The 72,089-nt window shown below is 36.7% G+C and overlaps 2 protein-coding genes across 2 annotated transcripts; one reads left to right on the top strand and one right to left on the bottom strand.

Moving 5' to 3' along the window:
• Window positions 1-38,947: 38,947 nt before the first annotated feature.
• Window positions 38,948-40,039, bottom strand: LOC107785354 (uncharacterized). The gene has a single exon (XM_016606638.2). The coding sequence runs from the start codon at window positions 40,037-40,039 to the stop codon at window positions 38,948-38,950; it is 1,092 nt and encodes a 363-aa protein (XP_016462124.2).
• Window positions 40,040-49,480: 9,441 nt separating this feature from the next.
• Window positions 49,481-51,634, top strand: LOC142166399 (uncharacterized). Its single transcript, XM_075225576.1, has 6 exons — window positions 49,481-49,804; window positions 49,922-50,083; window positions 50,133-50,240; window positions 50,337-50,469; window positions 50,583-50,657; window positions 51,123-51,634. Exons 1-6 carry the CDS (start codon window positions 49,481-49,483, stop codon window positions 51,632-51,634), a joined length of 1,314 nt encoding a protein of 437 aa, XP_075081677.1.
• Window positions 51,635-72,089: the final 20,455 nt, after the last annotated feature.

Below are 72,089 nucleotides of genomic sequence, written 5' to 3'. Positions count from 1 at the left end.
GGGTATCTCAAAAGGAGATCTATTAGTACATTTGCAATATCCTTTGGAAATGTCAACTAACGCTAACAATCCATCCACCATTTTTGGGTTACTCTAACCTCAGCCGGATCCTGATATCCCATCCTTCTCTTAAACTATATCTGTTAGCTCCCATAGGGCATAACTGAGATTGTTGTGGCCAATTATACATACCTCTGTTACTGTTGAAGGTAACTCAAAAGGCTTATATCTCTCTTCCTAAATTGTAGATAATGATCATCTTCACTAACTGGGTACCTTGTATTCTTCTTCACCTAGCTTCTTTTACTTGTTGAAACTTGTATCTACCTTCTGATTCTCTTGTTGCTTTTTACCATAGGGGTAGATAGATATTCATGCCTTAGGGCTCCTTATCAAGAAGCTCACACATAGCACACACATAATCTAGTGAAGGCCTTATATCTACTCATCATAAGCATGATGCAAAATTGAGTTCCTATGACTCAACTCTTCCACAGCCACATTCAATATATTACCAATTGTCTTTCTAGATGTAGATATCATTGTATAACGAATAGAATAGAATTTAGGAGTTTGAATTTCCTACAACTGAGATCTACCACATGATCTATAGTAAGAAGAAAGAGTGACAGTCCTAAATGCCCTGTAGCCTCCTACTTATAAGTGTGGTGCACAACACACCCATAAACAAGACTCTACTAGACATACGAATAATGTACCGAGTATGTAAGGCACATAAATAAGTACATAAAAGACATAGAAGAAACATTGTGTACATGACTCAACCTGTAAGTCTGGATAACTCTGTAAATCATGAAATACTTATAGTGTCATGCATATACGAATGACTGTCATGTCGTGCATAGGTACGTGTGTTCATAACATCATCAAGCCTCTGAGGGTATCCCATCATATCATCTCGGCCACTGTGGGCAAAATCATCAACATATACCAGCTGATCAGGTGGTGGTGCATATATAACGCCGTAACCTTTTCCCATATCCCATATACATTTAATATACGCGTATATAATGCCATCTGGTCATGGGTCATGTATATATATAAATGCATGAAATGTATATGAAATACGTTGCAAGATTTCTCGGAATATCATAAAATCAATATGCCTTTCGGATAAACTTTATCAAATACGTATTTTTTTAAGACCCATGAACAGAAGATATAATAATAATTCACATGGGGAATCAAGAATATAGACACCCCTAGTATTTTTATGAATAGAGTCATTTATGAAAGTTGCATATTTTGCTCGTTTCATTTGTATTATTCGGATCATGCCAAAAAGAAAGAAACATGACCGAGGCTCACACTTCTAGGTATTCTGTGCACCCAGGTTCTACGAAGATGTACCATGATCTCAAGGAAGTCTATTGGTAGAATGACATGAAATGGAATGTGGCAAACTTTGTGGCAAGGTGTCCAAATTGTCAGTAAGTAAAGGCCGAACACCAACGGCCTGGTGGGTTGGCACAGAACATAGAAATTTCAATGTGGAAGTGGAAAATGATTAATATGGATTTTGTGGTAGGATTACCATGCACTCCGCGCAGGTTTGACTCGATTTGGGTGATTGTAGATCGACTCACGAAATCAACACATTTCTTGCCAGTTAAATCTACCGACACAGCGGAACAATATGCTCAGTTGTATATCAAGGAAATAGTCAGGCTACATGGCACTCCAGTTTCTATCATTTCCAATCGAGGGGCTCGGTTCACGGCAAAATTTTGGAAGAAATTTCAGCAAGGTTTGGGTACTCAGATGAACCTTAGTACAACTTTCCATCCACAGACCGACGGGCAAGCAGAGCGGACTATTCAAACACTTGAGGACATGTTGCGTGCGTGTGTTCTTGACTTCAAGGATAGCTGGGATGATCATTTGCCACTCATAGAATTTGCTTACAACAACAGCTTCCATGCTAGTATTTAGATGGCACCATTTGAGGCATTGTATAGCAGGAGATGTAGATCTCCCATTGGGTGGTTCGAGATTGGGGAAGCTGAGTTTATAGGGCTAGACCTCATGCATCAGGCTATGAAAAAGATTAAGATCATAAAGGAGCGGTTGAAAACTGCTTAGAGTCGTCAAAAATCCTATTCAGATATACGTCATAGAGACTTAGACTTCAAAGAAGATGATTGGGTATTCTTGAAGGTTCCCCCATGAAGGGTATAATGCGGTTCGGAAGGAAAGGGAAATTGAGTCCGAGGTATGTCGGGCCATACAAAATCATTCAGAGAATTGGCCAAGTGGCGTACAAGCTTGAGCTACCACCCGAAATTTCATTAGTCCACCCGTTATTCAATGTGTCTATGTTGAATAAGGTAGTTGGGGATCTGTCAGCCATTGTGCCAGTTGAGATCATTGAGGTTAATGAAGAATTGTCATATGAAGAAATTCCAGTTGCCATTCTTGATAGACAAGTCCAAAAGTTGAGGAACAAAGAAATTGCCTCCGTGAAAGTGTTATGGTGAAACCAGCAGGTTAAAGAGGCCACGTGGGAGGCCGAGGAAGAAATGAAGAAGAAGTATCCTTACATGTTTGAATAGCTGTGTAATCCTTTCTTTTTATGAACTTGTCACCTATGAATTTTGTATCACTTGTTCAGTTAATGTAAAGGTGTTCCTTTTGATTATATGTTGCTTATGAGGCCACGGTTGGTATTGTTATAAGTTTTGTTACGTCGTTCGGTTGTGCATATGTTTGTAAGGTGTGTTTCTGGGGCTCTCTGACAGGTGGATAGGCCTAGTTACAAAGGAAACTCTGACGAAATGTTTGAAAATTTAGGGAGTTAGTAGAATTTGGGGCTGCTAGTGTGTGGTATAAAAACTGAGTTGCATAAGATGCTAATAGTGAACCTTGACCCTTATTCGAGAACGAATGATCTTAAGTGGGGGAGGATGTAAGGCCCCGTAAAATATTTCCTAAAAACGGGGTTCCGGGATGCCGAAGTAGGCGTAGAGGTTAAAGGAAATAGCGCGCAGTCCGTTCTGCGCGCTGGGGAGTTGAAGGAAAATGTTGGGCAGAAGTAGGCATTTCTGCGGTCCGTTCTGCGACTGCAGAAGCACTCTGCGAACCGCAGAATGGACGCAGTTTGGGGTAGTCTTTTGGTCCATTTTTAATGTCATTTTTGTGGCCCATTATGCGACCGCATAACCATTTCAAGGACCGCAGACCTGGTCAGTTCCTTTCCAATTTTGGCACCCCAATTTCGCGGTCATTTAGCGGACCGCATAATCATTATGCGGTCGCATATGCGACCGCATAACCTGTTCCGGAGCTTCATTTTAGGTTTTTAAAACCCGACCCTACTTCGTTAAAATAGATGTAAGGGGCCATTTTTTAGCAAAACCTGATACTTTAGAGTGAGAGAGAGAGTCCTAGAGTAAGAAAGTGATCTTCATCAAGTTACTCTTCAATTCTTGCATAAACCTTTGAAGATTATCAACAGAAGCACCCTAGGTCTTCATCCTAAAGGTAAGAATCTATGCCCTAGCTCTTAATTTCGAGAATCTTCTAAAAAGGGGGATAATTAGAAAGAAATTCTTGGGTGTGGGGTTGTTGTCTTGCATGCATGTATCCTTGAAGTATGTGGGAAGGTTGTGAGATAAAAATGGTAGAGAATGGGTTGGGGAATGGTGGAATCATCCACAAAAAGGGGCTTAAAACATTAATGCCCACCTAGTGTTTGATAATGTGCTCAAATGAGCTAGAATCATGATAATTTTCCTAATTTTAGTCCAACTTGTTATATTTCTAAAATAGATCGAAGTTGCTAAGAATTCCGAAATGTTGTAAAGTTTAAGGAAGCTCAATTGAGGTATGTTGGCTAAACGGCCTTCTTCTTAGAATCGAATCCCATGGTTTTCATATAATTGGAGTAAGTCCTTGATCATTATTGAATTGGCTATTCCTCATGTGGTTGTGTTGAAGGATGTATGTTCAATACTTATTCTAAATGCTTCATCATGTCAACTTGTCATTTGAGGATGTGTTCAAAATGTGGAATATGTGTTAGAAATGTTAAGACTTCATGTCAATATCAAAATAAAGATTGTTATGCCAAATTGTATGAAAAGCCTCTATGTGCCTAGGATTTTCCCAAATTACTCATATGTGAATTTAATGACTTGAATGGGAAGACCTATTGTTATTTACAATGATAATGATATTTGAATGTGGAAAAGGGAACTGGAACTATGAAATACAGCCAAGTGCCAAGAATGACTTTGTAATCGTGATCACTAGTGCCAATGAATCGAAAGAATATGAACGAAGTATGATGTGAGATGATTGACAGAAAAGGGTAATGTCTTGGGTGAGACGGCCTAGCCGATCAGGCCGTGATCGGACGCCATGCCGCACACATGGTGGTGACTGTGATGAAAATGATAATTGAAATTATGGTTATGGTTTATGTCTCAAATGGGACGACCTAACCGATCGGGTCGAGATCGAACTCCGTGTAAGAATACAGAGGTATTGTGAATTGTGGAATATCGGCACTAAAGATCACCCAACCTAATAACATGAAAATTGACTTGAAAACTTATGTGATCCTTATTTGATGTTTTAGTATTGTTTGAAGCCCTTATTGAACTCATGACTGTTTTCCCCTTGTATTATTATTCATTCTATTGAGATGGTGTTTAGTTTTACATACTAGTACTATTCGACAGTACTAACGTCCCTTTTGCCAGGGGCACTGCATGTTTAAATGGATGCAGGTGGTTCCCTAGATGGCAGTGTTGATCAGAGATAGCAGTACACCTTCCTCCTAGCAGACTTGGTGAGCCCCACCTCATTCCGGGGTCATGTATCTTTTGTATATTTTGTTATCACGTTTTGAGGTATAGCCGGGGCCTTGTTGCCGGCATTATCATAACTCTCTTTTGTATCTCTTATAGGCTCCGTAGACACTATGTTTGTTGTACATGGATGCTAGAAAAGTCAAACAGATTATGTTGTATTTTGATCTCTTGTTCCACTTTAGACTATAAAAAGGTGTGTATTTTGAGACTTAAAAGTGAAGTAATTAATAGAAAGGTTTTGGTAATTGTATTCATGATCTCCCTATTGTCTAATTAATGAATATATGTCACCTCTTTTTCCATGAGTGAGTTTGGGTTAGAAAGTATCTAGCAGGCTTGCTCGGCCGGGTTCACTCGGTTGAGCGCCGGTCGCGCTCCCTGAGTTTGGGGCGTGACAAAAACAAGAAAAATATATACATAAATACAACTGATACAAACACACATTAGGCAAAAAAATACCTTGTAATCGCATTGCAACAAATAACTACCCGGTCTAAGTTTTGCGATGGTGTTTGCATTCCAACGGATCCACTTGCATTACCCTCAGAAATGCCTATATCTTTATGCAAAAAATAAATAAATAAATAATACTGACTAAAATTTTAAAATACTACAAAGACATTTCACACCTGCCTGTGAGCCAACATGTGTGAATATATGTATTTTTCCTTTTTCATATAGCCGAATGTGCTCACCAATTTCTTTTTCGGCTGCAACGAGTCTTTCTGAATAATCATGAAAAAAAATAAAAATGAAAAGAAAGTATGTAAAATTTCAAACTGAAAATATATACTTTGATCAAATGTAACAAATTCGTAATCTATAGAATACCTTGACGTTTGTCTTCCACTGTGGTATCGCCAGACTGCATACCTTTGTCGATCTCAGCAGCTCCAGCTTCATTCAATGGTGCAGAATCGTCGAGGAGCATTGGAGTATTCTGCGGAAGCATTTTCTCGACTCTATCTTCATGCAATGAAGCATCATCAGAAGAGTTTTTGAGTTGTATCAATTGAAGCACCACTATTTTTAACTTCCACTGTATATTCATAGAGAGGGGGAGGGGGATCAATGAAGTAGAATATATATATATATATATATATATATATATATATATATATATATATATAACATAGAAAATATTTATACCTGTAGTGACAACTTTCTGTATCTCTACACCTAAAATTTCTTGCCAAATAGCTATTGCTTCCGCAAACGGACTGCCTTTCCCAATAGGAGTACCCACATCACTCGGTGTCTGTTCTTCAGTACCAACATGTTCTTCAGACTGCATACCTTTGTCGATCTCAGCAGCTCTGGCTTCATTCAATGGTGCAGCATCGTCGAGGAGCATTGGAGTATTCTGCGGAAGCATTTTCTCGACTCTATCTTCATGCAATGAAGCATCATCGGAGAATTCAATAACCTAGATATATATATATATATATATATATATATATATATATATATATATATATATATATATATATATAAATAATAACATAGAAAATATTTATACCTGTAGTGACAACTTCCTGTGTCTCGACACCTAAAATTTCTTGGCAAATAGCTATTGCTTCCGCAAACGGATTGCCTTTCCCAATAGAAGTACCCACATCACTAGGTGTCTGTTCTTCAGTACCAACAGGTTCATGATCTCCATCCCCACATGTCACGCCCTTTTGCAATATGACTACCCAAAACACAAGTCGGTACATGTTCTTCAGTACCGACAACTTCATCATCTGCACCTTTCTTCCTTCCTACATTCTCGGTTGATAACTGTTCACCATATCCATCAACTTTGCTTAGTCTATTAACAGTAGAACATTCCACTTCATCTTGATGTTCAACACGTTGAACTTCATCGAATACTTGAACGTCGCCTTCAAGAGCTGCTTCCTCACCTGTTACATTTTCATCTGCGACTTTATATAGTGCATCATGAGCAACATTAATATCCGATAGAGGTTCGAACGAGTCGTTCATCCTATCATATTATCGATAGTTCATCAAATCAAAATCTGCATCGCTATCATTCCTTTTGATTTGTCGACAATCTTAAACAACTTTTCAATCTTCTCATCAAAATATTCCTATAAAATATTAATAACAATGATTAATCTGAATAAAAGAATAACATTAGCAAGAAAAAAAAGACTTCTCTATAAATAAGCGTACCTTGACTTTTTTCAAAACCTCATTCACAATAGCAGATCGCACATCATGTTACCCTCTAATATAGAAATAGAAACAGCACAATAATTTAAGAATATAGAAACACAGAACAAAACTTCAGTTCTAAGAATGCTGAAGTTCAGCAAATACAGAACAAAACTTCAGCTCTATGAATACTGAAGTTCAGCAAATACAGAACAAAAACTTCAGCTAAAACATGCTGTAGTTTTACAAATACAGAACACAACTTCAACTCCAAGAATGCTGAAGTTCATCAAAAACAAAACAAAAACCGCAGACAAAACATATTTTACTTTACAAAACACAAAATAAAACTTCAGCTATTAGAATGTTGAAATTCATCAGGAACAGAACAAAACTACAGACAAAACATGCTGTAGTTTTACAAAACATAGAACAAAAACTTCATCTCAAAACTTACATGGCATATTGTGTTGACTAATTCATTGTCAAACGTCGTTGTAGAACGATTAGAATGACTCTGGGTACGAGGTAATTCTCTATTTACAGGAGTTCGATTGGTTTCTTTTGATCGACTCCGACTACGTGGTGATTCACCAGTTGAAGGAACCGAATTCAGTACCTTTGAACGAATGCTGCATGGTAATTGTCCAATTAAAGGCATTGAATTCAATTCATCTCCGGTAGAAATTATATCCAATATCCTAAACGTCCGATATTTCTGTTTAATACAAAAAAGTATATTAGGAAAAATAAAATAAAAATGATACGTCAACATATTAACAAAACTATAGAAAAAAGGAAAAAATAAAGAATATTAACTTACACCGTGATTACTGACGTAATCTTCATGAAGTTATTTAAATTTAGGCTTTCCCAAAGATACATAACGTAACATCCTGGGAACCTGAGGGGCATCAAGGAAGTCGTCCTCTTTTAAATATTTGTCCCGAATATCTGGGAAGCGCTCATAGAACCAAAAACATAATAGATATGAAAATCCACCTACATTATACTCAGTTGGATTACTTTTGTCCGGGTTGTCCAAAGCATGTTTCATTGAGGTAATGAGTTTCTCATAAGATGCATTACCCCAAGGATAATCAGCACAAGCCTTATCGTCTTCAACAATAGCTGCATACTCCTCCAACACAGTTGATTCATTCTTTCTTCCAAACAAAATAAACTCCACAACAAGAATTTCCATAAACTTCACATCATCTTCACCACTATTGCATATGTGTTTGAAATTCACATCATCCTTTTTAATTTTATTGGGGGTCATATACTCTCGAATGTCCTTCAAGGTCACTGTCACGACCCAAACCGATGGGCCACGACGGGCACCCGGTACCTTAGTCAACCGAGTACCAACATAACGTATCTTTTCATATCATACTATCATAAATAACTGAGCCGGAGAGGCTGCCGTGAGATAAGTAGAATACAACATGAAATACCAACTTATACATAAGACATACGGGCCTATAAGACCAAAATAACCATTCGTACACTGAACATAGATGATGACAACGCCATACAATCTTTTACGTACATGACATCTGTCTACAAGCCTCTAAGAAAACATAATTGTCATAAAGGATAGGACAGAGCCCCACCATACCAAACAATACACGTCTAAATCATACTGACCAAACAAGTAACTCCGGAGCAAATGAAGCGCACCAAAACTTCCGCTGAGCTGATAGCCTACTTGGAGGACTCTCGACCTGTCTATCGGGACCTGTGGGCATGAAACGAAGCGTCCCCAGGCAAAAGGGATGTCAGTACAAATAACGTACCGTGTATGTACGGAATGAAAATCAGTAAACAATAGACATGAGAGAAACATGGAGTAAGAGACTCAACATGTAAGTCTGAAAAACTCTGTGAATTATTAATATTTATAATGTCATGCATATGCATATAAATGTCATACCATGCATAGGTATATGCATTCATAACAACATCAAGCCTCTGAGGGCATCTTATCATATCATCTCGGCCACTATGGGCAAATCATCAACATATACCAGCTGATCAGGTGGTGGTGCATATATAACGCCATAACCTTTCCCATTTCCCATATACATATATATACATATATATACACGTATATAATGCCATAACATCATCACACTTCTCAGGGCATCCCAGCATATAATCTCGACCACTGTGGGCAAATCATCAACGTATAATCTCTCGGAATGTCATAAGACCATTATGCCTTTAATTAATATCATGAAATAAACTTTATCAACTTACGTATTTTTTTAGACCCATGAACAGATGATAGAATAATAAGACACATGGGGAATCAAGAATATAGACATCCCTAGTACTTCTATGAATAGAGTCATTTATGAAAATTGTGCATTTGCTCGTTTCGTTTGTATCGTATTTATCATGCCAAAAAGAAAGAAGGGATAGCCTTAACATACCTGAATCGATTCTCTTAGCAATCCCTCTAACCCACGTCTTTTGCGACAAAACACGTGACGGTGGATCAGAGTAAAAAAAGTCCGTATGATATTCTTGAGAAAGATTGCACCGTACTCCCTTAAAATTGCAACATCTCATGTTGCTAAGATGCTAAGAAATCTTGTTGAATTGCTATGAAATCTTGTTGAATTCGTTGAAGATGTTATGAAAATCCTCATGTTACTATTACACAAAATAATTTTGTATGACTTGTTGAAGTTCCCCTTCACCTTATTGTAGAGATGCAAGCACCTTCTTAAGTGATTTAGATAGTTTTTTTAAGTCTTGTGGTATGGGCCCTACTTTGTAATACTTGGCCACCAAAATTCCTCTAACTATGCCACCTTGCAATGATTTAAGAGTCATATATATGGGCATAGTGGGCTCACGTTGGGGCTTATCCAAAAGCCTTAATCACCACCAATTCCTTAATCAATTAGTTAATCTCCCATTAACCAATTACCCACACAATTAAGGATTATCTCAAATTACTTAAAATACTACTCACTTATAACATACTTTATACATCTTACTATCATGGTCATTGTGTACCTTGTATGGCACAAGTCCATAAATACCAGGCATTATAGCTCGGGCTGTATTTTATCCCAAATTGACAAACTTCGACGAAACTCATTTTCTTCGATTTGCTTATCCTCTCACCTTCACGAATTTACTCATCACTTGTTTGAAATAGCATAATGCTTATAATCTCAAAATAATCTGATTCCCGAACTTACGTTGATTAACTTACGACGAAATTTTAACGTACGAAAATACGAGATGCAACATCTCATTTTCGAGCTTATATCAATTTACTTATGGCGTAATTCCACGTACGAAAATATGGGGTATAACAGTCACACCCTTAGACTTCCCAAAATAGCGCTTCGGAATCTTACTGCCTTGTTTAATTAGTTTTTCAACATTATGTGCTGTGATCCTCAAACTGCACATAATGTGAAAGTCTTCAAGACTGAAGGACAAATCGAGGCCAAAAATCTTGAAACTAATGGAATCTCGATCATTGGTGAATACACTAGAAAGAATCAAATAATGAACCAACTTCATGCTGCAATGAAAATTCTCCATAGCCATAATATACCGAAATGTACCATTATTCAGCTTCTTCTGTTGTGCAGGAGTCAAAAAAGTTGTAATTAAATGCTTCAAATCATAATTCCCCTTCTAGTAAGCACGACAGTTAAAACCAATCTCCAAACTCATAATATCTCTCCCCTAGTTTTGTAGGTACAACAACAGGGACTTTATGTATTCTAGGTGCTTTAGGTGCTTTAGGATCTTTAGGTGCTTTAGGATCTTTAGCTGTTTTGGATTTCGTAGATGCCATCTATTCAAAAAAATTAAAGGTATGAAAAATAACTTCAGAAAATTATCAAAAAAATAAGTTAAAATTTCAGCACATTTTGGCTTAAGTTATATTTTAAAGCCATCTAACTTCAAAGAAAGACAGAACACAACTTCAACTCTAAGAATGCTGAAGTTCAGCAAATACAAAACAAAACTTCAGCTCTAAGAATACTGAAATTCACCACTTATAAAATAAAAACTTCAGCCAAAACATGTTGTAGTTTTATAAATACAGCACACAAATTTAACTCCAATAATGTTGAAGTTCATAAAAAATATAACAAAAACTGCAGACAAAACATACTTTACTTATACAAAACAGAAAATAAAACTTCAGCTCCTAGAATTAAGTTATCCTTGAAGTATTATAAACTTCACACTTTAATAGCATCATCTATTTAACTCTCAAAATTTTTAAAAATTTCAACGTCTCCAAAAATTATTAAAGAATATATAGAATTTTCATTAAAAACACAAACACAATTTCAAAAAACCTAAAAAATACAATCTTAAAAGTAAAACCTACAAAACTAATACACTAATCAAAGTAAACCCTAGGAAACTATTTTACCACAAATTAAAAAAAGAAACGATTCAACTAAGATGACTATCAACAAAAAATCCAGAAATTAAATCATAAAACTAATACTAAAATAAAATCCCATATAAAGTTAATGCAATGTACAAAAGCAACCATTAAAATCGTACTTGTAATTATATGCAATGTTGTTGGGGAACAAACAGTTACAAAATCAAGAAGAATGCAATGACAAAAACTGTTTGATTTCAGAGAAGAATAAATCAAAAACGCGAAGAAGGTGAGACAAGAGACAATATACTTGGAGAGAAAGTAGTCTTTTACTAAAGAAGGGCAAAATCATCTTTTAAAAATATTTTTAACAAAAAAGGGGTACGGATATAGACAGAAACAAAGCGGGTACAAGTTAAAAATGGGCGACCAAATAGGGCGCCCCATGCAATTTTTACGAATTATTTACCGGAATGGACCCATAAGGTCTTGGTCTTGAAGTTGTCCCTATCTTTTAGTGGAAGAAATTAAAAATAGCCAATTTTAATCTTTACTATTAGAATTTAGTAGTATTAAAAAGTTTTTAGCATTTAGCCACTGCTTTCACAAGAAACAATATTTGGACAAAATTACCCTTGCTTGAAGATTGAACACCTCGAGCAACCGTTGCTTGTATTTCGAAGCTTTGACAAGTATAACCCAACTATTGAGTATTCTATACTAGAATAAAATCTCTTATAGGTCAAAATCCATCACTGTATGGTAGAGTTTGAAACCTTTAAAGTTAAAAATCCAACATTTTATCTACAACACGGGTATCCTAAAGCTGTTTGGATTTATTATGCCTATCATCAACCTGGTATTTCTTTTATCCTAGCTAGGTTTATATACTAGAAGATTTTACTACGCAATAACCAAAGCAAAGCATTAGTAAACGAGAGCATAGTCTGAAAGAACACAAGGATGCTGGATGCCTATACGAACGCTTGCTAGCAATTTTCGTTTGGATTGGCTTAAAAAAAAAGAGTAGATTTTCAGTATAAATAACTTTTAAGCCAAAAAGCAATAAGTTGGGGTTGCCCAATTTATTGCTTTTAACTTATTTTAAGTAATTTTAAACTTATTTTAAGTATTTTATAACTTTGCCAAATATTGAAAAAAGCTAAAAAGAGTTTAAAAGTTAATTTGACTAGATTAAAAATCAATCCAAACTAGTGGAGAAGCATAAAATATCCACACATCACTGAACTGTTCGTTGGTCTTTATTGTTACAGATCATCCGAAATGGTGCTGGACTTTGTCCTCTCTGTCCGGTAAAGGTTAGTCCGGTACCCACTCTTTTACGATCTTCTTTTTTGAACCTCAGGAATCATTGCTGGGCTTTGAATTTATAAAGGTTAGAACACCATGTATTATAGTTAGAATTTGAAATTTCAATAAATTTTCACACTTAGATTGTATGAAAATTGGAACCCCATGAATAGTTGTTGTGTTTTGAATTTATAAGGGTATGAACCCCATGAACCGTTCATGTGGCTTGAAAATTCAACATATTTTTGAACTCCAGCACAATCGATTGCTGTAGTTGTTCTTCCAAGATTTAATTAAGGGCAAAAACGTCAATTTAGTCTAATTTAAATGGACAAATGACTACTTTGCTAATACATTAATAAAGTCGGCTCTAATAGCCGATCCAAGAAGTGACCAGCTCACCCAATATTTTCTCTTTTAATTTATTTATAAAATAATCTCGATAGCATTTAGTGAACATTAATAAGACAAAATATTCCTTTCATCCCACCCATGCTTCAGATCACCATTTCTTCTCCAAATCCTCTTCTTTGCAGCTTCATCCTCCTCTTCCATTACAAAATTGATATTGAGTTGCAATTTGAAAAATTGGATCCAATTCAACTCCAAATTATTCCAAATTTTAGATATAAGCTCCTAATATTATTATCAACAAATATCAACTTGTCACATCCCGAATCTAACTAATTGAAAGGTATTACTGCGTATGCTCATCATATTAAAGTCTACTAATACATAAATAATATAAATATGAAAACAACATAATACCATGATAAATAGGAATTTAAAAATTTAAATCCGACAAGTTATGAGACTCTATTTGAAGAATTTGAGTACAAAAGTCTTTGGGGCATACAACTAGAATAATATGAAAGTCAAACAACAATTAAGACCTAAAAATGATGCCAACACCGTTGGGAAGGCCCAACGACTTACCAACTGAATTAACTAAATTTGCTCCTAGCCATGAGCCTTGTCACCTACAAACTCAATGTCTGCCACACGATGTGGTAGGCTCAGACGGAATAAGTACCTCCAAAGAATACCTAATAAGTCTCGTTGATAACCCCCTAAGGGGAGGACAAGACTAGCATATACTATATAAATATAATAAAATACAGCAAGTAGGGCAGGCAATTCACGTAATAAATACTGGATAATCTGCAAATTGAAATTGATTCTGGAAACTAAATTTAAAACTGATAACTAAAAGCTAAAACTGATAACTTAATCTGTACTCACTCCGGTTCAAAACGAATGTCCGCTTAGCCTTTTTTTTGGGTTTAAAATAAGTGTAGTCATAACAAATTAAGAAAGAATTAAGCTTATTTTTCCTTAATTGTTACATATCCCTAAAAGCCTTTCAAATTACTCAAGTTTTCTATGTATCATTAAATATGTTCAACATTTGGTTACTTCATGTTTGGCTGTCATTCAAATTTTTTTCATTTCATATTTATTTTACAGATTCCAAATTCGGCTCACTTATGGTTTGATCTATGGAGTATTCTTTTAATCATTATAATATGTTCATACTAGTTAATGTCTCAAGTTAATAATATAAATTTTTTAATTAGCGGTAGTTTAGTCAAATTATCTCTTTTTTTCTAGGAGTAAAATTTTTCTTAAGTACTGCGCAAATGGCCAATTGGACACCTATTTTGAACCAGGGGGAGTATCTCATAACTAAAAGCTAAAAACTAATAGCCGAGTCACTTTTTAAGAAATAATTTTTTTTAAAAACTTTGCACATAGTGACCCTGCATGCATGAGCACCTGGTAATACATACGAGGACTACTAAAGCTATCGTGGGGCTTCTGATTGTGCTCACTCATGCTCAACCTGTATGTGGGGCCATCAAATAGCTCAATCAAGCTCAACCTATATGAGCATATTAGTGGGGCCTCTGATTATGCTCACTCAGGCTCAACCCATTTATGGGGCTATCGAGTGGTTCAATCAAGCTCAACCTGTCTGAGCATATTAGTGGGGCCTCTGATTATGCTCACTCAGGCTCAACCCATTTATGGGGCTATTGAATCGCTCAATCAAGCTCAACCTATATGAGCGTGTTAGCACCTGCAAGTATGGGGTAGCTAACCCTGACCATTGTGGCACTCATGCTCGGGAAGGTTGATTACTTCTCCCTTTCTGAATGTTCTTATAGTAATCTGAATCTGGACTGAAATATGAACAATATAAGTAATAACATATAAACAAGCTGTTTGATACTCAATTTTGTCATATTCAACTTCTTTTGACAATTCTTATTTTTAGTATTTTAAGTGCTATTTATATTGCATTTTTCTGTGTCATTTCTCTCTATTACATGATTAAAATAGCAATTTTACCATTTTATTATTACTTTAGAGCATTTAAAAATTATTATTATTATAGTAGATTAATATACAAAAAATTTAATTATATAGTTTATAAGTATTTGATAAATAATTACGTGATTTTAGTATTTTATGAATGTTAAGATAATTTAATTTAATTTATCATTTATGAGTGACCAATTGATCAGAATAGTTTCCTTACATTATCACAATTTATACCATTTTACATTATTTGCAATAACAACCTATCTTATTATAATTAATTGCGTATTTTTATATTTTTCTTTGTTAATACAATATTTTATATTTTTATGGCTTAATCTACTATGTTATATTATTTAATTTTCATATAAAAGCATTTTTATCTTTATTTAATATTTTATGAATTTGTTTTATGTAAATTACATCTCAAAACCAGCCTAATAAAAGGCCAATTTCGAATCAAAATTGGTGGCCCAAACCTTTCAAACCATCAGAGGCCTAAATCAAAACAAGCAAAAGCTCTCCGACCCGTTTGACACTACCCGTGACCCATTTGACTGACCCGTCTCCTCCTCTTCTCTCAATCTGACGGCTACCACTCCTTCCATTTCTTCAAATAAAACCTACCCCTGAACCCTAAATCCCTCTTTCAAATACTGCCTCCTCCCCTCTCCTCTCATTGTCTTTCTTTCAAAAAACCTAGCCTCGCCCAAAACCCTAGCCACCAATGAAGATCCTTCTCCTTTTCTTTACTTTCCTCACTTAAATCAGATATTTACTTGTCTTTATTGGTGCATTCTCGTTTGCTACTTGCTTGTTTATGGCTAGTAGAGATTTTAAAGCCGATTCGGCTCCATTTGGGAGATTTTTAGAATCCCGGCTTGTTACACTCAAAGCAGTATCATCCGAGTGTGATTCACCTATATCTCTCATTCTTTTACTCGATTCCCTACCAAACTAGGGTTTGTATATTTTTTTCCTAACTCGATTTGGATTCAGTTTGCATGAGTATTTGCTTTTGCTTGGGATTTCTAATTGACCGATTCTGATATCAATTCTTACCTAATTGACTCTTTTCCTTTTGATTATGTGATTTCTATGTTATATAGACCCCCATTTACCCCTTAGAGGCAGACTTCGAGTCACTCATCTCTCATTTGTACTTACAATCACTAATTCTCTCACATTTGTTTTTGCAGATCCATGTAACACCTCGAAAAATTTCGAAGTACTTAAGTGTAAAGCCCCGTAAGATTTTGCAAAAGAAAGTAATGTTTCGTGGTGCAAAAGAAAGTAATGTTTCGTGGTGCCGAATTGGGTTGAACAATGCACCGGAAAGTAAAGTAGAATGTTTGACGGAAAAGTGCATTTCTGCGGTCCATTATGCGACCGCAGAATCACTATGCGGACAGCATAATGGCCGCAGAGTGAGGCAGTTAATGGGGTCAGTTGGAAGCAATTATGCGGTCCACTATGCGACCGCATAACTGTTATGTGGTGCACCATGCGACTGCAGAACAATTATGTGGACCGCATAGTGACCGCAGACTCAGGCAGATTTTTGGTTATTTTGGACACCAATTACGCAACCGATAAGCGGTCCACATAACCATTATACGGTCGTATATGCGACCGCAGCACCTGTTCCGGAGCTTCATTTTTGGGTTTTTAAAACCCCACCCTACTTTGTTAAATACACATTTTGGGCTATTTTTGAGATATAATCTGACATTTTAGAGTGAGAGAGAGTGCCCTAGAGTGAGAAGGTATTCTTCAATAATTGTTCTTCAATTCTTGCTCATGTTTTGGAAGATTAAGAAGGCAAGCTGACTAGGTCTTCATCCTAGAGGTAAGATTCTACACCCTAAATCCTAATTTTGAAATCATCTAAAAATGGGTAATTAGCAAGATAATTTTTGGACTTGAGAGTTGATTATTTTACATGCATGTGATATCAAGGGTTGTAGGAAGATTGTTGAACTAAGTATGATAAAGATTAGGTTGTGGGATGATGGAATCCTCCATAAAAAGACCTTGAAACCTTGTGCACACCTAGTATTTGATAAAATGCTCAAATGAGCTAGAACCATGATCATCTTCCTAATTTTGATTCAATTTGTTATATTTCTAAAATAGATTGAAGTTGCTCAAGTGAGGTATGTTGGCTAAACTCTTCTCTTAGAATTGAATCCCACAATATTCATGTAAATTATGTAAGTCCCGAGTGATTCATTATGAAATTCTCTATTTCGAGTAAGATTGGGTTGAAAGATATAAGTTCAACAAGTATCCCAAATGCTTTACTCATGTTATGTTACCAATTGAGGATGTGTTAAAATATGCGCTGTGCATTAATAATGTTTCGACTTTAAGTCAAGTTTAAATGAAGGCTATTATGCCAAATTTTGTGAAACATCTATATGTGCCTTAGACTCTAAATTGCTCACATGTGTACTATACACCTTGATTTGAATTGTACTTATTGTTGATGATGATAATGATGTTTGAAATTGATAAGGTGAGCATGAAATACTGAATATGACCAACGTGCCAAGAATGATCTTATATTTATGGCCACTAGTGCCAATGAAATGAAAAACAATATGAAAGTATTATGAAATGTGATGATTGATATAAAAAGGTTGATATCTCAAATAAGACAGCCTAGCCGATCGGGTCGTGATCGGACACCATGCCACACACATGGTGGTGATTGTGCTGGAAATTGGTAATGATAGTAATTGAGGTTGATGTCTCTAATGAGATGGCCTAGACGATCGGGTTGTGATTGGACTCCGTACTAAATTTACGGTAGTATTGATATTGACAGTAATTATGGTTGATTCTCTAATGAGATAGCCTAGCCGATCGGGTCGTGATTGGACTCCGTACTAAATTTATGGTGGTATTGGTATTGATAGTAATTTTGGTTGATTCTCTAATGAGATAGCCTAGCCGATCGGGTCATGATCGGACTCCGTGCTAAAAGTACGGTGGCATTGGTATTAAGAACATTGGTATTGTTAACATTGGTATTGTGAACAATGGTATAGCGATACTAAAAATCTCCCAATGTGAGATATAGAAATTAATTTGAACACTGTCTTGATCCTAAATTGAGGTTTGATGTTGATTAAGGCTTTCATTGATATTATGATAATATTGTTGTATTATTTGTTATTATATTGAGAGGGTGTTTAGTTATACATACTAATGCTATTCAACTGTACTAACGTCCCTTTTGCCGGGGGCGCTGCATCTTTAAATGGATGCAGGTGGTTCCACAATAGGAGATATTGATCAGTGATAGTAGTGCACCTTCTTCCCAGCTGACTTGGTGAGCCCCACTTCATTCCGGGGTCATGAATCTTTTGTTCTTTATGTATTATGTTTGAGGTATAGCCGGGGCCTTGTTGCCGGCATTATCATTGTACTCTCTTTATTTATAGAGGCTCCGTAGACATAGTGTGGGTTGTGTATTGGTGCTGGGAACGTCAAAATATATATATTATGTTGTGGTTGTATTACTTGTCCAATTGAGACTTTAAAAATGTTGTATTACTAATCTAATTGAGACTTTAAAAATGATAAAACTATTGGAAATGAATTGGTATTGTAGACGTGGACACCTTTTTTTTTTAATTAAGGAAAATATGCATTATCTCCATCCGTGGATGAGTTTGAGTAGAATGAAATCTAACAGGCTTGCTCGGTCGGGTTGACTCGGTTGAGCGCCGGTCGCGCTCCTCGGTTTTGGGGCGTGACAAACTTGGTATCAGAGCCTAAGGTTTTAAAGTGTCCTAGGATGTCTCGGAGCCGTGTCTAGTAGAGTCCTTATTATCGGTGTATTTTCAACCACATCTATAATTAGGATGCTACACGGGCAATTAGGAATATTATCCTTCTTTGATATTCTGAATCATACGATGAAACTGGTTGTGAAACTATTCTTCCTCCAGCTTGTGCGTTGAGGTTCAAGGTAAGTTTAAATGCTCTTTTGGTTTATTCCAAGTAATGCTGTCATGTGACATGACGAAAAGGTAAAGGCTTGAATATTAAACAAATGGCACATGTATCCTGTTGAATGAATAGTATGACATATGAGACAAGTATATCGTACCATGAGCATACTTTATATGAGAAGAGTGCTAGAAGTGATTACCCACCTCGAAAGAGGCAGTGACATGATAAAATGAGACATAAGCTTAACTAGTATATGTGGATAGTGTGGGAACCATGTATATGATTCTAAGATGTAAAAATGTTACATAGGCACGTGATATATGAAAGGCATGGCCTGGAGAGTAATGATAAATATGTAGGTCTCTCACGGGAGACAAGAAGTTATGAAAGGAGAGTTGATTGAACCCACAATGAGAAGACCCTAGCACTATGAACGTTATAAGAATCCTAGAAATGTGCGAAGTGGTGTTACACTCCAAAAAGGATATTGACATGAGGGAGTTGGATCCCAAGCCTATGTGGCTGAATAAGAGTAAAGAACGTATGAGGTTAATACCATAGTGACTTAAATCTCCCTAATAGTCGAACATATATATGAGGGATAGAGACATGAGACATATGTCCCTCAAGCTGCTAAATTCAAGACTTGTGTCAAAATGTGAATTATTCACCCCAAGTGGGGGAGGAAGGGCCATAGAGAGGCCACTTAAATACAATGAAACAAGAGTAAGACCATGTAGCTATGATTTTTGAATATTTTGTTGAAGACATGTGTAGTCTAGAAAAGAGATAATGGGTAGCATGATTCTCTGAAAGGATATACTAATGATAGACCACTAGTACCCCAAAAAGGTAGAAGGTTAAGGAAAGTAAATTCTTCATACATGGCAATATGAATGACAGGGTCAACGATCCTAGAAACTAAGAGTATGTTTACAAAGGGATTTTATACTTGTTAGGGGGTCAGGAACAATGGAACCCAAGGAAGTAATATAGGTCAAATGTGAAAGGTTGAGAGTTTTTAGAATGAGTTAATCACGGATTTGCGATTTAGCTAAACCTCTAAGGCTTTAAGAAAGACAGAACGAGTGGGAAAGATAAATGTGATGTTATAATAACCCAAGAGTGCATCTGTACTTGATGGAGAGTCTCTTAAGAATCTTACAAGCAAGGAAGTGTTAAGCGATACACGGATGAACACGTTTTCCCACGGATATCCCAACAAGTGTCGAAAGGCAAGCAAGATAAGTACAGATGTCTCTGTACCAATCTACATGACTCTACTAAACTTGCTCAAGACTCATAGAACCTATGAACCTAGAGCTCTGATACCAACTTGTCACTACCCAAAATTCCACCACAGGGATCGTGATAGAACCTATTATCTAAATCTAGGTAAGCCTATCACATAATGACATCAATCAAAATATAACAACTTCAAATTTAATAAAAACTATGAAATAAAATAATACAACCAAATGTGGGTTCAATAATCAACTTCCTAAGATGTGTTAGTACTGATTCATAATCTCTATGAATACATATCAAGTCTCGAAGAGTACAATACTATTTGGAATATATAAATAATAGAAATAAAGTAAAGAGGGTTACTCCGAGGCTTGCAAATGGAACAACAGGGATACCTTAAAGTCTCCAATAAGCTCAAGCACACCTCTCTAGTAATCCACTCGATCAAAAGTACCAGGATCTGCACAAAGGATGTGCAGAAGCGTAGTATGAGTACACCACAGTCGGTACCCAGTAAGTATTAAGACTAACCTCGGTGAAGTAGTGACGAGGTTCAAGTCATGTGATACTCGCTAGTCAAAACCTGTGCAATATATCAATAACTGGCAATAAACTATATGTAATAAAGAACAATATCAACCATCTTATAGAGCATGTGAGAACAACTTAATGTAGAAAATTCATTTTTTCTTGTCAGAGTTCGTCTCCCTACTCTGACCTCTGATGCGCTCGATCCTCTTGGCGATCTCTTCGACTCGAGTAAAAGAAATATTATCCTCAATCTCTTTGGCCATCTGTAGCCTGATACCGTATGTAAGACCATCTATAAATCTCAACACCCTCTCCCTTGTAGTAGGGATCAGAATAGCTCTATGGCATGATAAATCCACAAATCTGGTCTCATTCTGAGTAACACTCATGCTACCCTACTAGAGGCACTTAAACTGACTTCGAAAGTCATTTCTCTGAGTGAAGGGAATGAACTTCTCTAATGACAACTATGAGAACCATGCCCAAGTAAGAGGAGGTGAACATGCTGGTCTACCTCGAACATACTCCTGCCACCACCTCTTGGCAGAGCCATGCATCTGGAACACTGCGAAGTCAAATCCATTAGACTCCACTTTACTCATGTTGCGCAATACCTTATGGCGATGGTCTAAGAAATCATGTGGGTCCTCAGAAGGTGTACCACTAAAGCAAATAGGAAATAACTTGGTGAACTTGTCCAACCTCTTCATCCCCTCAGCTGACATCGTGGCTCTCTCTCCGGGCTGTTTAGAAACAGCAGGTTGAACTGTCCCAACTGGTAGAACTGCTAAGGTCTGATACTGATGAGTCATCTTCTATAGAGTGTGAGTAGTAGGAGTCTGAGCTACTCCCCAAGACTGAGAAACGGCTGGTGCAATAGGATATATACATGTCTGGGCCACACTCTCCTTAAGGCCAACCAAGCGGACTAAGGCGTCCTGAAGTACTAAGGTAGCAATGAACACCTCTAGGACCTGAGAGGGTCCTACTGGCTTGGACGGAATAGGGATCTCCTCCTCCTGCTCAATCTGAGGCTCAACATTAGGTAATTCTGTACGTGCTCTAAGCTGAGCTCTGCCTCTACCTCTGGCTCTACCTCGGGCCCAGCCTCTACCCCTGGTTGTGGCTGCAGTCTGGGTTGTTGCTCCTTATCAGCTGAACATGTCCTCACCATCTATTATAGAATAGAAGGGTAAAGGTTCGTAGTTCAGAATTAATAAATCTGCATAATAAGAATGCAAGAAAGTGAAGTTGCCTAATAGTTTGGTAGCCTCTCGAAATAAGTACAGACGACTCTGTATCGATCCGCTAGACTCTACTGAACTTGCTCATGACTCGTGAGTCCTAAGCAACCTAAGGCTCTAATACCAACTTTTCACAACCCAGATTCCCACTGGAGCCGTGACGGTGCCTAACGCTGCTTGCTAGGCAACATAGCAATTTCACAATAATAATAACTCAAATAACTAAAGCTTAACAATCTCAACAGAGGAAATATCATAAATATCTAAAGAAATAGCAATAATACAACTACAACCATCCTAATGATCTGGTGTCAATGAGTACATGAACACTATAGAATCTCAAAATACATGGCCAAATCCTCAATACAACTGCCTGAACAATATAACAATGATAACAGAAATAAATGAAAAAGAACTTCAAGGTCTACAAGCACATAGCAGCTACCTCATAGTCTCCACAAGCTGATACCGGTGCAAACCTCTAGCAAACACCACGCCCGGAAGTACTTGGATCTACACATAAAGTGCAGAGTGTAGTTTGAGTACAACCGACCTCATGTACTCAATAAGTAACAAACCAAACCTTGGGCTAAAAGCAGTGACGAGCATAAAAGAAGGTCAGTGTCCAACACCAATAGCCAATAACAACTCATAATATAATGAAAACAATAAAAGTAAATAACTCAAAGGTTACATGTTTAGCTCGTTCACAATTACGAAAAACATTATACATGATTTCCCAGTATAACAATCAAAGCCCAATCTTTCACCGAAATTTCTAAAAATGTGAGTTTACCAAGGGGCTGTGATTTTCCAAACTTTCAACAACATACAAGACATTTCATTTACCAACTAGCATGAGGAAACTGCATCTCTATGCCTACATGTCAAGTCAATAACATCGTAGTTAAATCATCAAGTACACTCACTCTCAGCACACTCACAGTGCCTGGCTCAAGTGCCCCTCACCATCACACACACAACCATACTCACCACTGTACGGGTGCCTGGCATAAATGCCCCTTAACAAAGCACATATATAACTCTGTGTCTGTGCTCACTGTGATATCAGACTCCGGAGGGGTAGATCCTGGCCCAAGCACTAATCAACAATCAATATCAATCCGTTGTCGCCTGCAACCTGATCCGAATATCAATTTTGTGATGTGCAACCTGATCTAACATAACTCACAACACGGCTCTATGGCCCACGTTAGTCATCAACCGCTCAAGTCTCAATGGCTCATATCTCATAGAACTCAGCCCAAACAGTATCACATATAGAAGGTAACAACAACATGTGATATAACAAATAAATAATGTACAAAGACTAAGATATAACATGCGAATGAAGAATTATGACTAAGAATATGACTATAATTAAGGCAAACAGCTCAAAATAACAAGAATAGCCTATCATGTCTTGAACAGATAAGTACATATCCTAAGCATGATTTCTAACATGAATCATAGCTCAAATAATCATACAAGTAGAGAAAAATACGAATATAACAAGGCATGAAAGCAACCAAGTCTTATGGTAGTCTAAAGTCCATCCGGATCATAAATACCTCGGTGTATGCCCACACACTCGTCAGCAAGCACGTGTGTCAGTCCTAAAATACCTCAAGTCTCATAGTTCACAGGAATAATTATCCTCAAAGCGCGTGATTCGTTACTCCAAAAATCCTTTCCCACGCGAATTGGCCTCCGATCGACTTGAATCTAACCAAAGTAACTTAATATCATCAATAAAAGCCATATATAACAACCCCAAACCATAAATCTAAGATCTTGATTCAAATATGCAAAGTCAACCCTGAGCCCGCACCCCGGGACCCATCAAAACTCCCAAATCCTGAACACCCATTCCGATACGAGTCTAAATATATGTGTTTAACCGAAATCAACCCTGAAATCACCAATTTTTACTCGCCAGTACTATAGTAAAATATCCCCAAATTTCATTTTTAATTTACATAAACTAGGTGTAATAATTCATGGGTAGTCAATATCTAAAATCAAAATTAAGTAAACTTTAATTAACTCTTAAATTGTAGTGAAAAGTCTTCCAAATATCACCTCTAACCGAGCTCCGCAACTCTAAATAATGAAAAATGACCAAACCCTTGAAATATTATAAACTGCCCAGTGAAACCGCATTCGTGGTCTAAATTACCACATCTGTGGATCCACATTTGTGGTGAAAAAACTCACATCTGCGAGTTCCATTTTAAGTCCCGACCTCCCGCTTTTTCGGTCAACTCCCATGCATCTGCACATCCGCACTTGTGGTCAGCCCCCACGCACCTGCGCACCCGCTTCTGTGGTCCTCTATCGCAGGTGCAGCCACGCTTCTGCCTTAAGGTTTCTGCATCTGTGGCCCCTTGCTCCTCCATCCCAGTTTCTCTTTTGCGACTCCTGGTCTGCATCTGCGGACTTGCACCTGCGACCCATCTATCGCAGGTGCGAAAGCATCAGACTCGGCAAAACCTCAGCATTGTAACACAATCCAAAATAAGCCGAAACAAATCTGAAACACACCCGAAGTCCCCGGGACCCCGTCCAATCACATCAACCAATCCCAAAACATAAGACGGACCTGATCGAGGCTTCAAATTACATAAATAACATCAAAACCACGAATCACACATCGGTTCAAGCCTAAGGAACTAATAAACTTTTCACTTCCAAGACTCATACCGAACCATATCAAATCAACTCAGAATGATCTCAAATTTTGAATACAAATCCTAAATGACATAAAGGACCTATTCCAACTCCTGGAGAAACAATACGAACCCGATATCATCCAAATTAATTCCCGGTCAAACCTATGAATCTTCTAACCCTCCAACTTTCCAACTTTCACTAAAAAGCACCAAATCAACCTACTGACCTCCAAATCCAAATCCGGACATGCCGCCTAAGCCCAAAATTATCATATGAACCTATTGGAACCATCAAAATATCATTCTGGGGTCTTCTTTACGAAATTCAAACTTCGATCAACTCTTTCAACTTAAGCACCCAACCTTGAGACTAAGTGTCCCAATTCAATCCAAAACTCCACGAAACCAAACTAAATACATATATGTAAGGCATCAAGTTGGGGAAATGGGGCTAAAATACACAGAATTACGGGCGAGATTATTACAACATAAGTAAAATCCATCTTGACAATCAAATCGTCAAATAATAAAAGAGGCATATGATAGCATGTTAGATGCAACATGAAAACATGTAAAATGCATGAAAAATATAAATAATTAATGTGAATTATCAAGAATGTCACCCTTATACTGTCACATGAACATCAACAGTGAAATACCATCTTTATACTCCACACAACACCATCAATAGTGAAATGCCACCCTTATATTTCGCACAATATCAACATTGAAATGCCACCCTTATACTCCAAACAATCTCAACGGTAAAATGCCACCCTTATACTCCACACAAAAATAATAGTAAAATGCCACCCTTATACTCCGCATAACATAATCAGTCACAACAATCATGGTACCACAATTCGCGTTTACGCCATCAAGAGAGAAATATGATAGGGCAATCCTGGGGGATCGATTCACATTCATACGCTGCACGGTATAAAGCCTCGTGCATAACAATATGCATACGGAAAAAACCTCGTGCCACAACAATATACACACAACAAAGACCTTGTTCCCTAACAATAACAATATCTTAATATCCGTATTGCAAAAATCTCATTCCATCACCTCAGTTCATATCCAAAAATCACATACAGTGATTGATGGTAGACTATAATCTCGTATTTTAGTTGCTTATTTTCTTCTAATTGATTGCACTTTACTTGTGTTTGAGCTTTAATTGATAGTGTTTTGCACTTATTGTGTGTTTTATACCTTGAAGGAGTTAGAAGAACATGTTTTGGTTATTTTGTGGACTTGTCCGAATTTAGCTTTGAAGTCCAAGTTAAAATGAAAGAGATTAAGCCGAGATCGTGTTCGGGGGTCGAGGACCAAGTCTGGACGTCAAAACGCAAAATTTGAGCCGTACTCTGAGAAATTTGCACTAGTGCGACGCAGGGTGCGAGGTATAGTGTGACGCAATAGTTTATTTTTGCTGCCTGTTGAATTGTTGAGCTCTTTGGATTTCACCACTAATGTCGTGCATGGCGCGTCACCCCATGCAGAGCGCCTATGCAATGTTTACAGAGTTAATGTCTTATTTCGGCTAGGAAAATGTGATTTCTTTTGGGTCCGACCCTACTTGGTATAAATACATGAAAAAATATTATTTCCAGGACTTTTGACACATATTCGACCTAAGGAGTCTAAGGAGGAGTTGGAAGAGCAAAAGCACAAAGATTTCATCATTCCTTCCTCACTCAAGACCCGAGTTTGGATTGAATTTATGTTTTCCTCTACTTTAACTTTATTTGTGATGAATTTCTCTATATCTATGGAGTAGCTCTCTTTAGGGTTTGATAGATTTGGTGTATTGATGATTGTTTGTGGATTATAACTCTAGTTTATGTGTTGAAGCATTTTTGGATGATTTAATTATTGCATCTATATTTACTAGTTCATGTAATCGAGAGAGGCATAACTTGTAATATCTTTGCATTATATTGTTGGTTGAGTTCATTAATTCTTCTTAGTAATCAAAAGAGGCTAGTTGAATTGTTGATTAAACGTAGTTAGGAGGATAATCGAGAGAGGTTCTCCTAAAGACCAATCCAATACGCATTCTTGCATATCTTCACGTGCTTAAATTGGTACATCTTGTGAGGTTGAGACTTAATCGAGAGAGGAGTTTCTACTAAACGTTTGAGCTAATAATTGAGTGAATTTGAGAGACTCACTTAAATAGTAGAAGTGAATTATCTAGAGTTAGATCCCAAATAATTATGTTTCACCTTTCCTAACAACCCCTATTTTCTCCCACTGATAACTTTCTTGCTTACCTTTGTTGCGATAGTCATTAGTCAGTAGCTTTAGATTCTTGGTTAATTTTTGTTATTAATCATATAAATCTTAAGTGTTGATTCTCCTGACTAGCAATCAAGCTAGAAACTACGAAAATACTGTTTAACTCCAATCCTTGTGGATACGATATTATACTATACTATCTTTGACTAGCGAGCATAATTAAAGTGGTATTTTACGCTTGTCAAATTTTGGCTCCGTTGGCGGGGATTGGCAATTAATAGTGTTTAAAATAGTTTGTAGTGCTAATTGAGGAATTTTTATTTTATTTTCTTTTTCCCTTTTTACATTTGGTGTTCTTTAACTGTGCGTAGGTTACAGGTTATATTGGTGCATGACTCGAGCTTCTGCTAAAGAAGTGCTACCATACGAACCAGAGATAGAAAACCAACAGCGACGGCTGAGGAAGGAAAGAAACATCACCGAGACATCAGAAAAGGTTGGGCAATCCTCAACCAAAGATATGGCTAGAATCGGTGATGATAATGAAGATTTGGAAGCTAGAGAGGCAGCCCAACGATGAGTACAAGCTGCACGGGATGCTGAGAAAGCAGCTATTAGAGATGCACAGATTATCTATGAAGAAGAGAGGGGTCATAGAATTGCTCAAAATTAACCTTTGGGTGCAGACCAGTTCGGAAATATAGCTCTCGTGCCTGGGATACCACTTGGAAATTATGCTAGATCGATCTACAATCAAGGATTATCCAATGTTCGACCACCTCCAATTGTAGAAAACAATTTCGAGTTAAAGCAAGGGTTGCTTCAAACCCTTCAAAATTGTTGTGTTTTCAGAGATAAGCCAAACAAAGATCTAAACACATATCTAATAGACTTCCAGGAAATTATGAACACTTTTCAATACAATGGTGTGTCACAAGATGCAATATACTTAAGGGCATTCCCCTTCACACTCAAAGATGATGCAAAGCAGTGGCTTCTAAGCTTACCTAATGGATCGATTCAAACATGGGATGAGATGACTATAAAATTTCTTGATAAATATTTTTCATCAACTAAGACAGGTAAGTTTAGAAGAGAAATCCATAACTTCTGCTAGAAAGATACTGAGAATGTGTTTGAGGCTTGGGAGAGGTTTAAGGAAATAGTCCGAATGTGTCAACATAGCGGAATTGAACTGTGGATGCAACTCCAAGACTTTTGGGATGGATTGACACCGGCCTCACATAGAGTATTAAGCAATGCAGTTGGAGTTCCGTTGATGAAGAAGACTCCAGAGGAGATAGTCACAATTCTTGACGCGTTATCTGAAGATGCAAATAAGTGGCCCTCTGAGAGTGCTGAAGGAAGAAGACCAACTAGTGTTCACCAAGTCGATGCTATGACATCTGTGCAGGTACAACTTGATGCTATGGCCAAAGAGATAAAGAAGCTGACCTTAGCCTCGATACAAAGTGAGCCTCACGTAGCTTGTGATATATATGGAAGAGGACACACTACTCATAAGTGTCAAGCCTCAACTGAGGAAGTAAATGTTGTGTGAAATTATAATGTGACGGGTCAGTGGCACCCTGATTTTTCATGGAGTTCACCTGGAGCTACTGCGAATGCTTGGCAACAAAATAACTCTAGACCGTAGGGACAAGGAGTTCCAGCATACCAAAATCAGCAGAGGCCGCAATTTCAGCCTCAACAGCCCATTCAGCCCGGTCTAGAGTATCTAATGAAGTCTTTCATTATCAAGACTGATGAGAGGCTTGAAAGTCATAGCACAACTATACGGGAACATGGAGCGGTTATCAAAGAAATAGGTACCGATTTTCGAAACTTGGAAAGACAGGTTGGGCAGCTAACCACTCTATTGTCTAAGAGGATTCCAGGAACTCTCCCCGCTAATACTGAGAGAAATCCCAAAGAAATTGTAAATGCTATGACCTTGAGAAGCGGGCATATATTGAAAGATACCATTCCAATCCAAAAAAAAGGTGGTACTTGAAAAGGAAAAGGGGGAGCAGCTGAAGAATGATATTGATAAGAAGGAGAAAGGCAAGAAGGGAGCTGACAAAAAGTGAAAGGAAAAAGCTTCGAGAAGGGATGAATCTAATAAGAGCGAGCATATGCCTGCTCTACCTTTCCCTCAAAACCTATATAGAGAAAAGCTGGATGAGCAATTTGACAGATTTCTGGATATACTGAAACAGGTTAATATAAATGTGCCATTCACAGAAGTGCTCTCCCAAATGCCAGCTTCTGCTAAATTCTTGAAGGAGATACTGACAAAGAAGAGGAATATAAAGGAGACCTCAGTGGTGAAGATCACAGAGAATTGTAAATATTGCAAAACAAACTCCCATAAAAGTGTGGAGATCCAGGGAGTTTTACTATACCTTGCTCTTTATGTTCTATTAATTTTGATAAATCTTTATGTGATTCTAGTGCCTCATTTAACTTAATGCCTCTATCTATTTACAGGAAACTTGAGAAGGAGATTGGAGAGATAAGGTCAGTGACAATATCTTTGCAGCTGGCAGACCAAACGACTCTGATACCCGAGGGGATAGTGGAAGATGTCTTAGTTCGGGTAGATAAGTTTGTATTTCTTGTAGATTTTATAGTAGTGAATATGGAAGAGAACAAGGGGGTCCCCCTCATCTTAGGAAGATCATTCTTAACAATTGATAGAGCAAGATTACATATACACGAGATAAAGCTCATGCTTAGAGTGGGTGAGGAGACTCTAACTTTAGAGATGAATGTAGAAACAGGGGTGAAAAAAGAGAAGCCAGCTGCAAGGGTTGAGTGAAAGTGAAGAGCTCGTCAAAAGAAAAGGCTGCGGCGAGTGAGAGAGATAAGTGTGGGGTGCACCCCAAGAAGGCTGGGAAGAAGCTGTCGGCATGGATCTGCGCATTAGTTCGAAGGCGAGGAATGAATCCCGGCTTCGACTCAGACCCCGACTAGATGTTTAGGGAAGTTTTCTTTACCTTATGCTTTTTAATTGTATGTCATCGGGATATGCCACAACTTAAAGTGTGGGGTGGGGGATATTTTGTATGTCTTATGTATATGTGTTAGTGTAGTTTTTGTTTAGTAGTTAGATATAGAAAACAAAATTGGAAAAAAATCATAAAATGTTTAAAATTTTCGATTTTTCCTGACGATGGATATCATTCGACGGGTTTCTTGAGGGAGTAAAGTCGAAAGAAAATAACAAAAAAAAATTCATTTTGCAGGTAGTGTAATAATTCCACCTTGACTTTTCTTTGTGCCGCGGTTATTTTCCAAGGCTTTTGTTTAAACCGGGTGTAGTTAGTTTTTATTTTTGTTAAGAGTAGGAAACCTTGTGCTATGGTTTAGATGGAAGGCAATATGTCTCGACTCTATTATACCTTGAGAATGGTAAGTTCTTGAGTTGTGATGCTTAGTCTCCGTTTTTTACTCTTGTATAAGTACCTTAAATTGTTTGATTTTAACTGTTTTGACTAAAGTGTCTTGATAGTCTGATCTTGATTGAGTTATGTGCCATGTGTGTGAGATTTTTTGTATTCTGTCCATTGCATTTGATGTCTAGAACTTGCCATGTGTGTTTACAAAGCGAAATAGTAGTTTTATTCAGCCTTGGAAGTGAAATAGATATTTCTTTGTTGAGTTAGTTATATGCTATTACCCACCTAATTGTTATATATCTTAGTTAACTCTTTTGAGCCTGTAATCCCATTTCTTTGGCAACCACATTACAAGCCTTACCCATTTGTTCGAATTGCCCATCTATTTTAACCTTTTACCTCTCGTGAGCGATTGAAATTATTATGAACTTTGTAAAAGTTGAAGTGTGGGGTGGTTGGTTTGGCTTTTGAGTGGAACTAATGAAATAAGGATAAAGGTGCGCAAGTTTGAAAAAGTAAGAGCCACTTGAATTGAAAAAAAAAAGAAAAATAATAAGTGTATAATTGTGAAAAATATTCCATGATAGTGGTAACTCTTGATGTAATTGTGCTTAAAAAAGTAGGGAGTTAATGTATATTGATGTGAAGGTGGAGTTATGGTTTGACATAAGTGTGGGGTTTTGAACAATGAATTGTATGTATTAAAGTGCTTAGGGAGGTGTAGTCACTCTTATATCCAAAGGTATCCTACCCATCGCGCAGCCTACTTTACAACCAATTAAAGTCATATTTGATCCTTGACTGAATGAGCTCAATTAGTAGAGCAGTACACTACAGGTAAGCCTATGGTACGTCTTTTGTGGCATATGAATATTGTTTCTCAGAGTGAGTGAATTCTTTCTATCTTTAGTTCCTAATTGTTCTTAAATTTCATTATGTGTGGAACTACTCTTTATTGTTGTGGGAGGGCACCTCATTCATGAAGAAAATGTAATGCTTGACCTTTGTGTTAGAGTAAGTGAGCAGATTATAAAAAATGCATGGTGCTTTTGAGTCAAATCATGAGGCAAGGATGTTATGTTAGAGTGCTTAATCTGTTTAATTATTCTTTATGTGATGAGTTATGAGAGTTGTTGAAAAATGTCGCGTCTATGTGAAGTGTAGTCTGATTTCTCGAGGAATAGCAATGGTTTAAGTGTGGAGTGTTTATGGTAGGCTATAATGTCGTATTTTAGTCGCTTATTGCACTCTAATTAATTGTAATTTACTTGTGTTTGAGCTTTAATTGATATTATTTTGCACTTATTGTGTGTTTTACACCTTGTAGGCGTGATTCCGATCTATGTAGATGTTATGGAATGAATTCGAGTGATTTGGAGCTTTGAAGTATGAGTAAAAGCCCAAGGAATTAAGCCGAGATCGTGTTTAGGGGTCGAGGACCAAGTCTGGACGCCAAAACCCAAGATTTGAGTCGTTCTGTTTGAAATTTGCACAAGTACGACGCAGGGTGCGAGGCATAGTGCGATGCAACAATGTATTTTTTTTGCCTGTTGAATTGCTGAGCTCTCTGAATTTCCCCACTAATACCCTGCATGGCGCGTCGCCCCATGCGGCGCGCCTGTGCAATATTTACAGAGTTAATGTCCAATTTTGGCTAGGAAAAGATGATTTCGTTTGGGCCCGACCCTACTTGGTATAAATATATGGAAAAACGTTATTTCCTGGACTTTTGAAACATATTCGACCTAAGGAGGCTATGGAGGAGTTGGAAGAGCAAAAGCACAAGGATTTCATCATTCCTTCCTCACTCAAGGCCCGAGTTTGGATTGAATTTATGTTTTCCTCTACTTTAACTTTATTTATGATGAATTTTTCCATATCTATGGAGTAGTTCTCTTTAGGGTTTGATGGATTTGGTGTATTGATGATTGTTTGTGGATTATAACTCTAGTTTATGTGTTGAAGCATTTTTGGATGATTTAATTATTGCATCTATATTTACTAGTTCATGTAATCGAGAGAGGCATAACTTGTAATATCTTTGCATTATATTGTTGGTTGAGTTCATTAATTCTTCTTAGTAATCAAAAGAGGCTAGTTGAATTGTTGATTAAACGTAGTTAGGAGGATAATCGAAAGAGGTTTTCCTAAAGACCAATCCATTACGCATTCTTGCATATCTTCACGTGCTTAAATTGGTTCATCTTGTGAGGTTGAGACTTAATCGAGAGAGGAGTTTCTACTAAACGTTTGAACTAATAATTGAGTGAATTCGAGAGACATTAGAAGTGAATCATCTAGAGTTAGATCCCAAATAATTATCTTGCACCTATCCTATCAATTCCTATTTTCTCCCACTGATAACTTCTTTGCTTACCTTTGTTGCAATAGTCATTAGTCAATAGGTTTAGATTCTTAGTTAACTTTAGTTATTAATCATATAAATCTCAAGTGTTGATTCTCCTAAATAGCAATCAAGCTAGAAACTATGAATATATTGTTTAACATCAATCCCTGTGGATACGATATTATACTATACTATCTTTGACGAGCGATCATAATTAAAGTAGTGTTTTGCGCTCGTCAAAGTTTGGCGTCATTGCCGGGGATTGGCAATCAATAGTGTTTGAAATAGTTTGTAGTGCTAATTTAGAAATTTTTATTTTATTTTATTTTTTTCTTTTTATGTTTGGTGTTCTTTGATTATGCGTATGTTACAGGTTAGATTAGTGCATGACTCGAGCTTCTGCTAAGGAAGTGCTACCATACGAACCATAGATAGAAAAACAACTGCGACAGCTGAAGAAGGAAAGAAATCTCACTGAGACATCAGAAAAGGTTGGGCATTCCTCAACCAAAGATATGGTTGGATTTGGTGATGATAATGTAGATTTGGCTGCGAGAGAGGCAGCCCAACGACAAGAACAAGCTGCACGGGATGCTGAGGAAGCAACTATTAGAGATGCACAGATTATCTACGAAGAAGAGAGGGATCGTAGAATTGCTCAAAATCAACCTTTGGGTGTAGACCAAATCGGAAATATAGCTCCCATGCTTGGGAGAACACTTGGCGATTATGCTAGACCGGTATACAATTAAGGATTATCCAGTGTTTGACCACCTCCAAATGCAGCAAACAATTTCGAGTTAAAGTAAGGGTTGCCTCAAACCCATTAGAATTGTTGTGTTTTTAGAGGAAACAAAACGAAGATCCAAACACACATCTAATGGACTTCGAGGAAATTATGAACACCTTTCAATACAATGGTGTGTCACAAGATGCAGTTTACTTAAGGGCATTCCCCTTCACACTCAAAGATGATGCAAAGCAGTGGCTTCGAAGCATACCTAATGGATCGATTCGAACCTGGGATGAGATGACCAAAATATTTCTTGATAAATATTTCTCATCAGCTAAGACGGAAAAGTTTAGATGAGAAATCCATAACTACTTCCAGAAAGATACTGATACTATGTTTGAGGCTTGGGAGAGGTTTAAGGAAATAGTCAAAAAGTGTCAACATAGCGGAATTGAACTCTGGATGCAACTTCAGGACTTTTGGGATGGATTGACATCAGCCTCACATAGAGTATTGAGCAATACAGATGATGGTCCGTTGATGAAGAAAAATCTCGAGGAGATAGTCACAATTCTTGATGAGTTATCTAAAGATGCAAATCAGTTGCCCTCTGAGAGCGCTGAAAGAAGAAGGCCAACTGGTGTTCACCATGTTGATGCTACGACATTTGTGCAGGTACAGCTTGATGTTATGGCCAAAGAGATAAGGAATCTAACCTTAGACTTGATACAAATTGAGCCTCACGCAGCTTGTGATATATGTGGAAGAGGACATCCTACTCATGAGTGTCAAGCCTCAACTGAGGAAGTAAATGTTCTGTGAAATTATAATGCGATGGGTCAGAAGCACCCTAGTTTTTCATGGAGTTCACATTGAGGTACTGCGAATGCTTGGTAACAAAATAACTCTAGACCACTGCGACAAGGAGCTCCAGCATACCAAAATCAGAAGAGGCAGCAATTTCAGCCTCAACAGCCCATTCAGCCGGGTCTAGAGGATCTAATGAAGGCTTTCATTATCAATACTGATGAGAGGCTTGAAACTCATAGCGCAGCTATACGGAAACATGGAGCGGCTATCAAAGCAATAGGTACTGGTTTTTGAAACTTGGAAAGATAGGTTAGGCAGCTAGCCACTCTATTGTCTGAGAGGATTCCAGGAACTCTCCCTGCTGATACTAAGAGAAATCCCAAAGAAATAGTAATTATTGTGACCTTGAGAAGCGGGCAAGTGTTGAAAAATACCACTCCAATCCAAAATGAAGTGGTACTTGAAAAGGAAAAAAGGGAGCAGTTGAAGATTGATATTGATAAAAACAAGAAAGGAAAGAAGGGAGCTGACAAAATGAGAAAGTGGGAAACTTCGAGAAAGAATGAATCTAATGAGAGCGAGCATATGCCTGCTCTACTTTTCCCTTAAAAGCTATATAGAGAAAAGCTGGACAAGCAATTTGAGAGATTTCTGGATATGCTGAAATAGGTTAATGTAAATGTTCCATTCACAGAAGTTCTCTCCCAAATGCCAGCTTATGCTAAATTATTGAAGGAGATCCTGACAAAGAAGAGGAAGATGAAGGAGACCTCAGTGGTAAAGCTCACAGAGCATTGCAGTGCTATATTGCAAAACAAGCTCCCACAAAAGTGTGGAGATCCAGGGAGTTTTACTATACCTTGATCTTCAGGCTCTATTAGTTTTGATAAATCTTTATGTGATTCTGGTGCCTTAATTAACTTAATGCCTCTATCTATTTACAGGAAACTGAAGAAGAAGATTGGAGAGATAAGGTCAATGCCAATATCTTTGCAGTTGGCAGACCAAACGACTCTAATACCCGAGGGGATAGTGGAAGATGTCTTAGTTCGAGTAGAAAAGTTTGTATTTCATGTAGATTTTATAGTAGTGAATATGGAGGAGAACAAGGAGGTCCCCCTCATCTTAGGAAGACCATTCGTAGCAACGAGTAGAGCAATATTAAATATACACGAGAAAAGGTTCATGCTTAGAGTGGGTGAGGAGACTGTAACTTTTGAGATGAATATAGAAACGGGAGTGAAAAAGGAGAAGCTAGTTGTAAGTGTTGAGTGGAAAGTGAAGAGTTCGTCAAAAGAAAAGGCGGGGGTGCACCCCAAGAAGGCTAAGAAGAAGTTGTCGGCATGGATGTGAGCATTAGTTTGAAGGCGAGGAATGGATCCCGACTTTGACTCAGACCCCGACTAGATGTTCAGGGAAGTTTTCTTTACCTTATGCTTTTTAAATATTTATCATGGGGACATGCCACAACTTAAAGTGTGGGGTGAGGTATATGTTGTATGTTGTATGTATATGCATTAGTGTAGTTTTTGTTTAGTAGTTAGAGATAGAAACAAAATTGGAAAATATCATATTATTTTTTAAATTTTTGATTTTTCTCGATGATAGATATCATTCGACGGGTTTCTTGAGGGAGTAAATTTGAAAGAAAAAGACAAAAAGATTTTCGTTTTATAGGTAGTGTAATAATTTCCCCTTGGCTTTTCTTTGTGCCGCGGTTCATTTTCAAGGATTTTGTTTGAACCGGGTATAGTTAGTTCTTATTTTTATTAAGAGTATGAAACTTTGTGCTATGGTTTAGATGGAAGGCAATATCTCTTGACTCTATTATACCTTGAGAACGGTAAGTGCTTTAGTTGTGATGCTTAGGCTCCGTTTTTTACTCTTGTATAAGTACCTTAAATTGTTTGATTTTAACTTTGCTTAACTGATTTGACTAGAGTGTCTTGATAGTCCGATCTTGAGTGAGTTATGTGCCATGTGTGTGAGAGGTTTTTTGTATTCTGTCCATTACATTTGATGTCTAGAACTTGCCCTGTGTGTTTAGAAAGCGAAATAGTAGTTTTATTCAGTCTTGGAAATGATATAGGCATTTCTTTGTTGAGCCAGTTATATGCTTTTACCCATCTAATTGTTATGTATCTTAGTTAACCCCTTTGAGCATGTAATCCCGTTTCTTCGGCAACTACATTACAAGCCTTACTCATTTGTTCGAATTTCCTATCTATTTGAACCTTTTACCTCTCGTGAGCACTTGAAATTATTATGAACTTTGTAAAAGTGGAAGTGGGGTGGTTGGTTTGGTTTTTGAGTAGAACTAATGAAATAAGGAGAAAGGTGCACTAGTTTGAAAAAGTAAGAGGCACTTGAATTGAAAAAGAAAGAAAGAAAATAAGTGTATAATTGTGAAAAATATTCCATGATAGTGGTAACTCTTGATGTAATTGTGCTTAAAAAAGTATGAGTTAATGTATATTGATGTGAAGGTGGAGTTATGGTTTGATATAAGTGTGGGGTTTTGAACAATAAATTGTATGTATTAAAGTGCTTAGGGAGGTGTAGTCACTCTTATATCCAAAAGTATCATATTCATCCCGCAACCTACATTACAACCAATTAAAGTCCTATTTTATTCTTGACTGGATGAGATCAATTAGTAGAGTAGTACACTACGGACAAGCCTATGGTACGTCTTTTGTGCCATATGAATGTTGTTTCTGAGAGTGAGTGAATTCTTTATATCTTGAGTTCCTAATTGTTCTTAAATTTCATTGTGTGTGGAACTACTCTTTATTGTTGTGAAATTTATACATGGAACTAATAAATTGTGTGTGGACAAGCCTATGTATAATACATGAAAAATATTATTTCCTGGACTTTTGACACATATTCGACCTAAGGAGGTTAAGGAGGAGTTGGAAGAGCAAAAGCACAAGGATTTCATCATTCCTTCCTCACTCAAGACCCGAGTTTGGATTGAATTTATGTTTTCCTCTACTTTAACTTTATTTGTGATGAATTTCTCCATATCTATGGAGTAGTTCTCTTTAGGGTTTGATGGATTTGGTGTATTAATGATTGTTTGTGGATTATAACTCTAGTTTATGTGTTGAAGCATTTTTGGATGATTTAATTATTGCATCTATATTTACTAGTTCATGTAATCGAGAGAGGCATAACTTGTAATATCTTTGCATTATATTGTTGGTTGAGTTCATTAATTCTTCTTAGTAATCAAAAGAGGCTAGTTGAATTGTTGATTAAACGTAGTTAGGAGGATAATCGAAAGAGGTTTTCCTAAAGACCAATCCATTACGCATTCTTGCATATCTTCACGTGCTTAAATTGGTTCATCTTGTGAGGTTGAGACTTAATCGAGAGAGGAGTTTCTACTAAACGTTTGAACTAATAATTGAGTGAATTCGAGAGACTTACTTAAATATTAGAAGTGAATTATCTAGAGTTAGATCCCAAATAATTATCTTGCACATATCCTATCAACCCCTATTTTTCCCCACCGATAACTTCCTTGCTTACCTTTGTTGTGATAGTCATTAGTCAATAGGTTTAGATTCTTAATTAATTTTAGTTATTAATCATATAAATCTCTAAGTGTTGATTCTCCTGAATAGTAATCAAGCTAGAAACTACGAAAATATTGTTTAACTCCAATCCACGTGGATACGATATTATACTATACTATCTTTGACTAGCGAGCATAATTAAAGTGGTGTTTTGCGCTCCTCAAATTTTGCCGGCAATGGCGCCAAAATTTACCGAGCTCGAAACACACACTTAACAAATCATCCCTTCAAACATATGTCGAATGCGTCTCAATCACACTTAAATATTCCGGATAACAACCAAACTTTGCACACAAGTTTCAATCAACAAAACAAATTTATACAAGGTCTCAAAACCACAATAGGAGCCCGATAATACCGAAGTCAACTCTCGGCCAAACCTATGAACTCTCCAATTATTCGAATTGCCAACTTTTTACAAATAGAGCCAAAACCTTCTAGGAGCATCCAAATTCAGATCCGAACATACCCCCAAATCCAAAATTACCATACGAGCATATTAGAATCATCAAATCACCAATCCGAGGTCGGTTACTCAAAAGTCAAACCTTGGTCAATTCTTACAACTTAAGACTTCCAAATTGGAAAACGCTCTATCAAATCCATCCAGAACCACCCGAAAATCAAAACCAACAATGTACGCAAGTCATAATACACCGTATAAAACCCCTCGAAGTCTCAAATTACCGAACGAAATGCTAAAACTCAAATAATTGCTCGGGTCATTACAAGAGTAGAGGTGAATGATAAAGAGTGAATGATTAAATCAGGATTGGTTTCAACTCTATCCTACATCCCAATCAGAGGTCGACCTACCCTTAGGCTAGGAGGGTCACTGACCCTTGATAATTTTGGAAAAAATGCATGTATAAATGTTTATATATCTGAAATAATATGTATATATTTTGATTGGCACTTTAAGATTCAAACTTAGACAACTGCATTGATCGATTTGGGCACGACTTGATTTTTAGTGTGCTATGTGGGTTAAGTCATACACATAATCAAGGTAATTAAAGTAATTTGAGGAACTATATATGTTACACCACGCCACCTCAATTTGCACCTTAAATTAGATTATATGATACAAGGTGATAAAAAAAAGTAGTACCTCTGTAACCAAGCTAGTGGTTTGAATACAGGAAAAATGAACATACACTACGCATCTTCTTCTTCTTCTTCACTTTGTTGACCAAAATTGCTGAATATCTGAGGCGCATAGTCATTATCCGGCAACGTATCTTCTTCGTCAGATTGTTGATTGAAGTTGCTTAATATCTGAGGCACATAGTCGTTCTCAGGCAACGGTCTAGTCGCATAATCGCTCTCCGGCAAACGTCTGCTCGGACCTTCGTCTGGCAATGGCAATGGCAATGTCACCTCCGCTTGCTCAATAGCTGCCCCTGCCCCCAATAAGGGCTCAAATATTATTGCTGCTGAATCTTCAAAAACTACTCTTCTTTCCACTAATATAAACTTCTGGGCAACAATATATAATATTCCCAAGAAAGCAAAACCTACAAATCCCAATGAAATAGTCCACACTGTAGAGCTAAGTTGATTATTATTTCCATCAGCAGAAGGGGAAGGACTAGGAGCAATTTTCAACTCAGCAACTATGCCGAAATGGCCTTGTTTTCTAGTTGAACATTCATTTCCATTTGTCACATTGCCAAATTCGACCGAATTATTCGAGTAAAAACGAACACACTTGATCAAAGACCCCTCTGGTGCAGGCTGCACATTACTAAACTTAATATTAATAGGAAATTCCAAAGCATGAACCTGCAATTCTGGTTTATTTTTGGCACACATATCCATTGCATCATAAGCTAAAATACCCAAAACTGGTGTTAGATAAGTGTAACCATGCAAAGGATAATAGAATGAGGACCAATTACCAAGATTCTGGTAAACCAGAACAATTCTTGTTACATGAGGCTCCTCAGTGATCCCAGTTGGGATAATAAATTCATTAAAGTAACCATAACCTCTCCACTTTAAGCTATCTCTTCTAAGCATCAAAGCTGAAATTCTAATCCCAGCCAAATTGGAAGGAACAGATCCATTGTAAGCAGTACCAGTTTTGGTTTTTGGCCATGACAATGCCTTGAAAGCATATTCTTGAAGTAAAGAATCAATTGAGCTTTTTGCTGGCGAGTCTAAAGTACTAATTGATTCAGATCCAATGACAACAACAACAACAAGAAGCCAGATAATTATGTATAGATAACCAACTGAATGCATCATATTTTGCCTAAATTTTGTTTGAATTATGGAAACTAGAGAAGAGGGACTAAAAGAGATTAAAATTGGAATGAGATTTCAGAAGGTGGAATACATTTGTGATGAGCTGGAGAAAGAATAAGTGGGGAACGACCAATTAAGGCAACAGCTGTTCAAAATTAAGTCAGCTCTTAACCATTCTACGGTGTTGGATTCCCTTATTTGTTTATTCTATCAAGTTGCTGTTTGGTTACCAAATGTTCCATCTGTGCAGATTTCTAGCACTATAAAAAGCAAAATACAAATAAGAGTTATGGTATTTAATTTCATATAATTTTCATGGTAGTTTTTTTATCTAAGGTCAGCTCTGAATAGTGATATCGTGTGATCCCTTATTCATTTATTATTTATTCTTTATTACTGCTCTTACTATTATTTATTTCGGTCTTGCTTTTTGGTTTAAGAAACAGACAATTCTCCATTCTAATATGTTTAGAAAAATGTTTTCCTGTAGTATATTGATAAGTGAAAATTATTTCCTTATAGAAAAATATTTATTAACTTTTCTAATGTTTAGTCTCACATGTCCACCCCGACCTAGCCCAATGAGGCCAGCAGGCTAACATGGATTAGGCTGGACAACCTTATTTTAAATAGAGCTCATCTAGACTCGAAGACATTAGTCAAAAATATCAAGGATATATATGTGCAACATTAAATATCCCTTAGAAATCCCAATAAAATAGTCCACATTTTTTTAGTGTTGGGATAAAAAATAACAAAGCATAATGTGAAAGTAAACTTTGGCGACGGTAAATCAGATAACAAAAAGAAAAATGTCAAATAAGACATTATAATTTATTATGATTTGATCAATTGACCTACATATGATTTATCACTAAGATAATCACTAAGATAAAACAAAAAGAAAACTATTGAGAGAACAGTCTTCCCCTAAATAAAACTCTCTTAAAAATTACATTGTATCGTGTATGAAGGAGGTATCCTTAATTTATACACGTCCACAATCTTTTTCTCCAAGAAAGGGATCTGTCAAATATGGAAGAGATCTATACTTTTCTTTTATGATAGTGACGAGCTGAAACAAAGGTCAGCATACAATACCAATAGCCAGCAACAGTTCATAACAATATAATGAAAGTAACACCAATAATAACTCAACAATAAAATGCTCAACTCATATACAATTTCAGAAAAAAAAAATTAAGTATTTTCTTTTTAAGTATAACAGTAAAACTCAAATTTTTTACCGAAAATCACCGAAAATATGAGTAAGTCTGAAATCTGTGATTTTTCTCAAAAACTTTAATGACAGATAAAAAATTTTATTATCAGATGGCATGACGAAAAATACTTCTCTATGCCTACATATCAATTATGTATGTCTAATGCAATGCATCACAGTGATGAACTCATGTACTTACACTCTCAGAGTACTCAATCTCATTGTCTCGCATTTTCACTCATCACACTCAATATTCAACACACTCAGTAACTCAGCACTGTACAGGCAGATTCAGCCCAAATATAAATGACAACTTGCACACAGTCACTCAGTACTGTATATGGATAAGCAACCCAAGGAAGATCCATCCCAAATATATATACATAATAGCTAACATTCAGTCACTCAGTACTGTACAGGGCCAATCCAGTCCAGGGAACTCCATTCCAAATATAAATAAATAAATAAATAAATAAGGCAACTCCATGCCCTAGGAAGTCTATCCCAAACATAAATAAATAAGGCAACTCCATGCTCTAGGAAATCCATCCCAAACATAATGTCATATGCGCTCACTGTGGGGGGTGCAGACCCCGGAGGGACTCCTTCAGCCCAAGCGCTATAATAAGCCAATCTGGCCTGCCGCGGCGTGCAGCCCGATCCTATAATAATAAAGCCTATAAGGCCTGCTGCGACGTGCATCCCGATCCATATAATAATAAAGCCTATAAGGACAGCTGCGGGATGCAGCGCGATCCGTATAATAATAAAGTATATAAATCCAATATGGCTTGCTGCTGCGTGCAGCCCGATCCCATATTCCTCACAATCAGGCCCTCGGCCTCACTCAGTCATCAATCGCTCCAGTCTCTCGGGCTCACAATGTCATAAAACTGGCCCAAAATAATGATATGATATATCAATAAATAACAACATAGACTGATATATGATATGAATGTATATGACTGAGTATGAAATTACAATTTAAACAAATAATTCAACAGCAACATGACCTTTGTGGGTCCCAATAATATTGGCATATAGCCTCAACATGATTCTTAGATCGATTTCCATAACACATGAAAGTACATGGACAATGCCAAGATTATTTGGCTACACAATTTCACGGAATCAATTACGTCACAGTTTCTATGGTACACGCTCACACGCCCGTCACCTAGCATGTGCGTCACCCCCAAACAAATCATATAACACGTATTTTCGGGGTTTATTCCCTCACCTACAAGTTTAGAAATGCTACTTACCTCGAACAAGCCGAGTCCAATATCGAGCAAGCTAAACAATGCTCCAGAAAGTCCATTATGCGAGTACCAACCTCGGAACGGCTCAAATCGCTATGATTTTCTTGAAAATCCCTCGAAAATAAGATCCTCACAAATCGAGCTTTCTTAATTCATCTCTTTAGTGATATTAAAACCTCCCACTACTTTTACAACTTCAATCTATATCAACATAATTCAATTGGACCAATATTAGTAAACACATTTCTAGATATTTGGTCATTAGTCAATTTATCAAACACCTAGAGTATATAGCATTTTACTACCTCTAGTAATGGTATTTCTTCATCTAACAATCCCTCATTCCTACCAACAAGAGATACTAAATCATCCTTTGTCTACAAACAACCTTCTTTAGCAACATTAAAATCATTACCGAATTCACATCCACCCAATTGTTACTAATTAATTTATTACAGAATCTCTACAACACCCAATAATCTAGTTTAAGTATTTTTGGCTTCCAAGCACCATCCAATAAGTGCTAATACTTATTTCTTTCTCACATACTCATAATAAATCCATGCATATATGTCTAAGGGTATAGGATTACCTTTTGAAAAAAAATCTTGCCAAAAACTCTCTTTTGAGTTGTTGAAGAAATTTTTTGAAGATCTAAGGATTTTATGGTGGATTGAGTGAGTTTTAGGGTAAAATTGATGGGATGAAACACCAAATTAGTACGAATTACTCACCTTGAAGATGGGAGGAGTTGGAGGTCTTGAGAGAGTGGAGGAAAATCCCAAATTTCGGCCAAGAGAAATGGGGAAAATGAACCCCGGAAGTGAGTAAATAACATTTCGAGCGCCACAGGTAGCGTGCGGAGCTACCTGTGGCCTTGTTTCCAGAACGTAAAAAATCCCAGCGCCAGGGCTAGCGTCCCACGCTACCCTGGGCGCTGGTGATGGGAAATCTTTTCTATTTCTCCCGAAAATGGGCGTAACTCTCTCATACGATGTCTGAATTCAACGATTATTTTTCCTATGGCTCCGTAATTTCAATACGGATCTAATGCTTCAATCAACACTGAATTTGGAACTCATTTGCTTAATGTGATACCACTTAAGCTTGAAGAAACGGCATCGAAACATTCTAGAAATATCTAAATTAAATTCTGGGCATACGCCCGAGTCCAAAATCACCATCTTGACCTAACAGAATCATCAAAACTCCATTCTGGAGTCGTTTTCACAAAAGTCAAACTCCAGTCAACCCTTCTTTTCTTTTTTTATTTCATCTTCTAAAATAATAAGTGTTCTTTCTCGATTTAATTTCAAATCATCCGAAAAACTAAACTCGACCACACATGCAAGTCATAATACATATTACGAAGCTGCTCGAGACCTTAAGCCACCGGACGGGACGCTAATTCTCAAAATGACAAGTCGGGTCATTAAATTCTCCCCTTCTTAAACATACATTGGTCCTCGAGCGTGCCAAGAGTTATTCCTAAACCTTCAAATTATTGTCCCACCTTACCACGCATATACCCGGGGGTGATACCACGCCACCCTATTCCATATAGGCCTGACAACACCATGATTGAAGATCATTACTTAAATCTTAGTCCGTAAACCTTGAAATTCAATTTCCTACATTCAAAAATTCTTTTCAAGACCCGAATCTCATATCTACACACTGTATAAGTCTGAATAAGCTGTATCAAGCCATAACTATAACCCCACTCATATAACATACTACACAACTCGCATTCTCGCAGCACCATTTTCGATCACTATAACTACTCCAAACCAACCAAGTACTAGTATTAAACCCCACATTCCACAGAATCTCATTCCAAAACCTTCGTAGACTGACGATAATGAAAGAAATATACAGGAACTCACAACCACTCACCAGATCAACAGGTCACAGAGCTTTTCCTCATTCAACATGTACCATAGCCAATTGTTTGAGCCGAATTCTAAATTATTCTTCCAACACGCTGTAATCAAACCTGGTAGTACCCATTCTAGGTCCAATGACCTTATATTATCAAACAAAACTATTGCACAGATACACCACACCAATATAACTCAAGCCACAACTGCACAATCCGTGCACCCAAAAATAGGAAATATCTCAAAGAAGAGAGTCGTTTCGCAAGTTCAACAAGCACCACTACAACCGCAATGCTATGAGCTCATCATATATAGAAGAACTAAGACACACGAATCTACTAACGGTAACCAGCTCTTTTAGAGCTCACATTAGCATCACCCGCACGGACAACTCACGTGCTATAGTATCAATATCTAGACCCGCACGGATAACTTACGTGCCAATAACATAATCCGCCTGGCATGGTCACATGCCTCCAGTCCGAGCATATTATACAAGAGCAATCAAATAAGTACACATGTATATGATAAATGAAATAATACTTTTATGCTCTTGGACTGATATAAATAACACGCCATAGAGTAGGCATGTGCAAAGTGAGCTATCACAACTAAATTCGGCAAGTTAACATAGAAATAGCAACTACCAAGGTTATTCAAGGAATTAGCCTCTTTGTAGCCTCTTTGTAACCACAAGTATAGCCCAGGTAATTCTCAAAAAAGGTACGGATACAAGAAATGCTATAACTTTATGCTTAACAGTCAATTTTAGGCATATCATAGCCTAAGCACTCTTCCATGTATGAATACTTGCCCCGATACCCGCACATGGGCTCAAACCTCACATATATATGCGCACTCGTAGCACGTAGCTATCACAAATAATTAACGCAACTAGTGCCTCCACTGAGTTTAAATAAAATGCTCACCTCAAATAGACCGCAACCCTGAAACAATATGCTTCTGAGAACTCCCAGTCTCCAAATTCATAGAACACATGAATCACCGTAACTTATCTCAACTCCAGCACTAGAATGACTAACATATCTTTCATGCACGATCATCCCACAAGGAATACTTCTATAATTATCTCGTGCCACATAGCAAAAATATCAGCAGTCGATCAACCAAGCGAATACCGCAATACCAACAAAACATTTGTAAGTCAAAACACAGTGTGCCTTCTGAAATGCGCACCCTTCTCAGGGATTACCGAGCAGTTATAACATTCATCTAAATATCTGAAACTGACCATTCTGTCCAAAATTTGTGACCTTCCCTTCAAAATTGAACTGTCATCTTGTACATGTAAATCTTAATCCCGCACAACACACCACATCTATCATGCCATCATGTGACAAGCACAAGAATCTCATTATTAACTCTGGGTCACCAGCAAATTACATACCCGATCAGTTAGATTCCTTCCTCTTGCTTCCTTCCAGGAGAAAATCACAATACACAACATGTTCCGCATACCGGTAGAAAATATATATTTCAAACCATGGTAGAAACCATCAAGAACACTTTAAAATCTATTTGCACATTAAAATCCATTTGAATTCCTCTAACTCGACCAAGCCACACAAGTTACCAAATCCAAGAATATTTCCACTAAAATATTTGTAGAGCCTCACCACATCATAGGTACCCAAAGAACCGATCATACCATACTGGTCCAGCCTACTACTCAGTCGTCCTATTTTCTCCGAGTTTCTTCTGAATTACCCTAAAGTTGGCACTTCTCCTTGTCAGAACTCCACGATCCTTACCCAAAGCTCACTACAAGACATCCTAACATAAAACCACACATCCCTAAGGCCCATAAGCCGTTGTATTCTTCTTAAGCACCCCCATAAATACCACAACTGAGACACCCACTCTGAAAGACCTTATGTGAAATTAAAATTGTTCCTCTTTCCTTTCTTATACTGAAATGTAGAATCCATAGTCATATAGAATTAACGCAAGCCCCGACACCCTCCAATGTAACTAATTGATTCTAGCGATATACAAATCTGAAAAATTCTCAATTGCTTACATATAAATCTTTAACTCTTTAGAACCTTCTTGAGAGTCATCCACTCTGCTCAAATCTAAATTGCTCCACCCAAATGGGCCAAAAGAACCTAGGAGTATTTGTTATATTTTTAATAAATAAATTAAGGTTAATATGATCAATTTGATTGTTATTTAACGCCAAAAGTTGAATTCATAATATGTGTGAAAACAACCAAAAAAATCAATTAAAGTGGACCGAAAGGAGTAGTCTCTTAAGGAACATATAAAAGAGAAACATGACAACTAAAATAGACGGAGGGGAATATAAAAAGAAATGATTTCTGATAAAACAAAAAATTCACCATGGTTACTTCAATAGAAAATATAAAACAAACTTGAATACACGTTATCTCATACTTAATCAAGGATCAACTGAATGACAAAGAACTACTAAACTTAGTGCACCTCTGTTGAGCTGCCACCTTTTCCGTTGGAGCCTGCTGTCCTACACCTTGATTTACTAGAACAATTTCCTGTCCAGTAGCACCTTGTGTTGCATTATGGGTTGTAATATTTTTAACCCTATTGTTTCTTACTTCTTTCCATTGTTCCCCAACATTACCAGCAATTTTACCACTCTATAAAATCATGAGTGGTTGATTAGAATTCTGCCTATTTTGATCAATACCTTGCCCACCTTGAACATCCTGTACATCTTAGTGCACCTCTAATAACACCTAAGTCCTGCTAAACTTGGTGCACCTCTAATAACATATTTGTTGTTCTAATAGCAATAGTCTTCCATATTTGCCCCTAGCAAAGAACATATAGAAATCACTAGAAATAACGTCATTCATCTTTAAAAAATTCTTGAACGAGATCAAAGATATTTTTGCTTTTGATGGAAACTAGACTCTCCTTATAACTTAAAGCCCATGTGCGATCATACACTATTTTAGAATCAAGTAGATGTGTAATTTCATGGGTTTTTGAGTCATAGATTACAAGAACTTCGTCTTTTGATAATAAAATAATCTTATCATGACCCCACAAACCAATAGGACAAGATTTAGGTATTGTAGGTACCACATTCAGAACTTTAGTCCACAACCTTTCGTCGCTCATTAGCCATACATCAATCTGATATGCAAAAATAAAGTCATTGATATCCTTGCGCACTAGCAGGGCAATGGACTCCTTAAAGAGAGTAATTAAAGCATCAATGACACCTGATATATTAGGCCCTGGAATCTCACCAAACACTTCATTTTGCACCACTGCTTAATGTACTCCAATAATAAACTCCATTAACAGTTTAACACAGGTTGAGCACAAGGAGAGTTTTCCATGTATTGTCAAAGCTGCATGAATGCTAGATTTCTCCAACAGTCTTTGCCTAAAGAGTAAACGGCAGCAAACACACGATCAATGTTCCATTCTTCTAGATTACATTCCAAAAATTCATAACGTAGATCACTTTGTAATCTTGACTTAATGGATCAAACCCAAAGCCAAATATATCTCTAAAATGACCGCGAGGCATGCTGATTTTGATGTTATTTGGTGGAAGTGGCCTAAACTCTCTTAGAGTTGGGTTCCACAGAGCCAAACGATTATCAGAAGTCAACGTTTTGTACAAGAAATATATACCATTGACGGGACCAAAGATCTCAGTCAATTGAGTAGGGAAATCACACCGGGCAATATTTTATTTTCTCAGGCCGCAGAACAGAGTTGCTTGATTGTGAGGGAATGTCGCAAAAGTGTAATCAAAGACGGGTTGGGTTTTTTTCCAAGTGATTGAGGTGTTCTCGAACAAAAGAAGAACTTGTAATACCAATTCTTGCGCACACAGTTGAATCGTGATAGAGATTCCACAGGTAGCCTCACTAGAATCTTTGTTACCAAAGCTTCTGGCAAAGAGCGGTAATTCTCCATTCTGCTTGTTTAATCAAATTTTGATGCAAAAATTAGCTGCAAGATGAAACGATAAATTTAGGGGGATAGAATATCCCCAAAAATGAAGCTATCTATTAACAAATTAACTACAAAATGTTGATTATTTATCCACAAATTGCCGAAGGACTCACAAAGACAAAAATTAACAAAATTAACTACTCCCTCCGTTTCAATTTATGTGAATCTGTTTGTGGCAATAAGTTTAAGAAAAAATAAAGATTTTTGGAATTTATGGTCCTAAACAATTCAGAAAGGTACCAAGAGTATTTGTGGGGTTATAAAAGCTTCTCATTAAGGGTAGAATTGTAAGTTTAAACAAAACTATTTCCAAATTTAGAAAGAGGTCATTCTTTTTGGAACGAACCAAAAAGGAAATAGGTTCACGTAAACTGGAACGGAGGTAGTAGTACATAGATATGATACAAGAAGATGTTGGAAGAAACCCCATCCTAATTCTAAGATTCATGGAGATGTGCTTAGAGATAGAGAAGAAGGGTGAAGAAGAAGAAGACCTAGAAGTCGTGACTGTTCCGACCAAATGCTGAGTTCGATATAACCCAAGTTATACTCAGCTCAATGTTTGGGACACGTGGACAACTCACATCCCTTGGATGCGTTTATGATAGATCAATTATACACCATCTCATAAAATTGATACTAAAAGCTTCCTTCCCTCACGTGACTAAAATGTGAGGGAATATAATTTGTTATAGGAATAGAATATTTTTGTTATTGGTGGACAAATCAGAGTAGGAAAATTGTACATAGCCTCTTTCTTTTGCTATTCTTTAGTATAGTGTAGTCTCTTTTTTTTTTTGCTATTCTTTATTTTCAGCTGCAAGTATATATACATACATACATGTACAAAGCAATGAATACACACAGAAAATTTTTTCAGTCAGGTTTCTTCTTCAATTTTGTACATGGTATCAGAGCAATAAGCTCGATCCAACAGTCCAACCATCAAATTCATTTACATCAGATTCATTATCAAAATCAGTAACCTAAAATTCCTGAGACAATCATCACATCTACTGGTGGTGCGAACAATGTTGCAAAATCAATCAGCTATGATGTCAACCACCCCAGTCATCTCAACAACTCCGATTCACCTAGAATGACGCTAGTCAACACTATGTTTAATGGAAGAGTATACACAAGATGGAGGAGATATATTCTCCTGTCTTTGTCAGCCAAGAAGAAACTTGGTTTCATCAATGGAGCCTGTCAATCTCTAGATCTGAAATCTCCAGAGCATGAACAATGGAGTTGTGTGAATGACATGGTCATCTCTTGGATCCTAAATGCTCTCTCAAGGGATATTGCAGATAGTGTGATATACTCCAAAACTGTAAAAGAGTTTTGGGACATCCTGGAGCAGAGATTTGGGAGATCAAATGAAGCCAAGTTTTATCATCTGCAAAAGGAGTTAGCAGGATTAGTATAGGGAAACAGTGACATTGCAGGATACTTCACTAAGCTCAAATGACTGTGGGATGAATTAGATACCTTAAATGTTATCATATGTTGTTCATGTGTTTGTGTTTGTGAAGGAAAGGCAAAGTTGACTAAGTCCCTTGAGGATCATAGATTGATCCAATTCCTAATGGGATTAAATGACATCTGTGCACAAGCAAGAGGAAATATACTCATGATGAACTCTTTGCCTAGCATGGATGTTGCTTATTCACTTCTCTTGCAAGATGAAAATCAAAGAGAAGTTTATGCAAATGCACATTTTAATTCTGAATCAGTATCATTCATGGCAGTTGGAGAAGCTTAATTCTGAATCAGTATCATTCATGGCAGTTGGAGAAGCCAAGCAGCCTAATGCACAACTTCTAGCTGAATTTGCAGTTTTTATGATTACAGGACATGTGAAGAATTATTAGAAACTTAGAAACCAAACACAAAGAGGAGCAGCCATAGCACCCAAATATAAAAACTCAGGACAAAAGTTTGTCAAACCTCAGCAAAGGTTTAAAGGGAAAAAGAAGTACAATCCAAATGTGTCTTGTACTTACTGTGGAACAACAGGACATACACAAGAAGACTGCTATAGAATTATTGGATTTTCAAAAGATTTTGAGTTCACCAATCACAAAGGTTATCAGAATCAAATTAAGGGAAATGCAGTCCTAACACATCAGGAACATGAGAATTCAACATGACAAAGCACTGAACTCAACAATAGTAATTCAGCAAGGAACAAATTGCAGAAATGATGCACATGTATAAGCAGGCAAAGTTAGCACAGTCAGAAAATACAGGAATCAATGCTAATGAAGTTGCTAGTACTATTCTAAAATACTTAGGTTTAGTGTTTACTAGTCTAAAATCAGACACCTGGATCATTAGTTTAGGTGCCTTAGAGCATATGTGTTTTGATCCTAATTCTTTCATGTTTCTAACTCCACTTCTTGTACCTTTAAATAACAGTTTACCTAACTCTTTCAAGGTGATTGTTACTCATATAGGTAGTATTTCTATTCTGAGAGGTCATATCTTGAACAATGTGTTACATGTTCCAGAATTCAAATATAACTTATTATCAGTTCATAGGTTTTGTGTTCAGTTCAAGTATGATGTCCTATTCACATCTATTGTGTGTGTATTGCAGGGCCTTTTAATGAAGAGTCCACAAGCTTTTGGTGAAGTTAGATAGGGACTCTACTTATTGGAGCCAAGAAGGTTTAAGTCTAAGGGTCTATGTAGTAGCAATGTACTTTCAATTTCACAAGGAAGAAATTCCATTTCAGAGTCTGTTTCTAGTCCAGTTCAAGCTAATGCTACTTCTGATGTTAAACTTTGGCATGTAAGATTGGGACACCTCCCATTTTCAGCAATGAAATATTCAGATTTCCTTCATTTTAAGTCAAATTCGGAGTTTATATGTGATGTTTGTCTTAAGGCTAAGCAAACCAGGAATCCTTTTCCAGTCAGTAGCATAAAATCCAAGCATATTTTTGAACTTATACATGTAGACACATGTGGACCTTATAAGTCAAATACTTACAATGGATTCAGATATTTTCTTACTATAGTAGATGACTATAGTAGAAGAACATGGACATTTATATTAATTGCAAAAAGTAATGCTTTTCCTATGCTTAAGTCTTTTCTGTCTATGGTTGAAAGGCAATTTAATGTGAAAGTCAGAATGATAAGATTTGACAATGCATTAGAATTGGGTAAAGGCACACAAAAGGGAGCTTTCCAAGCTTCAAAAGGAATTCTGTACCAACTGTCTTGTGTAGCAACTCCTCAATAGAATGGGATTGTTAAAAGGAAGCATAGACACCTCTTAGAGATTGCAAGATGGTTAATGTTCCAATCCAAGCTACTTATGTCATATTGGGGTGAATCTATCTTAACTGCCACACATCTTATTAATAGGATGCCTTCTAGTGTTCTTAAAGGAAAGACACCTTATGAGGTTTTATTTCAAGAGAAGCCCAAGTATGGTCATTTAAGGAATTTTGGATGCCTCTGTTATGCTTCTACATTATCCCAAGGAAGAGGCAAGTTTGATGAAAGGGCAACAAGTTGTATTTTGCTTGGTTATCCCCTTCATCAGAAGGGATATAAGCTATTAGAGTTGTCCACGGGAAGAGTATTTGTGTTAAGGGATGTGAAATTTCATAAATCACATTTCCCTATTGTTGAAACCAACACATCACACCATCATATATTTCCAAGCTCAATATTTACTACAGAACCTACCTATTCACCTTCATCACATGATCAATCCTTACCCATTTTTTTAGAACCTGAAGTTTCTAATATTTTCTCCTCACCATCACCAAGATTTTCATACACCCCTCCTCATCACCAATTGTCTCCTAGCCCATTTCCTTTTCAACTTATTCTAGATACACCACACACTAGCTCAACTGTTTCTATACCTAAGCAACCTACACTACTGAGAAAGTTAGGAAGAGTTTCCAATTAACCAACCTACTTGAAAGATTATGTATGCAGTAATATCATGTTCACAGATGTAGTAGCATCTTGTTTTACTCAACCAAGTAAGCCTAGGGAATATTGTTTCTCTTCTCTATCACCCAACAATAAACATGTGTTGCAATCCCTCTCTACTCTCACAGACCCTAACAATTTTGAACACACTTGTCAACATCCAAGTTGGATAGAAGCTATGAATTTAGAGATTAAAGCTCTAGAAGATAACCACACATGGGATGTGGTTGAATTACCTAAAGAAAAAATAGCTCTACCTTGCAAATGGGTGTACAAGGTAAAGCACATGTCAGGTGTAAGAATTTAAAGGTTGAAGGCAAGGCTAGTGGTCAGGGGGGATATACAAAGAGAAGGAATAGTGTAATGACCCGAACGATCGTTTTGAGCTCTAGCGCGTCGTTTGGCGTTTTGAGGAATTGAGTAGCTTCACTCCAGGTATTATGACTTCTACATGTGGTCGGAATTGAATTTCTAGAAGTTCGGAATGGATTTGGAAAGAAAATTTCTAATTTCGGAAGCTCTAAGTTAGAAGAATTGGCTAATATTGGACGTTTGAGTAAACGACCTCGGAATCGGGATTTAAAGGTTTTAATAGGTTTGTATGATGATTTTAGACTTGGGCGTATGTTCGAGTCGAGTATCGGGTGGCCGGGGAGTATTCCGGTGCTTATTACGGAAGGTTGGCATTTTGAAGGTTTAAGAATTTTCTAAGATTGGGTTGGAGTGGATTTTGAGGTTATCGATGTTCGATTGGGATTTAGAGCCTGGAAATAGTTCCATATGGTGAATTTGGTCCAAGGAGCATGTCCGGAGATTGATTTGGAGGTACGTAAGTCATCCCGGCATCAATTGGCGAAAATTGGAAATTTGATGATTTTCAGGTTGTTTGACCGGGAGTAGACTTTTTGATATCAGGGTCAGATTCTGATTTAGGAAGTGGGAGTAGGTCCATAATATCAATTATGACTTGTGTGCAAAATTTGAGGTCAATCGGACTTGATTTGATACGATTTGGAAATTTATAAGTTTTATTTGAAGCGCGATTCATGATTTTGATGTTGTTTGACGTGGTTTAGGGCTTAGACTAAGTTCGTATCATATTTTATGATGTGTTTATATGTTTTTACGGGTCCCGGGTTCCCCAGGTGCGAATCGGATTGAAACAGATCGAGTTTGGACCTGGGAGGAAATGCTGAGGCAGCTGGTGTCTAGTGCAATCGCACCTGCGTGAAAAGGGCCGCAGGTGCGAGCCCATAAAAGTGGCCTTGGGGTCATAGAAGCGGAGGTGCTCTGGGACTGGTCGATCACAAGTGTAGGTGATGTAGCACACCGGCGGAGCCGCAGGTGCGATCACGGGCACGCAGGTGCGGAACGATACTCAAGCTGGGGAGACCGCAGGTGCAGAAGTTTTTCCGCAGAAGCGAAAAATGCTAGCCTTGGGGGAGTCGCATCTGTGAGGAAGCTTCCGTAGAAGCGGTCAAATGACCGCAGATGCGAAAAGTCGTTTGGGCAGTGAAGTTTTTATAAAAACGGAATTTGGCCCATTTTGTTTCATTTTCACTTAGTTGGGGCGATTTTTGGAGAGCTTCAAGGGGAGATTTTCATCAAGCAACACAAGGTAAGTGGCTCCCACCTGTTACAAGTTAAATACATGATTTGTATAAGGATTTAAACATGGAAATTAATAAAAATTATGGGGTTTTTGTGGAAAACTTAGAATTTGGTAATTTTGGATTTTGACCACGAAATTCGATATGGAATTAAGAATAAATTATATATTTGAGTTCGTGGTATTATGGGTAGAGTTTATCTTCGAAAATTTTTAGAATCCGGGCACATGGGCCCGAGGGTTGATTTTATCAACTTTTCGTGCAGAGTTGGGAATTGTTTAAATTGATTAATTATGAATATTAGAATATATTTTGATTGGTTTGCATATTATTTGACTAGTTTTGGACCGACGGGCATTTGGTTTGAGGTGCTGAGAGGCCTTGGAGCCGGTTATGGAAATTCAGAGCAAGGTAAGTCTCATGTCTAACCTTGTGAGGGGGAAACTACCCCCTTGGTGATATTTATTGTTATGTGCTACTAGTTGTGGGTATTACGTACGCATGAGGTGACGAGAGTCTGTACGTAGCTAAAGCATATTTATGTCCGGATAGACTTAGGACTTTATCATGTGTTAATTGAATTATTTGAACTCGTTTTGTTGGCTTAATTAATTAGAGTTATAATTGAAATTGATTTAGGAATATATATATATATATATATATATATATATATATATATGCATACATAAGCTCGAGCTTTATCACCTAGAGTTGTTGCCAAAGATATTTGATAAAAATAAAAGAGTATAATTATTATTGTGGCCAAGTACTGTATTATAAGCACATGCCTCGTATGTGGTAATTTTTACTTCCTTTCTTGTGGAGAGGGCCGAATGCCTCGGCAGTATATAGATGCATCTATGGATCATGTCATACGTCCCTTGGCAGTGTACACGTTATTCTGGATCGAGCCGAACGACCTCGGCAGAATCGTGCATTATATCGCTAGTAGTTCAAATTTCACGAGCTAACCTTTCCACTGATACCTAGCATTTTAATATGATATCCCTTATTTATTTGATATTGGCACTTGACATTTCTGAGTTGTTAAGGTAGAATTCAAGATTTAGAAATTCGTGCTTTAAAAAGAAATATTTGGAAGATTATGTAACTTACATAATTACCCCATCACTGTCGTATGCTTAATATCTGCTCATGTTTTATTATACTGTTTTATTGGACCTTTAGTAAGCGTCAATGTCTATCTCTCGTTACTACTTCTCCGAGGTTAGGCTAGATACTTACTGGGTACGGGTTGATTTACGTACTCATGCTGCACTTCCGCACTAAATGTGCAGGATCTGACAGGTTCATTTGATGATCACCTTGGCACGCAGGCGCACCTGTTGAGGAGACTTTATGTTAGTTGCATTTTCAGGCTACACATCGCAGTCCTCCGAGTCTCCATTGTACTGCTTGTTTTATTATGTCCTATTACGTTTGGGACAGATGTTATGTTATTATTCTACTCCTTAGAAAATGCTCATGCACTTATGACACCAGGTTTTGGGAATTTCTGTTGGTTGTTCGTTATTGCAGTTCATGTAGTCATTATCATTTTTCCTTGCAATTCTATTTCTACTATTTAATTAACAAAAAATTATGATTTCAAAATGCTAAAAATGAGAAATGTAATTGATTAATCACGATTGGCTTGCCTAACGGCGGCGTAAGGCGCCAACACGACCTATAGTGGATTTTGGGTCGTGATAACTTGGTATCAGAGCGTTAGGTCCATTTAGGTCTCACGAGTCATGAGCAAGTCCGGTAGAATCTTGCGGATCGGTACATAGACATTTGTAATTATCTTTGAGATGCTACAGGGCTGTAAGGAGCAATTCCCTTCTTGATTCCTCATTGTGCGATTTGATTCCATTGAGGATTGTGCATTTAGTTACTTCCTACTCAATCTTATGCGACACGAAGCACTGTTATCAATTGGGCATCGAGGAGTTGTAGTGATACTACAGACATGGTGCAGGATGTTTTCCCTGCATGTTTGGGCAAGCTATTGTCGTCGCCTTGCGGAAGGATGTTCTTTGTTCCAGCTCAGTATCTGTATTTCCTATGGTTTCGAGACTGTTCATGAATTGCTACGATGTCTATGCATTGTTATTACTCAATGTTGGTGTAATGGTAAGGTGTTTGGTTATGTGTCAAGGCAGTGAATGACTCGAAAGGAGGGTTTCTTAGTGCATGATTTAGAGGTTCAGTATTTAATTCTAGCAAAGGAAAGGAAATCGGACTATGGATGTTCAGGCTTTGGTTGATGGAGTAACAAAACTTGATATTTTCAAGCGTGGTGGAATTCTGATTTGTGGTGTGGCGTCGTCGTCCTTGTTGGAACACATTAAGGTCTGCCAGTGTTATAGTCTTCTTTGATTTTTGCCTTCGGGGTAGGGTGTTGCGAAATGGTGCCTAAGATACGGTTATCAGAGATAGCGGTGTGTCGTGTCTCCGAATTGAATTGGTGATTATAATATTGATGGCTCGAGAAAGATGATCTTCTAGGAGGTTTAGAGTGGGTAGCAATTCATTCGTTCAGGTGCTACAAATAGGGATTTGATTTGAGGCAACAGCTGGGCAGCAAAGTATGAGGGAAGACATGGTAGAAAGTGTTTCGTGATGATTGAAGTACTAGCAGGTCAAGTATGAAAAGCAGAGGTTGAGAAGTTGCTTAAAGGAGATGATTCAACCGAAGTAAGAGTGGCATATTAGCATATGGATTCTATGGTAGGATAATCGCGTGCCTTGAGAAAGTGTAGAACAGTTTGGGAATCGTGGTGCAGGGTGATTTGGTCTACGGATTTCATTTGGAATGATGGTTACTATACGAAGAAAGATTGAATATGGCAAAAAGGAGTTTGCTTGAAATGAAGAGGGGCGTGAAGATTGATTTATCATTTCAGATGCAAGATGACTTGAGTTTGGAAGGCATTGTTGAACTTTCAGTTGATGTCAATAGGGAAGGAATAGACTTATACAATTGGTGTGCGAGCATGGGCTCAAAAGAATTTCACTGATTTCGTGGCAGTTGAAACCAGTGCAGCGCCGTTGGAAGATGTCTGCATGGAATTCCACAGGTGGGTTATCTCCTGCGAGCAGGTTAGTGGTTGCATGATGTTGATGGAGCTTCTGTGAAGAATACTATTTACTACCTAGTAAGAGGTTGAATATATGATTGTGACTAATGATTCAGAATGTTCATGAAAATCTTAACAAAAGACTTCGAGAAATTTGGCGGGTTAACAGTGCGAGATCATAGTAAATATGATGGAGGAATCATTGTGGGCTCTATATTATGTGATGGTAGCTTAAACCTAAGTGGTGGAGCCCTATCGTCTACGATTGGATCGCGTGGTTGTCAGCTTGTGCAGCTTCTGGTTATCGGTGCATTGGTGGATTATTTGTGACTAAGAAAAGGAAACATCATGGGTAATTCGAGCAGAGAAATTGATAAATGTGTGCTATATTCCGCCTTATAGATTGAGGTGCAGGATTTGGGAAGACTCCGAGTTTATGCTTCTTGTAGATGTAATGTACAAGGAAACGGATTCAGCTGGTTACTTCTTTGAAATTATGTTCATGTGCTAGCAGAGTGTTGAAGTTGGTGATATTCAGGATTAGGTCAGAGTGGGTAACTTTCAACAACGGTTCTAATGGGTTCAAGAATTAAGGTGTAGTGCCTAAGGAGTTCGGGTCCGTTGTAAGGTTAAGGATCGAGTTTTTGCAGTGAATTACAAACGGGATATGGAATTTTCTATGTTAACATCGAGTATGTGGTGCAGTATTGGAATAAAGGAAGAAATATCTTTGGATTCACATGAGGTCTTGAATCAGTTGGAGATGTTATGGTGCGCTTGAGAAGGGAATGAGATGGTTCATGGGCATTGAAACGATGTGGTCTCACGGTTCGAGCCACTCGGGATGAGTGCGAATGGAGTTTGTTAAGTTGTGAATGGAACTATTATGTCAAGAGTACATTGAAAGCAGTTGGGTCGGTTAGTAATGGTTGAGTCGAAATGATTGTGGCATTGATCAGTTCCTTTGGCGTGTGAAGTCATACATGTGGGTTGTGGTTGTACGTGCGGGCTCGGCAGCCACCATAAATTGATTGATTTGGGAAGTATTTGATTCAAAGGGATTTGTGGTGTAAATGGATTTCCGGAAGAGACATGGAAATATAGATCACGAATTGAGGTTTGTATTTTCTACGGTTTGGGAATTCAGTTGCGTGTTGCATTGGTTCTTCTGAAATGAGCTAAGTGAAAGGTTTTCTAGTCAATGAAGTGTTCATTCTACTAGTAGTTCGAGATTTATGATGAATTCCTATTTTCTCGCGTAGCGGCATGATAGGTGTAGTGAGCGGCATGAGAAATTGAAAGTTGAGGATCAAGGTTGTTGTTCGGTGTTGACAGGAATATCACGAGCTCGGATGAGCAGGGGTGAATTCAGGTGTTCAGAATAATCTGGCCTTTTCTCTAGTGTCACCTGAGAACGACATTCTGTGTAAGAGGCTTTATATATTGATTTGTAGGTTCTTGAATTGCTTTACAGATTAGTATGGTTGGTAGTATAGAGGTGCAGACCTTTCTACCTGGTGCAGAAGGTCGTGGGAGCATACCCCACGGGGAGAATTGTATAGGTGTGACATGTTAGTCACTTGATGAAAGTGAGTATGGAGATTTTGGTAATATCGCAAATTCTAGAGTTTATGCCTGAGAGGCATTCTATTCCTTGGGTTGTGGACTGTGTGAGTTTGTGCCTAATTTGGAGGTTGTTCTTGTGTGTTATGGATAAAGGTTATTATGGATCCTTGAAAGGTTATTAGCCCAATACAGTAGGATCAGAATCGGCTTGAGTTTCGTTGATGGATCTAATGTGAATGTGTGCTTTACATCAAGCTAGATGTGTTCGTTCAGCATAGCATTGCTTATGGAGGAGTCTTCGGACATTGGATGTTATTCCCATTATCAGTATTCCATGTAATACTCTATTGTGCCATGTGGGTTCTGAGACAGCTTGATTATTCGCACATGTGTTGTGATCCTGAGTAACTGGTGGTATTATATGAGCAGGATGGCTCTCAAGATATGGGTCATTTATTGTACCTTAGATGTGCTTACGTTTTGTAGCGTATGGCATTATCCGTCTCCCCAGGATTCGTATTATGCACTTGGCGTGCTTGTGGTCAATATTCGGAAATTTCGTAAGTATAAGCATTACGGTTTGATGCGTATGTTTTCTTCTGGATGTTATGTGCGGATCGGGTGGCACATCGCCACGGGTATATTGTCTGGATCGGGTGGCACACCGCCATGGGCATGTTATGTGGATCGGGTTGCACGCCGCAACAATGAGGTATTGAGCATAGCATCTTATATTTATTTTGTGTGCCTTGTTTTCATCCCTGAGGTAGGTTCACAACATCTATTCGGCCATTCTATTTGTTACGCGGGCTGAGTAGTCCTTCTCCTGAGTTCGTTCTTCCTTATATATCCCATTCGAGTTGTAGCTTGTTGGCACATTGTGACCGTCATATAAGGTTTTTGGCAGTGTCTGAGATGGTTTATTGCCTAAGCATCTTGTACTGGGTGAGACAAGATATTTGGACCTGAAATTAGTGCAATCAGATTTGTATAAGGTATATTAAAGAGAAAATATCGTTATTCAGTTCAGAATAAGGTAATGGTTCTTGTCAGGAGGAGAGACTCCATGAATTATTGATTCGGCTGGTGGTTATGAGTTTCTACACGTCTCTTTTGTCGTGGCAGTATTGGGAGAGTTGGAACAGGATTTATATGCGCCATGAGATGTTTTGCGGGCATCAGATTCGTGAAATTTTAGCTATTGTGCTCGGAGGATGCTATTATGGGCAACCGACTTATGTGGTGCATGGTGTGATTTCAGCATAGGTGCATGATCATGTTTTGATACAGTGCGTGGTGATTGGTACGGTGTTCGTATGTTAGAATCAGGCCTTGTAAAGAAAATCGAAAGTTGAAATTTGGTTCTAAGGCGTATTGACTAATAAAAGGGAGAAGCTTCAGTTTGGCTCGAGCTAACAGGTTCACCTGGGTTTTAGGGGTACGAGTAGGTGCACGAGGTGTTAAACAGTGATTTTGGACAACTCCAGAGCAGTTAATGGCACGTTCAAGGACAAACGTACATTTACGTGGGGGAGAATTTAACTACCCGACCAGTCGTTTTGAGCTCTAGCACGTCGTTCGACGGTTTGAGACTTTGAGTAGCTTCACTCCAGATATTATGACTTGTACATGTGGTCGAAATTGAATTTCGGGAAGTTCAGAATGGATTAGGAAAAAACAATCTAATTTCGGAAGCTCTAAGTTGGAAGAATTTGCTAAGATTGGACTTTTGAGTAAACAACCTCAGAATCGGGATTTGAAGGTTCCAATAGATTCATATGATAATTTTGGACTTGGGCGTATATTCGGGTCGAGTATCAGGTGTTTCGGGAGTATTCCGGTGCTTATTACGGAAGGTTGGCATTTTGAAGGTTTAAGAATTTCTTAAGCTTGGGTTGGAGTGGATTTTGAGGTTATCGATGTCCGATTAGAATTCTGAGTCTGGGAATAGTTCTGTATGGTGAATTTGGTCTTAGGAGCGTGTCCGAATGTTGATTTGGAGGTCCATAGGTCATCCCGGCATCAATTGGCGAAAATTGGAAATTGCATGATTTTCGGGAAGTTTGACCAGAAGTGGACTTTTTGATATCGGGGTCAGATTTCGATTCCGGAAGTGGGAGTAGGTCCGTAATATCAATTATGACTTGTGTAAAAAATTTGAGGTCATTCGAAATTGATTTGATATATTTCGGCACAAGATATAAAATTTGAAAATTTGTAAATTTATAAATTTGATTTGAGGCGCGATTCATGATTTTGATGTTGTTTGACATGGTTTAAGGCTTCGACTAAGTTCAGATCGTACTTTGGGATGTGTTGGTATATTTTGATGGGGTCCCGGGGGCCCCGGTGCGAATCAGATTGAAATGGATCGAGTTTGGACTTTTACTCTATTGCTCATATCCAAATATTATTTTTCTTATTATATTTTAAAAAATAAATATCTCATCTTAAATTCAAATAAGTCTTATCCTTTTATTTTTAAATTGGGACCCATTTTTAAGAACAAATCATCCTATGCTTTCGAACTTAAATTAATCGCTCTCAATTAAGATATTAATCATAAAAAATATTTTTTTAACATCACGTGGTTAGTGAATCACTATTAAAATAAGAATCTTATTGTTTGAAAGCTTAAAACCCCCAATTTACTATAAAAATGTGAAATAGAAGAAAACGAATCACGTGGTTACTGAATAACTATTAAAATAAGAATCTTATTTTATGAAAGCTTATTAAAACTATTTACTATAAAAATAGGAGTCAATCATAATTGATTTTCACCATAAATTAAATTTGATCAAATCTTATTTTCTTAATTCTTATTAGATTTGTCTAAGTTTTCTTAGATTTTATTCTAAAAGTGCCAAGTGATTGTTTTCTCATTACGTCACTTGGCTTAATATCAAGTCTTACTACTCTCATTTTAATATAATACAAATATAAATATAGATTTTTACTGTATTATTTTTAGTATTAGGTACCTTCAATCATTAAAAAGAGGGTCAATTGCCTCAATCTTAGGAGTAGGCAACTGATTACATAACCTCCTAAGCTTATAAAACTTCTCACATCGATTCATTAAAACGAATAGAGCATCAATTCAGATTATAAAAATTAATTTACCTTTTTTAATTAAAGAAACATGTACATTAGTTACATGTTTCTTGAACAAAATATTTATCTTCCTATTTTAATTTTAAAAAATAGGAATTCTTTTTTATTTCTACAATCACTCGAACCTCACGGTTTCAATACTTTTTTTAAAAAATCTCTCTCTCTCTCTCTCTCTCTCTCTCTCTCTCTCTCTCTCTCTCTATATATATATATATATATATATATATATATATATATATATATATATATATATATATATATATATATCAATTAATATTAGATTTTATCCTTATTTTTCTTAGATTTTGTCTAAATCTTATTAGATTTTCTCCTTAAAATGTCAAGTGGCTTGTTCTTAATATGCCACTTCTTCAATATTATGCTTCACTATCCTCCTTTTAATCTATCTATCTATATCCATATGATATTAAAAGCATAAAAACTCTTAGCGAAATGTCATTCGCCTTTTTTGCCCTTTAAAAAATAAATTTCATAATAAAATCATAATTTTATTATTTTCTATTATTTATGACTTAGAAATCACCTAAAATTTCAGTAATTAAATTTTTCCTTATGTGAACTATGTATAAACTTCTAATATTGAGGAATTTAAAATAAAATATATTTTTACTTGTATAAATCCTTCTTATCATGTAAAGTTATTAAATAAATGATTTTCTTATTTGATATATATATTTTCCTATATAAAATTTTTAACTTTATTCTAAAGGGCAAAACCATGCTACTTTCACTTCTCAAATTTACATCAAAAAAGATTTAAAGACAAAACTAACGGTTCTTCATCAATATACATTCCAAAACTATATTAATTCTTCAAAAACATCAAGTTGAATAAAGTTGTAATATTTAGAACTTTACCTAGTATTTAAAAATTTGAAGTTATCTTGTAATAAAATTTATTAAATTTGTAAGTCAATTTAAATTCTTACTTTTGGGTTTCTCAACTGATATCGTATTCTAAGTGATAGGTTCTATGCACAATATTATTAGAGTCTAAATCATACTCTGATTAAAATAAAACTAAAAATAGAGTTCTTGATCTTTCATTTAGGTGTTACTACTCTTTTGAACATTCTTTACCTCTCTTATAAACATCCAAAATATATACAAAGAGTGCTAGCATCCAAACTTTACTATTTCCTTTCTTTTATCCTTCAGAATTCAATAATGGGATTACTATAGAAATATCTACGTAGATAAAGTGATTCTAAGTGATCTGTATATTATATTCATGATCAACTCGTACTTACATAGTGCAACAATCTATAGTAATTAGTCTCATTTTATTCAGAAGTAGCTTCATTTTGCTAATAAATTATATATATAAATATTTAATAAAAAAACAAATTATTATATTTTATTATAATATTTTACTCATTGACATAAAATAAATGTGTAATGCACTTTAAAATTTATTTTCTTATTTGATATATATATTTTCCTATATAAAATTTTTAACTTTATTCTAAAGGGCAAAACCATGCTACTTTCACTTCTCAAATTTACATCAAAAAAGATTTAAGGACAAAACTAACGGTTCTTCATCAATATACATTCCAAAACTATATTAATTCTTCAAAAACATCAAGTTGAATAAAGTTGTAATATTTGGAACTTTACCTAGTATTTAAAAATTTGAAGTTATCTTGTAATAAAATTTATTAAGTTTGTAAGTCAATCTAAATTCTTACTTTTGGGTTTTTCAACTGATATCGTATTCTGAGTGATAGGTTCTATGCACAATATTATTAGAGTCTAAATCATACTCTGATTAAAATAAAACTAAAAATAGAGTTCTTGATCTTTCATTTAGGTGTTACTACTCTTTTGAATATTCTTTACCTCTCTTATAAACATCCAAAATATATACAAAGAGTGCTAGCATCCAAACTTTACTATTTCCTTTCTTTTATCCTTTAGAATTCAATAATGGGATTACTATAGAAATATCTACGTAGACAAAGTGATTCTAAGTGATCTGTGTATTATATTCATGATCAACTCGTACTTACATAGTGCAACAATCTATAGTAATTAGTCTCATTTTATTCAGAAGTAGCTTCATTTTGCTTATAAATTATATATATAAATATTTAATAAAAAAACAAATTAATATATTTTATTATAATATTTTACTCATTGACATAAAATAAATGTGTAATGCACTTTAAAATTTATTTTCTTATTTGATATATATATTTTCCTATATAAAATTTTTAACTTTATTCTAAAGGGCAAAACCATGCTACTTTCACTTCTCAAATTTACATCAAAAAAGATTTAAAGACAAAACTAACGGTTCTTCATCAATATACATTCCAAAACTATATTAATTCTTCAAAAACATCAAGTTGAATAAAGTTGTAATATTTAGAACTTTACCTAGTATTTAAAAATTTGAAGTTATCTTGTAATAAAATTTATTAAATTTGTAAGTCAATTTAAATTCTTACTTTTGGGTTTCTCAACTGATATCGTATTCTCAGTGATAGGTTCTATGCACAATATTATTAGAGTTTAAATCATACTCTGATTAAAATAAAACTAAAAATAGAGTTCTTGATCTTTCATTTAGGTGTTACTACTCTTTTGAATATTCTTTACCTCTCTTATAAACATCCAAAATATATACAAAGAGTGCTAGTATCCAAACTTTACTATTTCCTTTCTTTTATCCTTCAGAATTCAATAATGAGATTACTATAGAAATATCTAACGTAGACAAAGTGATTCTAAGTGATCTGTATATTATATTCATGATCAACTCGTACTTACATAGTGCAACAATCTATAGTAATTAGTCTCATTTTATTCAGAAGTAGCTTCATTTTGCTTATAAATTATATATATAAATATTTAATAAAAAAAAAATTATTATATTTTATTATAATATTTTACTCATTGACATAAAATAAATGTGTAATGCACTTTAAAATTTATTTTCTTATTTGATATATATATTTTCCTATATAAAATTTTTAACTTTATTCTAAAGGGCAAAACCATGCTACTTTCATTGTATTTTTTTCTTTAGCCTGTGGTACCTTCAACCATTGAAAAGAGGGCAAATTGTCTCAGTCATATGTGTAAAAATATGTATTATATTGTTAGGTGATTAACTTTCGAATAGCATTTGGAATACATTAAATTATGAAATGCATCACTAAATATTATGCTTATTGTATCATTTCTTTTTAGTGAAATGCATCACTAAAAAGCTCAACGACTGTTAAAGGTTTAAAGAAATAATTCAATACGACAAAATCCTTCCGGTTAAGAAATGCAGATTTTTACATAGTAAAAATAGCTACAGAAAATATGTATACCTATATTCTATTTCTCCATAATAAATTGTTATATATATTTTCCGTATTTCATCAGTTTTGGCCAACCTAATTTATGTAATATTTATGTAACTATTTAGTAAAAATGTGTAAAAAGATGTATAAATATGTAAAAATATATATTATATTTTAAATTAATAAGTATTTAGTTAATAGTCATATTTATAAGGTATACCTAGGTTTGTCTAAGTATTAGGGTTACAAATTGACCAATGAAAACTTAAGAAAATAAAAATGAATATATACAAGATAATCATATGTATTATACTATGTGTATAATATAACATGTATACAACAAAAGGAGGAAAGAATATCAATATTGTTATAAATATATTATACTATAGATGTTCATTTAGTACTCCGTTGTTAATAAGCTTCCTGAAGAAGCTTATCTATATGAGACTTCGCCGTAAATATGTTTATCTATTTAGTTCTCTATTGAAAATAAGTCTCCTGAAGAAGCTTATCCTTTCGGTACCCCATTATGGATAAATATCACCCCCGGTAGAAGATTATCTATATCTTGTACAATGAGCTTATCCTTTCAGTACCCCGTTATGGATAAACATCACACCCGATAGAAGATTATCTATATCTGGTACAACGAGCTTATCCTTTCGGTACCCCGCTATGGATAAACATTACCCCCCGTAGAAGATTTTCTATATCTGGTATAATGAGCTTATCCTTTTGGTACCCCGCTATGGATAAACATTACCTTCGTTAGAAGATTATCTATATCTGGTATAATGAGCTTATCCTTTCGGTACTCCGTTATGGATAAATATTACCTCCGGTAGAAGATTATCTATATCTGGTATAATGAGCTTATCCTTTCGTTACTCCTTTATGGATAAACATTACCTCCGGTAGAAGATTATCTATATCTGGTACAGTAGCAGAAACAGCTTACACAACAACTTGCAGAAGCAGCTTACACAGCAACTTGCTTTCTTCTATAAATAGAGGAGATTTCAGTTCATTATGTACATATGTTTGAAGTTTGAATAATATATCAATTTCTCTCTATACTTGTCTTTACTTTACAATCTTTATTTTATAGCACGTTATCAGCACGAGACTCTGCCATCTCGAGCAAATACTTTGAAAGTATTAGAGGTACGAACTTTCTTTTTCTAAATAATGTCAAATCTTTCTAAACTTGAATTTATAGTCCTGGATATATCGGGCAAAAGCTACATGTCTTGGGTGCTTGATGCTGAAATTCATCTTGATGCGATGGGTCTGGCAGACACCATCAATGACAAAAATCAAGCATCAAACCAAGACCGCGCCAAAGTAATGATATTCCTACGCCATCACCTTGATGAAGGCTTGAAAGTGGAATATCTCACTATTAAAGATCCAGTCATATTGTAAAATAATTTGAAAGATAGATATGACCACCTGAAGATGGTCGTTCTTCCACATGCACGTTATGATTAGACTCATCTAAGGCTACAAGATTTTAAATCTATCAGTAAGTATAATTCTGCTATGTTCAGAATTATTTCTCAATTGAAATTATGTGGTGATAATATTATTAATCATGATATGTTGGAGAAAACTTCCACCACTTTTCATGCCTCGAATATGCTCCTGCAGCAATAATATCGAGATATGTGATTCAAAAAGTATTCTGAACTTATCTCACATCTTCTTGTAGCCGAGCAACATAATGGGCTATTAATGAAAAACTATGAAAGCCGACCAACTGGTTCTTGTCTATTCCCTGAAGTGAATGACACGAACTTCCACCAAGCTAAGCGTGGAAGAGGATGTGGCCCCACTCGTGGTCATGGCCGTGGTCGAGGAAGAAACTCTAATCATGGTAATAATAATGCACCAAAGAATCCTCCTCACCACCAGCTGTGTAAAAGGAAGGAACAAAAGCATGAAGCGGTGTAACCAGCAAAGGCAGAAAATGCATGTTACAGATGTGGAGGAAAAGGGCACTGGTCATGTACATGTCATACGCCAAAGCACCTGGTTGAGCTGTATCAAGCCTCCCTGAAGAAGATAGAGAAAAATGCTGAAGCAAATTTTATTTCTGGAGATAATTTAGACTTCATACATTTGGATGTAGCTGATTACTTTACACTCCTGGAAGGAGAAACAAGTCATGTGATCGGCGATGAATATGTAGAAATATAAATATTTTAATTTTTTTTGTTTATAATAGATAGTATGGTTATGTAATTGTTGTACATAAATAAAAGTTATGCTTTGATTATGATGTTTACTATCATATTTATTTTGTTTATATCATTTTGAAGAAATTTTCTCTCATGATACCAGAAGTGTGTGAGGAATATTTGATAGTACAAAATGTATCAACAACTCCTGAAGAGCTAGCTGTTTGTCTAGAAGACACATGATACCGGTAGTGTCAGATAAATATTAGGTTGTGGATAATAAACGAAGACTCTCGAAGAGCTTATATACAAATATGTTATTCATATTATGTGATTATGGTCAAAACATATGTTCTAGTAAACCTGAAGTTGGCTATTATATTGAGACTACAAATAATTGAAAGATTAAAAATCTCTATGTTTCCACAATCATAGGGGGTAAAATAATATGTATGTGAGAAGTTACCCACCTTATTCTTCAATTTGTATTATATCATGTATCACAGTAAACCAGAAGTTTACTAATGCAAAATCAGTCACAGTAAATCAGAAGTTTTACCAGGCAAAAGTAGCTACAGTAAAGCAGAAATTCACTAATACAAAAATAGCCACAATAAATCAGAAGTTTATTAATGCAAACGTTTATGCCATAGTAAACCAGAAGCTTACTAAGTGTAACGACCCGACCGGTCATTTTGAGAATTTAAGTCCACTTCAGCGGCATAAGGTCTTGAGCAGCTCCTTATTATATGTATTGACTTGTGTGCGTGGTCGAGTTCAGTTACCGGATGATTCAGAGTCAAATCGAAAGAAGGATTCTAGTTTTGGAAGCTTAAGCGGTAAGAGTTGACCGAAAATTTGACTTTTGTGCAAACGACTCTGGAATGGATTTTGGATGATTTCAATAGCTTCGCATGGTAATTTTGGACTTAGGCGTACGTCCGAATTTGGATTTGGAGGTCCTTAGGGTGATTTGAAGCATTTCAGCGAACGTTGGAAAGGTTGAAGTTTGGAAGGTGGAGAGGTTTCACCAATAGTTGAATTTGGTCATATCGAGGTTGGAATGCGATTCTGAGAGTTGGAATAGCTCTGTTATGTCATTTCAGACTTGCCTGCAAAATTTAACGTCATTCTGGGTTAATTTGATAAGTTTCGGCATGAGTTTTAGAAGTTGGAAGATTTGAAAGTTCATAACTACGATTCATGGTGTGATTCATAGTTTCGACATTGTTTGATATGATTTGAGACCTCGAGTGAGTTCGTGTTAGGTTATGAAACCTGTTGGTATGTTTAGACGGGGTCCCAGGGGCATCGGGTGAGTTTTGAATGGGCTACGGGCCATTTTCTTCTATTTTGGACTGTTGTTTTCTGTCATCTGGTTTACTTAATCTCGTTCGCGTAGTGTAATTTTGGAGGATGAATTATTTGTTCTCCGCATTCGCATAACTTCTTCTGCGATCGTGGAAGCCTGCCTTCCCCTTCTTCGCGTTCACATCTGCTCCATCGCGTTCGCGTAGTAGAAACTAGAAGTTGGAAGCTGGTGACCATTTCCTCTATGTGTTCGCGCTGTTCTATCCGCGAACGCGTAAGTGTGCTTTCCCCTCCTTCGCACTCGCGTGCCGCTTCACGCGTTCGCGTAGCCAAGTTCCTGGGCCATTATTTTCCTTCTTCGCGATCGCACATACTTGTTCGCGATCGCGCAACACCAATTCCGGGCAGTAGCCATTTCCTCTTTGCGATCGCAACTCCTCTTCCGCGATTGCGATGTACAAACACCTGAGCAGCAGAATATGTTTTCCAAATCGAGGGTTAGGCCATTTTTATCATATCTTGACTTGTAGAGCTCGGTTTTGAGCGATTCTTTGTGGGGTTTTCAAGCAAATCTATTGGGTAAGTGTTCTTCACCTAAAATTTATTATATTCCATGATCTTATCTTTATTTTTATCATTTAATTAGTGTTTTTGAGTGAGGAAAATGGAGGTTTTTGAAGAAAATTTTCAAAATGAAAAATCATGATTTGAGGGACGAATTGGTATTGGAATTTGATAATTTTAGTATGCTTGAACTCGTAACGGAATGGGTGTTCGGGTTTTGTAAAATTTTGTCGGGTTCCAAGGTGCGGGCCCGGCGGTCGACTTTTGGGTCGATTTTTTGATTTTGATAAAGATTGAGGCTTTATGATCCAGAATAGTTTTTTATGAGTTTTATTTGTGCTTCGAAGTTATTTTGATTAGATTTGAGCCATCCGGAGGCCATTTCACCGAGAAGTTCATTTTTGAGTATCGGTCTGTCTTCTTTGAGGTAAGTATCTTGCCTAACTTCGTATGGGGGAACTACCCCTTATGATTTTAGTCTTCTATGCTAATTGTAGTCCGTGTACGTGAGGTGACGAGTACGTGCTCGGACTTATTTGTAGAAAATTGGCCTTTTAGGGTTCTTAGGTCCTTGTATTCATTGAATATGCAGTTGTTCTCGTTATCATTACATTTCTTAATTTCTAGTTTTACCTCTGCCTGCTTTAATTAGAACTTAATTGCTTCATGATCCACTCTTGTTGCTTATTTGATTCATCAGCGCCTTGACTGAAATTGTTATCTCTTCTATTGCCATGTTATCCTTTTCTAACTGCTTATCTTTATTTGAAGTTATAATTATCTCTTCTATGATTGTTCATCCTTAATTGGGGCTATGATTACCTTTATACTTCTCATCCTTAATTGAAGTTGTTAGGTCTCTTTCGTAATTGCCAAACTTTAAAAAAGTTAGATATCTTATATTTTGGTTAACTTGTCCTTATTTGGAATTATTCGACTTGTGTTAGCTCCCTCGTTGTCGAACTGTATATTGTGGACCGTTGTTATATAATATTTCCTTTCTTGTGGAGATGTTCTTATTATGACTAGCATTCCCGATTGTGGCTACTCCTTGTGAATTAGTTCCTCTGTTTCTTTAAGTTCTGGAATCTCTGAGTTGACTTGTTTATTGTACCCTTGTATTATTATCATTGTTGTTGTTGTTGTACTTGTTATTGTGATGCACGAGGTTTCTGCCGTGCGGTTGTAATTATTGTGATGCATGAGGTTTCTGCCGTGCGAGTGTTATTGGGTTGCACGAGGTTTCTGCGTGCTATTGTTAAATATTAATATTTGCACATGCGGCGTGACAAGGCGGGCTATATATATATGGGTTGCGCATGTGGCGAGACAACATGGGAACATTATTATGCACGTGTGGCGAGACAAGGCGGGTATTCACTTTACTATTGCACACGTGGCGAGACAAGGTAGGCTATGTCAGGGATTGATTTGTGATGACTTGTGATGTCCTGGGGTCATTTTGTTGTTGATATTTGTATAGTGGTACACTTACCTGTGTGAGCTTTATCTTGTGAAAAGTTGTGAGAAAGCATTCTACGTGCTGTCCATTTCTTTTCCTATATTTACTAGCTGGCATGAACCATGTTAGGTCACTTGCACAAACATACACATTGTTGAACACTCTTATCAGTTAAGAGGTTTTCTTGATATTGCTAAGTATAGATGCACACCCTTGTTACTTGCCTGGTTTTTGAGAATGTCTCTATTTGGCACGTGAGTCGTCAGTGCGGTTATGAAGTGTAATGAGGGCACAGGATGCCAAGTGTTAGGGTTCATGTATTGGGACCCGTGAGTTGTGAATAGTATGAGGTTAGGTACCTCGTGGAGTTTATTGACAAAAAAACTTGGTGTGAAAGTGGTTGGTTTTCATCTAATTGCTACCTGCCGTTCTTTTAGTTGTCTTCATCGGATTTATGCTGTGTTTCCGTTCGTTTTTCTATGTCATTATTATGGTGTTCTGCTGATAGTTTTTGTATCCCTTTCTTACCGAAATTTACCGTATTAATTGCCATTTCGCGTAGTCTTTATGTAGATATCATACTCTGTTATTCTTATACTTATACTTGATCAGGTTATTTAGTCCAGTAGGTGTCTTGACTGTACCTTGTCACTACTCCACTGAGGTTAGTGTTTGATACATGTTGGGTGCCACCGTGGTGTACTCATACTACACTTCTACACATTTTTTTGCAGATCCAGGTATTTTCTAAGTCAGTTGATCATTAGCTAGCTGTGCGGATTGTTGCTGTGGAAACTCAAGATAAACCTGTTACTGCGTTCGCAGGCTTCGGAGTCACCTTCTGATTTGTATTCACATTGTTTACTTTATTTCAAACAGTTGTATTTAGAAAATTGTAACAAACTCTGTAGAGCTTATGACTTGTACTACCGGTTTTGAGAATTGTAAATTTTTAGAGATTTCTATTTCAAAAATTATTAGATGTTATTTAATTATTGTTGTTATTAAGTAAATGTTAGGCTTAACTAGTCCCTAAGACTAGGTGCCATCACGATTCCCAACAGAGGGAAATTAGGGCGTGATAAGTTGTTATCAGTGCTCTAGGTTCATAGGTGCTACAAGTCATAAGCGAGTTTAGTAGAATCTTGCAGATTGATATGGAGACGTCTGTACTTATCTTCGAGAGGCTACATAACTATGAGGAAAGTTTCACTTCCTTCATTCCTATCGTGCGAGTTTATTGATCTCGAAGTTTGAAGATTTTATCATTCCATTCTCTCACAGATGGTGAGGACACGAGCTGTAGTTACTGATGACACTGCCCCCGGAGCAGATGTTGCTAGTGGCAGAGGCAGAGGCCGAAGAGGAGCATGTGCCACAGCTAGAGCATCCACCAGTGCAGCAGTTGCGGAGCCGCTAGTAGCTCCGGTTAGGGGACATGTACCGGAGGCACCTGCTGTTACCCCCGGACTTCAGGAGATCTTAGCACAATTCCTGAGCATATTTGGTACATTGGCTCAGGCGGGGTTGATTCT

This window comes from Nicotiana tabacum, chromosome 2 (assembly GCF_000715075.1).
Source record: "Nicotiana tabacum cultivar K326 chromosome 2, ASM71507v2, whole genome shotgun sequence".
NCBI classification, from domain to species: Eukaryota; Viridiplantae; Streptophyta; class Magnoliopsida; order Solanales; family Solanaceae; genus Nicotiana; species Nicotiana tabacum.
Note: the sequence above shows the minus strand (reverse complement) of the source record. Positions and strands in the feature narration are given on the sequence as shown.

What these genes read in the sequence shown, in the direction of transcription:
- LOC107785354 (XM_016606638.2), bottom strand. Translation starts at nt 40,039, where the DNA reads ATGATGCATTCAGTTGGTTATCTATACATAATTATCTGGCTTCTTGTT.
- LOC142166399 (XM_075225576.1), top strand. Translation starts at nt 49,481, where the DNA reads ATGACGCTAGTCAACACTATGTTTAATGGAAGAGTATACACAAGATGG. An exon ending in AAAAGGAGTTAGCAGGATTA is followed by an intron (nt 49,805 to 49,921) that starts GTATAGGGAAAC and finishes TGTGAAGGAAAG; the next exon opens with GCAAAGTTGACTAAGTCCCT. An exon ending in TTTTTATGATTACAGGACAT is followed by an intron (nt 50,241 to 50,336) that starts GTGAAGAATTAT and finishes GTCAAACCTCAG; the next exon opens with CAAAGGTTTAAAGGGAAAAA.